This window comes from Vigna unguiculata, chromosome 3, assembly GCF_037176805.1.
Source record: "Vigna unguiculata cultivar grain cowpea cultivar isolate G323 ecotype 2 chromosome 3, ASM3717680v1, whole genome shotgun sequence".
Lineage (NCBI taxonomy): Eukaryota > Viridiplantae > Streptophyta > Magnoliopsida > Fabales > Fabaceae > Vigna > Vigna unguiculata.
Window position 1 is genome coordinate 53,023,367 of NC_140794.1, and position 63,674 is coordinate 53,087,040.

The 63,674-nt window shown below is 27.5% G+C and overlaps 2 protein-coding genes and 1 non-coding gene across 3 annotated transcripts; 1 reads left to right on the top strand and 2 right to left on the bottom strand.

Moving 5' to 3' along the window:
• The first annotated feature begins 24,567 nt into the window (after positions 1 to 24,567).
• Positions 24,568 to 28,795, top strand: LOC114178555 (serine/threonine-protein kinase SAPK3-like). The gene is made up of 10 exons (XM_028064544.2): positions 24,568 to 24,868; positions 25,136 to 25,299; positions 26,120 to 26,194; positions 26,842 to 26,943; positions 27,066 to 27,119; positions 27,193 to 27,285; positions 27,420 to 27,512; positions 27,690 to 27,794; positions 27,883 to 27,981; positions 28,356 to 28,795. Exons 2-10 carry the CDS (start codon positions 25,177 to 25,179, stop codon positions 28,626 to 28,628), a joined length of 1,017 nt encoding a protein of 338 aa, XP_027920345.1. The 5' UTR covers positions 24,568 to 24,868; positions 25,136 to 25,176; the 3' UTR covers positions 28,629 to 28,795.
• Positions 28,796 to 29,358: 563 nt separating this feature from the next.
• TRNAW-CCA (transfer RNA tryptophan (anticodon CCA)) lies at positions 29,359 to 29,430 on the bottom strand. The gene has a single exon. It is a non-coding gene; the product is annotated as a tRNA-Trp (tRNA).
• Positions 29,431 to 42,268: 12,838 nt separating this feature from the next.
• Positions 42,269 to 46,495, bottom strand: LOC114177134 (cationic amino acid transporter 6, chloroplastic-like). Its single transcript, XM_028062385.2, has 5 exons — positions 46,071 to 46,495; positions 45,775 to 45,997; positions 45,194 to 45,524; positions 44,839 to 45,067; positions 42,269 to 43,302 (listed from the first exon to the last, which is right to left on the bottom strand). The coding sequence occupies exons 1-5, from the start codon at positions 46,441 to 46,443 to the stop codon at positions 42,731 to 42,733; spliced, it is 1,728 nt and encodes a 575-aa protein (XP_027918186.1). The 5' UTR covers positions 46,444 to 46,495; the 3' UTR covers positions 42,269 to 42,730.
• Positions 46,496 to 63,674: the final 17,179 nt, after the last annotated feature.

Genomic DNA, 63,674 nt, shown 5'->3' on the forward strand with positions numbered 1-63,674 from the left:
TTATATGAAAAAAAAAAGTTATAAAATGAGAATACAAAGATAAAAAAAAAACAATATGATCACATTTGCACTAAAAAAAAACCTTAGAATCTTGGTGGTAGCTTCTAGTCAATATTCACATGACATGAAATTCTAAAATTCTTAAGTTCCACACATATCTTTGAGAGGTTGAGTATATTATATATTTCTCATGATGATGCTTTTTGTGACTTTATAGATATGATAGGTTTTAAATGCATGAATGTTGCTTCAAGTTTTACAAGTTAAGTGATAAGTGAGAAAGGTTAAGTCAATAATAAATGAGGCATGTCCTTTTTCAATGACACTTGCTCATTTTTTGTGATAATTTCTTCTTTTACTTTTATATCACTTGTTTGGTAAACTAGCTACTTGACAATATGTGGTAATATTTATATAAACATAAATTTATAACACCGATAGATGATTAAATATTATATTTTTATAAGTTTCAATTAATTTTACTTTATTTGATAGTATTCTTGGTACAATATTCTGATTTTAATAATGTTTGGTATATATGGTTCAGCATATATATTTTTACTTGCAAGTTAAAATATGTTTTTAGTAATTAAATTTTGGTCTAAAATTAAAATTTATTTTTATTTAAAATATTGATACATTTTAGTTCTTAAATTTTAAAAATATAAATTTTTAATGTAATTATGTTAAATTTTTTGACGTGTAAAATCTGTTTTTCAACATATATTAAAATGAAAATGTATCAAACAATATAAACAATTCAAATGCTAACACAAAACATGTTTAACACGTCAAAAAATTTAATATAATTGGATTAAAAAGACTATATCCAATCATTTTTAGAGTCTAAGGACAAAAACATATCAAAGTTTCAGACATAAATAAATTTTAATTTTGCGTTAAAATTCAAGAACTAAAAACATCTTAATCCTTTATTTTATTTCAGAAGTCCACTTTCAAATAATATTATGATATTAAGAAAATTTGATGCAGTTAATTGGATTATATATATATATATATATATATATATATATATATTAAGTCAATTCTTTTTATAAATGAAAATGAAGTAATTTCCATTTAAAAAATTGTTTCATTTAATTTAAGGTATACAAATCTGTTAATTTTAGTACAAAGTTTGAAACCTGTATGCTTCTAATCAAACATGTGAAATTAGTTTGGTCCGGATTTGATAAAGTTAAGTTTTTCTCTAAATCAACTATGTTCAATTATAGTTGGATATTATACAAAAAGATGAAAATCAATTTAAAAAAAATGGTTTTTGTCTTTTTCCAAAAACATTTATACCTATAAGAGTTAAAACTTTATACACGAGAAGAAAAAATGATAATCTGCATGGAAAAAGTCTAACTTTAACATTTAACAAATTTGGTATAAGGTTCAACTGGAATCTAACATTCTTTTCTAACATTAGCGCAAGATTGACTTTAAATCCCAACCACAATCTATACTCTAAACCCATGAGAACCACAAAAACACTTAGTTTTATATATATATATATATATATATATATATATATATATATATATATATATATATATATATATATATATATATATATATATATATATATATATATATATGTTTGAAAAATATATTGTATATAAATTAAATGCATAGAGACAAAAGAAATACAAAATATATGTGTTGGTGATTGAATAAACAATATGATACTATAGAATAAAAAATATATTCAATGCTATGCATCTTATTTTTAACTTAATTTCTTGGTATAGACTATTTTTCTTTCATAAATTTGTATTTTAATATTTTATTGTTTTATTATACTTTGATGTCTGAATAAGATGTTAGTATTCACGTAATATTTTGATTTAGTTTCACCAAAGAACTATTATTAAACATATTTACAGTGAGAACCTCAAATCATATCTCATTCTCTCTCAGCAAGTCTCTTCTTCTATCTAGTCTTATCCTATCATAAATGTCTGATTCAATTCTAATCTTTTTGAAGATTCACTACTGCTATAGTAATTTACACGAAGAGTTCCGCCAAAATCTTTCAATTTCAATTTCTCTTAACAGTGAGTTCGAAATTTTGCCCATTCTTTATATGTAACAATTTGTTTTCTCCTACATGCAAGTTCCTTTTTACTTTGCATATTGCTTCCATTCGTCCTTAATCAGTGACAGAGCCACATATGAGCGAGTGGGGGCCACGCCCCCCCCCCCAACTTTTTTAACTCTTTTTTTTAAGTTTTGTGTATTTAAAATGTTTTAAACTATATAATTTTAAATGTTTTAAATTATGTGTATCATTTTAAATTAGATAGTAATATATCGAAAATTAATAAAAAACAAAGTATTTTTTTAATTTTTTTATAAAGTACATCATTTAATTTTAATAAATAGTACAATATAAAATTAAATATAATAAAAAAATTGTTAAGATAATTTTTATTTTTTTTCATATTATTTTTTGTTTTTTTTCACGTGTTGTACTCATTTCTTACTCTTATCTGATTTCTTTTGTTACGAAAAGAAAATGTTAAACAGAAACTCATTATTTTTGTCCTTATCTTTTTCATATCTTCTCTTATTCTTAAAGGAAAAAAAATTTCTCTTGTCTCACTTGGTAGTGCAATACTTGTTTAATATTTAGCCATTTTTTTTATCTCATTACCCTTTTATATATTCATTTTTTATGAAAAGAGAAAAACAAATAAGGTATTATGTGATTTTTTATAGAGGATTTTTAAGTGTAACTTGATTATCATAGTTATTTTTAGTAATTATGTCTCTCAATTTTTGATTAAATTATAATAAATTATTTTTTTAGTCTTAAACTTGTTTTATAGGCAGGTATATTGATAAAAAAATTAAAGAATAAATTTATCTTTTAAAATTGATAAAAAAGAAGTGAAGATGAGAACAAAAGCTTGTGATGACTTTTGAATCAATATGTGCATATTAGTAAAATGGAAAATCAATATTTTGCAAATAATATGGTTATTTACATTGAAAAAAATAAGCTAAAAAATGTATTTATGATTCAATTATTTGATAAGTTCAAGAATATGAAAAAATGAATGACAATATTATTTAGATATATATATTTCCTGTTATAATTATAGTTATATTAAATTATGTATTATTTTTTCCTGAATTAGTGACAAAAATCTTAAATATATAAATTGAGTATATTATTTTGGCTTCCTCAGAAATTTTGGTCAAGATCCGCCACTGTCCTTAATGAAATTTCCTTTAGTTGAGACCCTAATGTTATGTCTTGATCGTCATTTGGGCTTTTTGTTGTGTAGATAGAGCTATTTTCTTTGCAAATTTAATGTTTTACTATTGAAGTATAAAATATGAGTTTGATTTTTGTGTGTGAATGTTGATAAAGCTCGACAATTTTCCAAGAGAAACAAAATTATAATGAATGATGTCTACAGTGGTGATGATTTTCTTTTTGTGTATAGAAAGTTAAGGCTGTTGTAAGAGGAAGAAAATTTGGTTTGTGAGGTAATTATTAAGTGTATATGGGTGAAAATGCTGGATGAGATAAATTGATTTGTGGTTGCTATTGTTGGTGTTATGATATCTGTATAAATAGATATTGAAAAAGTTTTTATAGTACACATTTTGGAAATTGAGTATGATTTCTGTGAATTGTATGATTAAATGGTTCATGTGGGTGTATTTCCTTGAATGACTTTGATGTAATAAAGTGATTTTACTTATGACCTTTATCTTGTGTGAAGGAAATTGGATATATCTTTCTAAATGGTTTTTCTTGTGTGCCTCCTGTGTCATTATGAATGTATTACCATATGTTTCACAATGCATGTATATGTGTAAGGATTTTTAGTGTTGGCTTGTCAAATTAGCTATTTTCAAGGGGAATGTTAATCTAGGATGAGTCCAAGTGTATTGGAGGGAGCTTGTGATGTGGAACTATCCTATAACTCATATAAAGGATAATAACTAGGTGGTGAGAGAAAAAGGCTTCACATGATAGACGATATAGGAAGCTAATGAAATTAATCATGTCAATACTGGATGACTTATATGATTGAGTTATTGTTATTAAGAATGAGGAGAAGAGGGACAATATGACAAATGCAGAGTCTCACGAGTCCATTCAATACACTAGTCTTCCGGAAACAAGAGTTTAAATGTACTATGACAGTTCTATGTTTGATCCTTGGTCTCTTATTTGATATTTTATATATTTTAATATTTAATTATACAACCTTTGTAAAAATATATAATATGTTTAGATTGAGATTTATTCTTGTTAAAATTAGCTTACTCTTGCATTTTGTGTGTTCTCTAGTTTTTTTTTTGTTGCAATGATCGTATACTCTATATGTACGTGAGCAGATATAAAAGTTAATGCTTATAATGACACTAGAGGTATGATGGGAAAATAAAAGATTAGGATAGGAATATTACAAGGATGATGAATTGTAGTTTTGAAAAAAAAAATTGTGTTAAGTTCGTGGTTAATATTTTGAAGTAATCATGAGTTCATTTTTCTTAAAATATTTTTTAATATCTAGTGTAAGAACTGTAAATGTGATTTTATTTTGAAATACCTAATGCTACAAAGTGTATGATGATTAAGAATTACTAAATGTTGTTTTGAATTTTTGGGTTGTTATATTTTGATATCAGAACATGTCAGGTTTTACAGAGGGGGTTTCACCGGGGAGAACAATACCAATGAGACCTGAGCCCAACCACATAAGACATTGACACCACTCTCAACCCAAAACCTTAAGGCAATGGGTTTATGGGTCTTTATTCTTATATAGTGCTCTACTTTCTCATTTCTGGTTAATGTGGGACTTAGACTCATACTTGAATTCCTAACAGAACATGACTCAAACCTTAGGTGAACTGTGGGAAGTGGGGTGTTATTTTTTATTATTATTAGGTTCGTTCTTTGAATGTCTTAGAGATTAATGTGTAACAATTCAAGACAGCTTAATCTTAGGATTGACATGAGGGTTATGAGTTTGTTTTGTTTTTGTAATGTGTATAATTGTGTAAGTTCAATTTTGCTGATTTGGTTGGTGAAAACAACAATAGTAAGAGAGAAAGAATATGGACTTAGTGACGAGGGTGCACACACTTATGACTAAATCTAAGACTATTTTTGTCTTAATTTTGAATGTTTTAATAGTGAGTGTGTCTTTTACTTATTCTTTATCTAATACGCATTGTTTTGTTGTGTTTGCTAGCTAATAATATGGTTTAAGGGGGAAACCCATAATTAGGATTATGATTCTTATTTCTTGACATTGATATATGACATGATAAAAGAAGATAGCGTGGATGCCTTGATATTAATTGCATTTGAGGATAGAAGTTTATGTTCTAGTTTTTTTTGCATATTCTACCTCTTAAAATTTGTTCATCTTATTGTGAGAACCATAAATTTATTATTATTATTATTATTTATTTTCTTCAACCACAAGATCTAATTTTATTTTTATATTAGTAAAACATATTCCTAAGTTCATGTTTTCTTCAAATTGGTATAAAGTCAGCCAAATAGTTGTAGATGGAACTAAATCAATAATCTTTTATGTGGAATTCATTTATTGGTATATTTGTTCTTGCGGTTTATGTTTTGTTTAGCAGTGCATTTGAAAGGTAAAATGAGCTCTCTCATTTTATCCTTACATGAACTAAATGAGATTTGTCTCAAAATTAATTACTACTAACTAGAAAATTTAGAATAAGCAACTCACTAGTGTACTTGTTTGAATTTTCGGTGTTGTATTTGATTTTTTCAAAATCATTTTAAGAGTTCTTTTTACTATTATAGTTTACCGTGTATAAGATGTCTTTGCTACAATTTTGTTTAAAATATTGACAAATGAAGCATAGTTAGTTATCGTGTTTTAAATTTATAAGCTGATGTATTTATCAATGAACTAAATAATATATATAGTTAAGATAATGGTATTTTTGTTTTTCATTTATCCTTTTTTTTTTTACAAAACCCATCAAACGCAAAACCTTGAGTTCTCCATCTCTGATTTCATCAATTTTCTTATTCTTTGATGCCCTTTTGATCAATCCATCATTCTAGGTCTCTCTACAACTTGGTTTTAGTTTGTCTACTTCTGGGGTTATATTATTATAGTATTTTTGTTTAGGGGTGGGGTTAAGGTTTTATTTATTTTTGGAGTTTTGTTTCTTTTGGAATTTCTGTTTATGTTGATTGTAAAAATACGGTGGGTTTGGTTTGAAAGCCCTTTCTTCTCTTTAGCCTTATGTCTCTCCAAAAATCATTTTTTCCTACCATAAAATTTTGATTAAATTCTAATCATTTTTGAAGATTCACTATCACTAGAATAATTTACACGAAGAACTCTACCAAAATCTTCATTCAATTTCTCTTAAAGGTGAGTTCAAAATTTTGTCCAGTCTTTATATGTAACAATCTATTTTCTCCTACATGCAAGTTCCTTTTTTCTTTGCATGTTACTTCCATTCGTCCTTAATGAAATTTCCTTTGGATGAGACCCTAATGTTGTGTCTTTATCGTCATTTGGGTCATTTGTTGTGTAAATAGAATGGTTTAATGTGTGGAGTTTTTTGGGGGAAAAGAGTAATGTTAGGTCAATACGTAAGGGAAACTATTTTCTTTACAAATTTAACACTTTATTGTTGAAGTATAAAATAGGAGTTTGACTTTTGTGTGTGAATGTTGATAAAGCTTGAAAATTTTGCCAAGAGAAAAGAAATTATAATGAATGATGTCTACAATGGTGACAATTTTCTTTTGTGTAGAGGAAGTTAAAATTGTTGTATGAGGAAGATGATTTGGTTTGTGATGTGTAATTATTAAGTGTGGGTGAAATTGCTCGAAGAGATAAATTGATTTGTAGTTGTTGGTGGTGGTGTTATGATATTTGTACAAACAAATATTGGAAAAGTTGTTATAGTATAAATTTTGGAGAATGAGTATGATTTTAATGAATTATTGTTATGTAATTTGACAAATGTACCAAATCGCACAAGTAATACAGTGGACAAGTTCTAATATTGTTCTCCACAGAAACTAATGTGATTTAAGATAATTTTTTGTTTACTAATAAAGGGTAAAAGTAACAACACATTTCAATGTATAAAAAATAAATTCAAAATTAAGAAATAAACATATTTACAAATGGAAACGCTTAATTTGATTTAAGAAACTATATGGTAAAGGCTTCACTGGAATTGGGTTTCATGATTACATTCAAAACAAAAACACTAAGCAATATATTTCGACTTCATTCTCTCGCATTCAGACCTTTTGTAACAAACCTCAATTTTGTTTCAAGCAAGTCTACACTTGAATAATAAGACCTCTATGTCAAGCATTTTTTATTACTAAGTTTGCATTAATGAACAATATTTTGGCGTTATGAATGACCAATGACCACATTTATGTATAGCATGTGAAATTCATTAGTTGTTATATCCTAATCAGGTTTTTCAAACTATCTTTTGGATTGTAGGTACTCCCACATGTGCACCATATTTAGAATATGCAGTTAAAGATCATAATCAGATTTTTTAAACTATCTTTTGGATAAGTAGGTACTCTCGCATGTGCAATATTTGTAGACTATGCAATTAAAACAAGAATAAATCATGAGAGATGATGTAAATAATTATAGTGAACGAGGAATCCACAGAGGATTAAGACTATATTACGCTCGCTCTATCCCCATGAATGAGGGAGTTAGTTACTCCTACACATATTGAATGCTATAATAATGATGAGATTGAATGCCTCCAGCCTTCATATTGTGCTACTACTTTCAAGTGTATATAGATAAAGTTTCTTTCTTTCCAAGTGTGTTTATTTTTTCCTCTCTCCCATTGGCTCTCCTAAATGGGAAGTTTTCCAGAACGGATGTTATTTTTCACCTCTCTTAAGTCTTTTATTTATAAATTTTTCAAATTGGACTAGGCTTGTAATTTTGTACTTGATCTTGTACTGGAATATCTTGTATATATATATATATATATATATATATATATATATATTAATCTTCTGAAAATAAATACCTTTGAGATATTCTTCAAATATTCTGACTAGTAATTGGAGTAACCAACTTGATGAATAACTAATATTGTTGATAACATTTGAATATCCAGTACTCCGCTTGAATAATAATCTTGAAAATATTCTTTAATCTTCACAAATTTTCCTTTATTTAATAATTTGAAAATATTCTTCAAATTTTCGGGGATTTTCTCCTAATCTGCAAAATATAAAATAAATAGTTATATTTTCCAATATTATTAAATAAAACCTAAAATATAAAAAAATTAAAATAAAATAACAATGAAAGATAAAAATAAACAAAATAAAAACATGATAATGCTAATTATCAATTGTATGATTAAATGATTCTTGTTATGGGTTTGTTTGCTTGAATGACTTTGATGCAGTAAGGTGATTTTACTTATGACCTTTGTCTTGTGTGAAGGAAGGGGTCATATATTTATAAATGGTTTTTCTTGTGTGCCTCATTTGTGGTTACAAATGTATTACCATATGTTTAACCATGCATGTATATGTGTAAAGGTTTTTAATGTTGGGTTGTCAAATTAGCTATTTCAAAGATGCTACTTTATAGGATGAGTCCAAGTGCATTAAAGGGGACATGTGATATGGGACTATCCTGACTCTACTAGTATCTAACTCATATAGAGATGATAACTAGGTGGTGATAGTCGAAGGAGACTTCACATGGTAGACGATATAGGAAGCTAATAAAGTTAACCATGTCAGTACTAAATGGCTTATATGATTGAGTTATTGTTATTGAGAGGGAAGAGAAGAGAGACAATAGGACAAGCCTAGAATCTCACGAGTCCATTCAATACACTAGTCTTCAGGAAGCAAAAGTCTAAATGTACTATGGTAGTTCTATGTTTGATCATTCGTCTCTTATTTGATATTTTATAAATTTCAAATATTTAATTATACAACCTTTGTAAACAAGTATAATATATTTAGATTGGGATTTATTCTTATAAAAATTAGCTTATCCTTACATTTTTGTGTGCTCTCTAACTTTCTTTTCTTTTGCGATGATATATTCTATATATCTGATGGTGAAGGTGATAGTGACACTGGAGTTGTGATGGAAAAAAGGAAAATGAAGGATTAGGATATGAGTATTATAGGAATGATGAATTGTTGTTTTGAAAAAAGAAAAATTGTATTAAGTTTCTGGTTTATATTTTGAACTAATCATGAGTTTTTTTTTTAAATATTTTTTAAACATCTCATTATCTAGTATAAAAACTATAAATAATGTAAATTTATTTTAAAATACCTTATTAATGCTACATAATATCATAATTTAGAATTACTAAATGTTGTTTTGAATTTTTAGGTTATTACATTTACGATTCTACAGACTATAGCCAATAATTTGCAATATGCTCAAAGTCCAAGCTGTTAAAGTCTTCACTTTAGGCCATCAAAGAAAAAATGCTTCAAATTTTTTTTCGATACTAATATGTCTCTGTTAAATCAATTATAAAATTAAGTTTAAAAAAAAAGACCTTAAAAAAATAGTACTAATATACTTATATGAACTTAATTATAAAATTATATTTGAGAAAGAACTCATTCTAAAATTTATTTTAGGTTTTCTAAACTCTTAAAAAACATTTACTAAGGGAATATCCGTTCCAATGACAATTTTTCTCTTGCACAATATATTGTTACATACATATATTGTTTCTTTCATACTCATGTTGTGTCAAGTATCCTAAATATTTATCATGAATCAATCCTAAAATATGAAATCACAATAACTATAATATTATAAGGAATTCACAAACTACGAGCATCAAGTAATACCCATTATAGAATCAACATCAAATCAAATCGATGGTAATGATATTCCTTACTAATATTTTTTGTTGCATCAACAAAATTTAATATAAGTTAATGTTAGAAAAAAAATGTTATTAAATGATTGAGTAATTAATTATTTTTAATTATTTAAAGAATTTACTTGTCTACAATTGAGATATCTAGTCAAGAAATTTTAATGGAGTACTACAACTCCATTTTTTTCATTTATTATTTTAATAGAAAATTATACTAACACATTCTTATAGAAAGTAGTTGTTGCCATAATTTAACTTCGTAATTGATGGAATTTTTTACCTAATATTTTAATATTTTTATTACATCAAAACGTTCAATTAATTATTTGAATTATAAATTTTTAATATTATTTTACATTTATCAAAAACTTATAAATAATAACAATTACAGAAAATAATAATTAGAAACATAAACATGACATCGATAAATTGGGTCGTGGGGTTTAATTGGGTTGAGCAAAACCCGACAACACCCAAATCCATGCCATTACATTTATGTTGGGCCGATTTAAACTCAGATTATTGAAACCCATATATGTGTTTTATTTCCCATTCCACAGGAAACATACATGCTTAAAATTGTTAGATAAAGTAGATAACTCGAAAAGAAAGAAAAAAGTTTGTGAAAGAAGAAAAAACAAAGCAAAGTTCTTCTTTGTAACAAGGAAAATGATTTTTTATTTATACATATATTTTCTTTTAAAAACTTCACAGAGTAATGTGCGCCTAAGTCACCTCTCTTCAATATTTAAAAGCATCTTGTTTTAGATTCCCATCTTATATTTTTAAATGATTGTTCATAAATGATAATATGACATGAATAAACTTAAGAAACTTAATTAGTAAATATTTTTTAAAGCTTAAGAAAATATTTATAAACTAGAATTTTATGTTCAGTTATATCTAAATGGTTTTTAAAACTCGTCAAAGCTTATCCATCTTCGTAAAAAATGAAAATTTAAACTCAAATCATCTGCATGTTTAATTACTATATTTTATTCGAATAAATTGGGAACACTCCTTTACCTACCCACATTTGATAAATTTTACATTAACTCAAATATTTTAAATTAGTTATCAACGTAAAAACTCAACTATTCAATAATGTATATTTTTAACATTATCTTGATTGATTTATTACTAATGTGTTTTTTTTTTTCTCAAATCTTCTACAAGTAAGGTAGCCAAATTTTATATAAAAAAATGTGATTGAAATCACACATGCAAATATTCCTTTATCGTAATATTATATATTATATTGTGAGTCACATGTATGCATCCCACAATCTAATTAATTATAGTTCATTGAGTTACATTTAAAAATGTTAGTATCCGTTTATTTTACCACTGCAACACGACAAGATCCTTTTTGTTCTTGATTACAAGTTAAAGACTCACAATTTTTTTATTTCTTAAATAATTTATTTGGATAAAATAATTGAAATATTTTAATTTTTAATTTTTTTAAAACAAATTTATTTATGTTTTATAGCGAACTCAATATTATTTTTTAGTTTAATTTAACTTAGTTTGATCTTTGTTCCGGATTAGTCCGGATCGACCTTCAGTCAGGATCGGCTCGGATTGACCATTGTTTCGGGTTGACCCAACTTGACCTTCGGCTAGGTCGACCCAGCTTGAACTTCAGCTGGAGTCAGTCGTGCTCTACCTTCAGACAGGCCAACCCAACTCAACCTTTAGTCTGGGCCGACTCAGCTTAGAGCCATCTCGTCTCGACCTTTGATTGGTGTCGAATTGGCTCAACCTTTTTCCCGGGACTGCTCGGCTCAACCTTTGGACCGAGTCAATTCGTCTCGATCTTCAGCCCGACTTGACCTTCAGCTTGGGCCAGATCGACTCATCCTTTCGTCCGACTTGGACTATTTAACCCAACTTGACTTTTTGGACATGCAAACTTTTTTTTCCTAACCAATGAACAATTCCACAACTTAGGAAATTTAAATTTCTTTCTTTTTTTTTTTGTAAATTTCAAATTCTACTATTTTAATTATTTGAAATAACTTCTTAAATTCTCAATTTCAATTTTCTTTTTCAAATATATATTTTCCTTGAAATAATTTTAAATTTTTTAAATAAATAAATTGTTCTCTTAAATTGTTTGGTCCAAACACACCATTAGATGTGCTTGAATAAATAGTTAAAATAAACACATCATTTAACAAGATCTTATACACGAGTGTTTACACATAGTCATAAAGTGTATATAATGAATGAAAAATAACTTATTCTGATAAATATAGCAGTGATAAAGCTTATTATAGAATAAATTAAAGAAAACTTGTTTCAGTTGTTCAATATTTTCAAAAGTAAACAAACCTTTCCAAACATTAAGAAGATTATGTTTTGCCAATCTAAAACAAACACTTATTTTTTCACATTATCAATTTTACTGAGTCTATTGTGATAGGAAGTTAGGGATATTAAAAAACATTATCCTAACTCTTGCATATTACTTAAGTTATCATGACGATGACATTAATTAATCTCTCTCATTTTAATTAGGAAAAGAAGTTATGTCAACATAATACAGCTATGGGAAGAAGGAAGAAGAACGTGGCAAAAGAAGAGAAATGCGTTAGTCATATTCCATTGATTTCATCAATCACAAAATTTGTCAATATCAACGTTAGCTTTCAGATTCAACTTCACGACAAACCCTTGTTACAATTGCTTTCAATTCAAAAGGGTTTTATTTTGATTATTTTCTCTTCAAAACGGCCAACCCTTAATGAGCCTAACAATGTGCTGTGCAGATTTGTGAGGGAACATGATTAAGTTGAAGTTTTTCAACACATGTTCATCCATCATGTTTTTCTTTGGTTTATACAAGATGGGGGCATCATAACAACTAAATAAATAAGAACGGTGATAGATATAATTAATGATATGATACAAATTTAGAAAGTTGACAATTGAGTGGTTGTAGCCATAGAGTGTATAAAAGATATTATCTTTGTTTTATATTTTATGGTTTAATTATATGTTTGATTATTGATTTTGTTAAAAAATATTAAATTGGTCTTCCAGATTTTTTTTTTATTTTAATTTGATCTCGATTCTTAAAAGTTAATACAATTTAGTCTAGATTTTTGAAAAATAATACAATTTAATCCTTTTAGATAAATTTCTTAACAAACATTATGAATTTTTCTTTAAATAAGTCATGTCAATAGGATTATGTTAATTATAGAAATAAAATAAATCATTTTTATTAATAGTCTCAATTTTGATAAAAAAATTATTAATCTGTTTCAAAAAAATTAACAAAAATATTGAATTGTATAAATATTTCATAAATCAAAATCAAATTGTATCAATTTGCATACATCATAATCAAATTAAAAAAAAAAACTAAACAATCAACTTGAAACAGAAATAAAATTAAATTAAACTTTATTTTATTGTTTTAAAGTTATAAAATGCTTGTCAAGTTGATAAAGTGAAAATTTTATGGAAAAAGGACATTGAAATAAAGAAAGTGAAATGAAAATTTTGAAAAAAAATTAAGAAACTACTTAATTTTTTTAAAATATTAATAATATATCGTTTTTAGGAATATATCCTTTCAACATGATAAATGTTTATGTTTATCTAAATTTTTATACCGTCATTACATATGTTTCACCTGCTTAATGTTTATTAAAAATAAATATAAATTTTAATATGTCATATCATATTCTTAGAATTCATTTTTATCTTTCCTATTTATCTTCGAAAACTATTATGAATCAGTTCAATCTGTATTTTTAATTTTTCCTTAATAAAAGACGATGTTACTAGTTTGTAGCTGCATTGATTGGAAAACTAACGCCTGACTTTGTTGCTTGCTATAGTAGTTCTAGTTTTTTATTTTTTATTTCTTAATTTTCCCTCAACTTTATAATATGTTTCGAGTTTAAAACATCTCCAATAATATTATAAAAAATAATAAAAAAATATGTGATGTGATTATAAAAAGTTCTTTAACTTAACTTTTATATGTCCCAAATGCAATATAAGATTTGTAAACTCAAAACTTCTTTCCAAGAATATATTTTTTAAAACTTGAAATAAGTCATTCAATTATCTCATAATTTGTTAAAAGCCATTGTTTATATAATCATTTTCCCTATCAGAACAAACACCCACCAACTACTCCAATAAGAAAACTTTATATAAACCACATAAACAACTTCCATTAAAATGCTATTGCAATAATTATGTACCATCTCTAGGTAGCCCCTCAACAAAAAAACATGTTTGGTGTTGAAAAATTATTTTATGGTTCAACCATTTTCTATACAATAAATATGTTAAATAATTAGTACTGATTATAAAAGTAATGTTTTTGATATTCAAATTCAAACAATATAATAAAACACTATAAATAATTTATACTATAATATTATTATTAAATATAAATACAATCATATTAATTCTCAAAATGATTTTTTTATTAATTTCTTATAAATTGTAGTTATTTTGCTGTCTTTAAATTTATTATATTTTATGTCTTTATACGTTGGTAGTATAAGTTAAAATCATACTCTCTTTTTTTAATGCTAACTAATGCACAAATGACATTATTTAAGATATAATTAATTATCTTTACTTTCAATGTGTTGATGTGACATCTTTTTTTTAATAGATTAAATTATTAAATAAAGCATCACAAAATTATAATAATGAAAAGCACTCAGATGAACATAAAACGTAGGAAAGGTAACTGTTACAGTCATCCAGAATTGTACTGTGAAAACAAATTTGGGCATACCACCATGTCATAACAAAACGTAAAGTAAGATAACAGTTTAGCAAAAGGGGCTGCCACTAAACAGCTAGTACAAAAGGCCCCATGGCCATGAAACTGTCCCTAAGGCCATCAAGACAAGAGAATTTAAGACGCACCGCTGCTATCCCCAGATCCACCTCGAGCACCTCTCTCATCTACTCCCACCAGAAGGTGATCATCGCAAAACGGAACATAACAGAACATACACAAAATGCAAGGGTAAGCTAGTGCAGTTTAAAACTTATCAGGGGAGAGAAGAATAAGTACTTAAACAGTCCAAACATGCAACACAGAAGGCATAGAGTATCATGTTATAGCAGACAAACAGGACACTATGACTCAATTATCCGGATACATATACTAAGATCGGATCCACTGGACGCTTGCACTTGTGGTGGCCTCTACTGCTCTGCAGAGCCATTGCCAATGGGTTTCACCCTACCACACACAAGGTTAGCCTTTAAGCGTCTAAGGCCATTATCCTGCCATAGACTAGGGTCTCCCGCTACTCTCACCACTTGGGTCAGTTTGCTTTACATGAGACTCACTGACCCTTTAGAGTTTCGGGATGCGGTCCTTACTTGAATTCATATCTTCATATACACACTACACGCCACCATAAAGTCTCCCCACCAGACTCATGGAATTACGCCTATCTCACACCAATTTCATGTTTCGTAACTCATAACCACCACTTATTATCTCATCATAAATTTCTCATGCACATTCTCAACCAACCATACAAATTTCCATATATTACTCATGTTCACATACAGATTTCAATGCATACCACTCATACAACTCATGCAATCACACCTAAATCTTGCATGTTCGAGATAATTAGCCACACCCAAAGTAAACACGAATCCAAAAACATAAGTCTGCACCATTCTCGCCTGGGCTAGAAGCCCTCGCCTAAGCTACAACGACTGTCTCGCTTAAGCTAGGCCTTCTCGCCTAGGCGAGGCCTGGAACAGTGGCACTCTGCGAGCCCTCGCTTGGGCGAGTCCAGCTCGCCTGGGCGAGTCCAGCTCGCCTGGGCGAGATTGTCATTCGCCCAAAAATATAAAACCCCTCGCCTAAACGAGGAGGCAAGTAGAGTACACTGGCTTTCCTCGAGTACTCACTTGGGCGAGCCATTCTCGCCTGAGCGAGACAACGCGTCGCTCAAAACAAGCTTTGGTCGCCTGAGCGAGATGCTCGAGCAGCACCAAGGCGAGCTCTCTGCTATTCTCGCCTGAGCGAAACGAGCTCGTTTAGGCGAGAATACCAGTTCTCCCCCACTGTTTCACACATGCAGCACCACAAACAGACATATCCACACCAAACAATTCATTACCATACAAGCACAACACTTTTAAACCATCCCATTCACGAAATAAAGCACAAATATATGGAAAAGCACTAAAATTTTACAAACAGAAAAGACTAACTCCCCTTACCTTTTCTAGACACGAGAAAAGAAGCAGCAACCCAAGGAACGCAATCAGGCACAACAGCTCTACGGACTAAAATGGTGAGCTGAAACGGAAACCCCAAGACCCAAAACGAGAGTAAGAAATGGAACCCTAACCGCAACAAAACGCCAACTGGAAGAAGGTGGATAGAGAAAAAGGAAAGGCTATAATAGATATGTGGTATTTACCAAAGAAGAACACTGAGCTAGCTTGAAGATGGAGTTTTCTCTGTGCCCTAGCAGAGCTCCTTGCTTGAGTTATGGGATGGAGAGGAGGATTGTTTCTGAAAATGTGACAAGAGGCAAATGAGACAATTGAGTGGGGTATTGGGGTCCTACTGCTAGCCTTGGGCCTACGAAGAGGCTAGGCCCAACACGTAAAACTGAAAATGGGGCTTACAATTGAAATTTGGAATAATTAACTTCATTACATAAAATTATAAAAATTTATAAGTGTTATAAAAGTCTAATTGATTCTAATAAATGAATTTTAACCTCTATAATCATTAATGTAATTTAATTTTATTTATAGGATAAAAGTGCAGAAAAATATTATATAAATATTATATAACTGTAATTGATAATTTATTTAAAAAATAAAATAAAAAGTAAATTAAATAATAATTTTTTTTTATGTTTCGCACTTTATTACTTGATGATAGTTCATGTACTGGATTGTTTACTTTTTTATTTTTCGTTTATTGTTTTGTATATTAGTTTAAGCTTTTTTAATGTGTAATTAGTAATACTTAATATAATGGCTTGTTTACTTTTTTATTTTCATTCGGTGCTTTCTATATTAGTTTAAGCTTTTTTATGGTTAATTATATTTAAATTTTTTGCAACATTAAAAATGAAAGAGAAACAGTTAAAAATGAAGAGAACGATAAAAATATTTTATTATTTAATTATCTTTTAACGTTATTTTTTTTGTACATTAAATCAATTATTAATTATATAATTAGTATTTTTAAGACATCGGTTAAAGACACCGATTAAGATATAATTAATAAAGATAAAATTCATAATCAAATATGTTATTGAATGAATTTTAATTCTAATAATTATTAATATTATTTTATTTTATTTAAATGACAAAATTATCCATAAATATTATAGTAATTATGATTTATTTGATCCTTACAAATAAAAGTTTAAATAATTAAATAATAAAATAATGTTAACGTGGTTGTAATGTAGTTAAAGAAAATTATACCAAAAGTTATGAATATTATAACACTGATTTTGGTTTAAAGGAATATAGTACAATAATGTTTAAATTAAATTTAGAACTCTCTACAATAATTTTTGTAATGAAAATAACTAATACAGTATCATATTAAATAATATAAAAATCATTAAGTAATTTTTTGACTCAATTAAAAATAAAATGAAATATTAAACTTTTGATAACATTAAATTTTATTATTTATTTATTTTATCGGTACAATTATATTAAAATTATTTGATTTTATATTTTTTTTTGTACATCAAAAGAATTAGAAATGAGAGTTGAATAATAATTATGAATATTTTTGTCCTTTAAATAAAGTAAAACTGCATTAATGATTATTGAAGTTAAAATTCATTTAATGTCACAGTTAACTATGAAATTTTGTAAAATTCAATGCATATTAATTATTCTTGCTTTTTGGACATTAGTTGACAGGCAGTGGCGGAGTTATTTGGGGGCAGGGAGGGGCCTGGCCCCCCCAAGATTTTTATTTTTTATTTATATATATATATATATATATATATATATATATATATATATATATATATATATATATATATATTTATTTAATTTTTTTTATTTTTTAAATTATAGGAATATATATATTAGAAATTAATAAAAATTAAATTTTTTATTTTTTATTTTTTTATTTAAACATAAAATTTATGTAAATACATAATAAAATATAAAATTAAATATAATAAAAAATAAAAATATTTAGGTTTAATTTTTCTTTTGACTCCTGATTTTATTTAAAAATTGAGAGTAGGATTAGGTTAATTATATACCAACAAAGCAAATCATCCATATTAAGAGTTTCAATTTTAATGAAAAGATCATTGGTATGTTTCGGGGAATTTAACGAAATTTACCATACAAGACGATCAGTTTTTCAAAAATTGAGACCAAATTCAAACTAAAAAAAGAGTTGGAGGACGAACTTAACATTTTTAAACGAAAGCATGAATGAAAAGAGTAATTAAACCAAATATTTATTAACCTAATTTTTATTTTCCTTTTCATTGTCTTTTTAGTTTTTCACAAATTGTAATAATCTCTCACTCTCATAAGTCTTCTCTTTTTTTTTAAAGAAAAAAAAAGTTAGACATAAACTCATTATATTTCTCATTTATCCTCTTCCTTTCCTATCTTTTGTCTTATTTGATAATGAAAACATTGTTTTTTTTATCTAATGAGCTTTTTGTATATTCTTTTTTTTTATGAATATAGAAAAAAATAATAGTGTGTTATGTATTAAGAATAATGAATATATTTTTCTTTTAATAATTACATGTCTCAATTTTTTATTAGATTATGATCAATTATTTTTTAGTATTATTTTAAAAAAGTATGTTGATAAAGAATGAAAGAATAAATTAATCGTTTAAGAGTGATGAAAAGAAAATTATTGACTAAAACAAGATAGATTCTACCTCTTCACATATTTTAAAGCATTATACTAATGATAAAAAATGTTCAGTTAGGGAAGTCATTTTTTGAAGCATTATACTAATGATCGAATTTAATTATATCAAAATTATATTACTTTGGTCCCTCCGACACTTTTAGTCAAGATTCGCCACTATTGACAGGGCCATTATAGTTATATAAAACTTAGGAGAATGCTAACCAGTGTCCTAAGGACACTAGTTAAGGATCATTAATTTGCATTATTTTCTTCTTTTTATATTGAAATTTGAAATAATTAAATACATTACTTAAGATGGTATAAATGCATATAACAAATTTTATAAAGACAAAAATACCCTTTTAAAGTTGTAAACAATAATGTACTGATACAAAATAATGACTTTGGAATTTTTTTTAAGGTCTCTGCTGAAAAGAAAAAGAAATATCTCTAGTGACACTTCAAGAGTCTCTGAGAGTGAAAATTTCAAATGTGAAGACGATAACCCTTTGAAAGATATGTCTTTGAGTTTTGTAATTAAAAAAAAAATCTTCAGTGATGAAATTATTATACTTTTTTGTGGAAAAAATTTGTCTTTCTACTACTACTTCAAACTAATTTTCCTTTTTTGTTTTGAATATGCTTTGTAGATGGTAAATTTCACATTGGATGGAGATAGTGGTAAAGATAAGAGCAACAATGAAAGGAATTTTGATACAGAGTGTTGGAAAAAAATATTGAGAAGTCAAAGAAAGAAATTTCGATCAAATCTCAAATTGATACTTTAGTTATTTTTTATAAATTTTTTAAATGTTTAACACTTTGTTGATTATTCTGTTAATTTAAACTTCCTTATGTTTATGTTTAGTTATATTTAATTTTTAACAACATTAAAACACAATTATGGGTATTTTTGTCTTTTGAATAAAATAAGATTGCATGAATGGTGATTAGTTCAGATTTAATTTAATATTACACTTACCTATGTATTTCTTATAGGATTCAATGCATATTAATTATCTTAATCAGTGCCCACTGGTTAGCATGACCCTAAAACTTAAGTGTATTTTTGTCCTCTAAATAAAGTAAATGCATTAATGATCAATATTCAAAATCCATTTAATGTCAAAGTTAACTATAAATTTTTGTAAATTTTAATGTTTATAAATTATCCTTGATAATTGCCTTGAAGCAACTTAAAACTATACACAAACCACATAAACAACTTCCATTAAAATGTTATTGCAATAAGGAGAATGTCAACCAGTATCCTAAGAACATTTGTTAAGGAGAATGTCAACCATCATTTTTACACTAAAAGTTGAAATAATTAAGTACAGTAATTAAAATAGTATAAATGTACATAACAAATTTTATAAAGACAAAAATATCTTTTTAAATTTTTAGACAATAACTTTATCATACAAAACAAGGACTTTAGAATTTTTAAAATCTCTACTAAAAAGCAAAAAAAAAAAAAAATCAATGAAGTCTCAAATTGATACTTTAATTTAATTTATTTTTTTTTGTAAAATTTTAAAATGTTTAACACTATTTTTTTGTTGATTTTTCTGTTAATTTAAACTTTTTTTTGTTAAATTTTTAGATATTTAACACTATTTTTTTGGTTGTTTTTCTGTAATTTAAATTTTTTTATGTTTAATTATATTTAATTTTTAGCAACATTAAAATATAGTTATTTTATCATTTAATTGGTTTTTAACTTTTATTTGTGAACATTAAATAAATGTATAATTAGTCAGATGGTACCCACTTTCTTCATATATGTGTTAGTTTGGTACTTGCTTTTAAAAATGTGTCAATTTAGTCTCAACTCTTGAAAAAAGTGTCTTAATCATGTTTCTTTCACACAAAAATTACTAAAGTCGTTAACTTAATTCATGACTTTTACCACTAAGTTTTAATATAAATATCAATATTTAATTTTGTAAGTCATTTTAAATATCAATACCGTTAACGGTGTTAATAATTTTTTGCTGAAAAGGACATAATTGAGACATCTTTTCAAAATTTGGGACTCAATTGACACATTTTTAAAAACGAGTATCAAACTGACACATCTAGATGGAAGTGGGTATCATCCGACTAATTAAACCTTAAATAAAATATTAAACACACATGTACAATATTTGTGGGTATTTTTGTCCTTTAAATAAAATAAAGTTGCATTAATAGTTATTAAGTTAAATTTTATTTAATATCACACTTATTTATGTATTTTTGCATGATTCAATGTACATTAATTATCCTTAACCAGTGTTCTAGGACACTGGTTAACAAGACCCTTGCAATAATTATGTATTCCCTAAAAAAAATATTTGGTGTTGAAAGGTTATTTTATTGTTCAACCATTTTCTATACAGTAAATATTTTAAATAGTTAGTATTGATTATGATAGTAATGTTTTTTATTGTAATTATTCCTTAACCGATGTTTTAAGATACCTGTTAGCATTATCCTAATATTATTATATAAATACAATCATATTAATTCTCAAAATATTTTTTAATTATTTATTATAAATTGTAGGTGTTTCATTGGTCTTTAAATTCATTATATTATATGTCTGAATATACATCGGTAGTATAAGTTAAAATTATACTTTTATTTTAACTCAAGAGAAAGTAAATAAGAGAATTAAAGAGAAAAAGAGGAAGGAAAAAATAAACATGGCATTTTGGCATTACCTAGGATTAAAATCTTCACTAAACATGTTATTTGAGATTGATGTTGTTTCCCATATAAATAATTTGTCGAGAACATCTTCCATCTCATTTGATCCACCACATAAAAGATAAACTTCAATACACAAATTCTTATTTTGTGTGCTTCCAACTTTGCTTGGTTTGGCCCGTTTGATATGTTTTATTTCGGAAATTTGAAAATAAAAGGTTTTTTTATCTAATTTTAAAAACAACTGAAGAAAACAAAAAATCCAAGATGAACATCAACAATCAAATTGTTGAATCTTAAACTTCAGAGTTTATCTTGATTGAGAGCTTCAAAGTTGTTTATAGAATTTAGGAAAGACAATATTGAGACTAAATAAGTGGTCCATTTGGACAATATTGCGGCAGAGGTTAGTGTTCGGTGATTTGAAATGAGTGGGTGGACCTAGTTTACAGACCACAAGTTTTGACGTACATAATGATATTTTAATATATTATAATTACTTTTGAATTATTTATTTTATTTTTTTAGCGTATAATATGATATCTAAAAGTGATTTAAATTATGATTAAAAATAAATGGGTCAAAATATTATCTTGTAGGAAATGAATCGTAAATTCTATATATTCTCCACAGCATTTATGGGTGAGGCAGATCCATGCAACCTATCATATTGAAGTCACATCTGGGCCCCACACCTTCCCATAGCATTGTGAAATTGTCCTCCGCGTGTCACCGCGCCTATGAATCTTCCCTATTCACATTTCCCTTTCCAACAATATTGTTTTCTTCTTCTCTTATACAATCAAAATACTCATGATAACTTATAATAATAATAATACAAATACTTATTTCTCTTTTTTAGTTTAATGTTTAATATTTATATCTACAAATTTTAAGGTGCTCATAAATTTAAGCATTTTTAGTTAAACTTTTGTTAACTTTTTTAGCAAATAACCAGAATTTTATATTTTTAATAAAAAGACATTAATAAGTATTTATATTATTTTTATTGAAAACGTATGAGATAATAATATATTGTTATTATTACTTACATTAATGGTAATAACTGTTATAGTTCTTTGATTCTTGTATGTAATGACATAAAAGTAATAAAAGGGTATAACAACTTCAATGGTGACTACGGTACTTTAATGGTGACTGCGGTTAGTTCATTGATAATTATGAGTGTATTTGTTTTCATCTACGGAGGGTGAAAATTTCCCTCATATGGACATGGAAAGGAGGGAGGGTGGGCGACAATTATAAAATATTAATATAAGTTTTATGTTAAAATAAGTAAATAATTAAAATGGTAGAAAAAAAAATAGAAATAACTTATTCGAATTTTAAATGTTTATTTTGGTTCATTTCAAATCATAATTTTTTATTTATTAAGAAGTGGATTTTAAGCTTAATTTTAAAAAACTCAAAATCAAATTATAAGATAAAATTTGTACAACTTAAGATTTGATATTAATGAGTGTGTTAATAACGATCAATAACGAAATAATATGTCTAACAAACAATAAATATCGCTATATAAACTTTAATAATGACTCTGATACCATGTTAAAGTAAACTTTAAATTTAACTTAATCTCACAAAATAGACTTCTAAAATAAAATTTATACTTACTTTTATATATATATATATATATATATATATATATATATTCTAAATTCTCTAATCTATGTTAGATTTTTAACATTAAAATATTTTTATTTATTACATTCATAAAATTATTCATAAATTTCTCCTCAATTTCTTATTATCTTTTCTCGTACTTAAACAATTATACTTTCGTCTTTTTTTTCTCTCAAATCTAATTTAACTCTTTTAAATTTATCCTCCAATCCACTGATGTAAAAGCAAAAAGGGAGTATGATGGTCCATATTATTTAATATATTTTCAATAAAAGTGAAAATTTATCGTTTTATAGCTTTTGTATTTATATTTAAAATACATGTCTTTTTAATCTTTTGAAATTAATTTTCTGAGAATATCTTTATATACAATTGTATGTAATTGATATACTGTCACTTCTATTAGAAAGAGACACAAAAATATTAAAGAAAAACTATTTTAACTAAATAGTATTGATTAATATTTTAATCAGTGTATTATAATCCTGAAAAATATTAATTTATATTGGAAGAGCTTTATGGTTCATTTGGTGTATAATTTTTACAATATATAAAAAAAAAATCATATATTTATATTTGTTAGTAGCCTGAAAGTTTATGTATTAAATTTTGAAAAGTTATAATGATACATATTTTTAAGAAAAATACTAAGAAATGTACTCATTCCTATAAATATAATTAACTTTTAATACAGAAAATTATATTAATTCAATCATGAGAAATTATTTAAATTGTTTTAAAATGATGAATTTAAAAGTTTTTTTTTTAAAAAAAGAATACAGTAAAAGCGTGTATTAAGAAAAAGAATATAATAAAGAAAAAATTATTTTATATACACATAATATATTATATTATGTATTTATATTTCAGTTATCATATTTTTCACTTAAAATTTCCTTATTTCTGCTCTTATTTTATTTTGATAGTGCCAATGTTCACGGTGGAGGTTGGATTGTCAATTACCTTTGATTAATCCCCCTTGCCTAACGCGAATAATAACAAATCCATATCTTATATGTAAAATGTATTTTATTAAGAAGAAGTTTGGGATAACTTAATTGAGTTTTATGAAAAATTATATATGTTTAGTTTATTTAGTAAATCCAACTTCATTTATTAAGTACCCTTTCATTTTTGTAATAAACTTTCGTTATGTTTGAACAAACTTTCTTACAAAGATAAAATTAAATTAAATTAAAGATGAAATTCATTTGAATTTCTCTTCTAATTACTATCATCATAATGTGAAAATTCATAATATTGATTTTAAATAGTATAATAAATTGTAATAAAACATTTAATTGAGTTACTGTAAAACAATATGTCAGAATTTGGATACACGTGGAGAAAAAAAATGTAACTGACGAAAATCCTGGAACATGAGCATGTATAGAAAACGGAAAGAGATATAAAATGAAGCGCAAAGTGGAAGACACGCAAAGCAAAGGTGAATTTAATTGAAGAGGAAGACAATCCGAACTTTCATTCCGTTTTACAAAGCGCACACTCATCATTGTAATGAAAGAGAAGCCGCGTAACAACCAACAACATCTTCACACCCTTTCTTTTCTTTTCTTTTCCTTTCTCTCTCTCTCTCTCTCTCTCTTTCAGCGGCTCTTAAACACCATTGTCACTTCACCCCTCTTTTAAAATTCTCCATATTCCATTCATCACTTTTCCACATATAAAAAATACCCTTCAACTTTGCACGGAGTAATTTGCTAGGAGAGTACGAAGGTGAGTGAGCAACTCAACTCTGCAGCTACAAGAACATCACTTTTTTTTCTTCTTTATATTCGCTCATGATTGATTATGTTTGTTTCTTTGAATTTTTCCTTGCTCTTGCGTATGCCACTTTGTATTAAATTAAATTAAACTGGCCCCTCTTAAATTTATTATTTTATACATACATACATACATGCTAATATTATATATATTAAATATTGTTGTCATGAATATAAGATTAAGGTGTGTTGTTCACTTATTGGGGTCCTCTGTGTACAGGTCCTTGAGAGGTGGGTGTAGTAGCTTTTGGGAAGGTTGACATGGAGGAACGGTATGAGCCATTGAAGGAGCTTGGTTCTGGGAATTTTGGTGTGGCCAGGTTGGCAAAAGACAAGAAGACTGGAGAGCTTGTTGCCGTCAAATACATAGAGAGGGGTAAAAAGGTAAACTTATTTTTTTGCCAAATTGTTTCACTTGCAGTGAAATTCCATTGACTACTACTGAGTACTCACTAATGCTGTTGTAGGCTCAGAGATTTTCTTTGCATTGATTACTCTTTTTCCTGACGATCTGAATTTGGAAACTATCGGTTTTGTTTTTGTGTTTTCTTATGCTAGTGTATGAATTATTATATGATATCTCTGGACCATGTTTTTCTTTCAAAATCTTAAATTGAATGTTCAATGATTCATCATATCATATGAATCAAGGTACAATAACAATGGTTGGAGTTTTGAATCTGTTAACCAGAGGAGCTACTTTTCCTGGTGATGATATTTCCTTCCTCCTTGTGTTTCTCAACTAGTCAACTCTCGAAATTTATACTGTATTCTACTGATGGGTAGTTTCCATGAAAGTCTTATTCAGCATCATCTCAAGGAAAATTGGAGAATCAATATGCTGCAACGCATAGAGTCTCCAAAGTTCACTCTTTATTGCCTACTAGCAATTGGAACCCATTTCTTCTTTTGAATTTCAAGTACAAATAAATAAAAATTGAATTCTGTAGTTCTTCTTAATGTCTTTGCCATTCTTGTTGAAATTTTGACCGTCCTTTGATGATTGGAGAATTTTAGTCTAGGATGTACATGACATACAGAATTATTTTTGTTGTTCTGTCTATGGAGCTTATGTAGTTTACTTCACCATTCTCAACGAGAAGCTTATCATCAAAGCTTAAAGGGATAACGTTGATTTTATAGTTTTTGTGCAAAATCTTTCTCATGTGTTTTTCTTCTGAGTGAGCTATGTTTTTGGTACCAGATTGATGAGAATGTTCAGAGGGAGATAATTAACCACCGATCTTTAAGGCATCCAAATATAATCAGGTTCAAAGAGGTAAGACCTTACTTTTCTTCAGCAAACTACCCCTTTCGTTAGATTTGAAGGGAAATTGGGTGTTTTTTAGTTAAGCAAGTGGTTATCTGCTCTCATTTTTGGTGCTTGCATCTCTCATGTTGCACTCTGCTTGAAATTTTTTCTCGTAATGACTTTTGATTGTGTAATTTGTTGTCCCTTTATAACGAGTTGTAATTGTTGACATAATGTGCACAACATCATTTGGAATGTTATATTATTACTACAAGTAATGGGGCCATAATCATTTGCAGTCAGACTCATAATTCAAATTGATGTGACGTACTGTACATAATTTTCCGCATAACTCCTTCAGCAAATCTTGCAAGCCAAGATCATCGATATGAAAATATCTGCTGAAATCACTTGGACCAGTACCTTCAGAAGAAACCATCAAGAAGTCAACAAGATAATCTTTAGCCATGAACTTGACTCGTACCATTTGAAAAGGAGAAAAAAAATGCTTATTAGTATCATTCCCTTTTTCTAATGCTGTAATTTGTTTATTTTCTTCATGGGCTAGGATCAAATTCTACTCCAGTTATTCTAGCATGATGTGATGCCTTTTCTACTCAGAGCTTTAAGAAGTCACGCACAATAAAATGCTGAATCAGATATATTTTCTGTAGGTCTTGCTGACCCCGACACATTTAGCTATTGTCTTGGAGTATGCTTCAGGTGGTGAACTTTTTGAGAGGATATGTAGTGCTGGTCGATTTAGCGAAGATGAGGTTGTAGAATCTATAGTGTAGTTGATTTATCTATTACTTTTTCTTTCATGCAATCCCTATTCAGGAATAAGGTATACATTCATATTGAAATTTACCAAGTGAATGAATTCTCTGCACTGCAGGCAAGATATTTCTTCCAGCAGCTAATATCCGGGGTTAGCTACTGTCATTCAATGGTATGCACTCAGAACCCATTCTGTTCTTCATTACAAGCTCATCTCTTATATCATGTTATGCTGCCTATTTCAGGAAATTTGTCATAGAGATCTGAAGTTGGAAAACACTCTCTTGGACGGAAAACCATCTCCTCGACTTAAAATTTGTGACTTTGGTTACTCCAAGGTTAATAGCATTCACGTACAAGATGCTTTTTTGAATATATCACATGCCTATCATTATTACATTATATTCTGTGCACACATATGTTTCTTATTATTTTTCTTGACTTTCCTATCTATTTCAACATGTAATTGTAGTCTGCTCTACTGCATTCTCAACCTAAATCAACAGTTGGAACTCCTGCATACATTGCTCCAGAGGTTCTGTCACGAAAGGAGTATGATGGGAAGGTATTGAGACTTTTTGTTATTTTCCTGAGGAACTTGAAAATATCAAGTAACAACCAACGGCAATTAAAAGCCATGGTTCATGGTTTAACAATTTAAACCATTCCCACTTCCATTTGAAAGTTCATAGTATGATCTTGAATGCCCAATTTCTTAAGCTAATTGGTCTTTTTTTTGTAGATTTCAGATGTTTGGTCCTGTGGTGTGACTCTTTATGTCATGTTGGTTGGTGCGTACCCATTTGAAGATCCAGAAGATCCTAGAAATTTCAGAAAGACTATTGGGGTGAGCTCTTGATAGTTGCTTAACTTAACAGTTCATTTCTGGTTAATCTAATATGGAAGAAAACTTACTCCGAATCTCTGGTTGGTAGAGAATAATTGGTGTTCAGTACTCCATACCCGACTATGTTCGTGTTTCTTCTGAGTGTAGGAATCTTCTCTCTAGAATCTTTGTTGCTGACCCTGCAAAGGTATGTATGGCTAATTCTCCAAAGAGCAATGATATTCATTATTTTTAAACATCCATCAACGCCTATCATTTCTCTGTATCTCTCTCCCTATCACATCATAGCATTGTTAAATTTTATATTTTTTCTCTCTTTCTTTGAGTGTCATTAGGTATTTTGGATGCCGATAAATCATTTTTCTTCTCTAAAAGCATGTGTACTAGTCATACAACCTGTAATAACAGAATTACAAAGTTTCGTTCGAATGAACCTTAGATCAATCCATATTTCACATTAGTATGCATTTATCTAACCCATAGCAACTCACATTGATTTTGTTCTAGAATAATGAGAGTCTTCACCTTTCTAAATCTAACTATTTATGATCCTTGTTAAAGAGGATCACCATTCCAGAGATAAAACAGAATCCTTGGTTTCTGAAGAATTTGCCTAAAGAGATCATCGAAGCTGAAAGAAAAGGATTTGAGGAAACAAAGAAAGACCAACCAAGCCAAAAGGTGGAAGAAATCATGAAGATCATACAAGAAGCAAGGGTACCAGGACAAGGATCCAAAGCTGGTGATGGTATTGGTGGGCAAGGTGGTACTGGATCATTAGATATTGAGGATGTTGAGGAAATTGATGTTAGTGGTGACTTTGAACATGTGTGATGGAGACCTTCGTTAGTTGATGGCTAGATTGTCTATAAAGACATAGCATTATCAAGATTTATGGCATTGTGGACACTTTTGTTCTAAAGATACTTATTATACCCGGCTTGAAATAGGATGTGTTTATTATTTGAATAGAATTAAGATAACACTGCTGTTGGTTATTAGTTTTAGTAAGTTCAAAATTAAAACTACTTGGCATCGAAATACTATTTAACATGTTCTAAAAAATGTCTTCCTAGAATAACTGTTAAATGATTTAATAAATGGCTTGGTCCACAAATTATGTCTTTTCTTACACTTGCATTTTTTTATTTTTCAGTAAATATCTTAAAATTTGTATTAATTTCAACACACTTAAACATTTTACACCATTCTTTTATTAGTAAAAATTAATTTAAATAATCTTTTTTCTCAACTTAGGAAAGTACTTTTTACCAACAACACTATAATAGAAATATCAAAATCTAAAACAAATAATACCTTAGTCATGAATCATGATTATTAATCTTAATAATGATATTTGAACTGATTTGGGTGGGATATTTTAAAACAATTTGTTTTCTTAGAAATATAACAAATGTGATTAATGTATGTACCTCACACATCTTGAGGATCTTTGAGAAATTAAAATAAAATTTCGTACAATTTTGGAAATTGAAAGCGTTTATTTTTTATTTCTCATTGCTTGCGTATATGTATAAAGATTATTCAAAGGACAAAAGTAAATTGAACCTGACGTGAATCGAACACGCAACCTTCTGATCTGGAGTCAGACGCGCTACCATTGCGCCACAGATCCAACTTTGATTTTACATGTTGAACTTAAGAAAATATTATATACATAAAGTTAGTGCTCTTTGGTAAAGTTATCTGAGCCCTTCCGAACAAATTGCTGCTTAGGAATACAAATGAATTAAGTAAACATCATGAAAACACCATATTAATTGTAAATGAAAATAATATGAATAGTCAATAACATTTTCATCCAACTTTAGAGAATTTCTATTAAATATTTTTTATAATGTGATATAATATCTTTATGGCCACCGACTATTATTTTTCATTTGGAACATGCAATCTAATTTCTTTTCTAAATGAAGCACATTATTAGAATTTTTGTTTTATATTATGTTTGTTCTTGTTAATTGTATTTAATTGAAGCATTGATAAATAATTGTCCAAGTGTTTAAAAATTAATTTGACACTCTGAATTAGCAATATCTACATTTTTTGTTTATAATTGATGTTGCTAATAGTACAACCCAAGTCCATGTCTCATCTTAACAAAACAAAATAGGAAAATAATATCACATACAAAGTCTAGACACATCACTTTCTCATTTTGGCCTAATCTATTAGACTTACCATAATGCATCCATCACCTTTTTTCCTTCTTCCTTATCTTCTCTCTTTCAAGAATTTTAAAGTTATCATATTACTATTTTCCATTTTTATTGATTGGAAAAAAATTAATTTCACATATATTCAAATATAATAAATTAAAATAATATTTTATTATTTTTTGTGAGGGACGGAACACCATGGAAGCCGAAGATGCCCTCACCGTCCAAACTTTTTAAATTTCATATGTTATACTAAAAAATTAAATCAAGTAAATTTTTATTTTTTATAAATCATGTCATTTTAAATGATAATAAATAGATATTTAAAATTAAATATAAAAAATATAAATTTAAATAAAAGTATTGTTTGAGAAATTTTGTGGATATAAAAAGTAATGTATTAATTTTATTGTAAAATTTATTATTACATCATATTGTTATCCATTAAAACTTTTACAAATTTTAATTTTATGTTTCTGTCTTACCAGAAGTTTTCTGTAATCACTAAATTAGAGACCAATTAAAACAAATTATTATTTTAAAAATTAAACATGATAATTAAGTTTCTCATATTTCAAATAAAATAAAAATAATTCTTCCAAATTAACATTCGATCAAAGTATTTATTAACACTTATGAACATTTGTCTCAATGGAGTTCAATTTCCATAATTAAAAATGTAGAAACAACTTCCAAAATATTATTCTCAATACGAAATTCAATAAATTGTCTCCCAAGTTGAAGATTATAAGAATTTCTTAAAAATAAAGTTATTATGATTTTTAAAATTTTAAAATTATAATATATTTTCAATTTTTTATTGGAATAATAAAATTATAATTTTATAATTATACAATTTTTAATTAAAATAAAAAATTATAAAAACATAGTTATACAATTAAATAATTTATAGTTATAAAATTTAAAAATTACAAAATCATAAATTTTAAAATTTTAAAATAATAAAATAACATGGCAATGTCAGCCCTTTAATAATCATATCACCTACTTAACAAAAAAAATGTTAAGCATACAGACTCACTTAAAAAAATTAACTTTATTGAGTACTTAATAGACTACCAAAATTTATCAGGACTCAACTAAAAGTTCTTAAATTATCAATGACTTAAAATATAATTATGCTTATTAAATTATTTTAGTATAACTAATAAATTTATACAATTAAATAAATTTATAAAGTTATAAAATTTAAAAATTATTAAATCATAAATTTTAAATTTTAAAATTTTAAAATAATAAAATAACATGGCAAGATACTAAGCATGTGAGCCTTTTAACAGCCACGTCACCTGCTTAATAAAAAAAGGTTAACTACAGGAACTAAGTTGAAAAAATTAACTTTATTAGTACTTACTAGATTACAAAAATTTATCAGGACTCGATTGAAAAATTTATTGATGACTTAAAACATAATTATACTTTTTAAATTATTTTAGTATAACTAATAATATAAACTTTTTTTATTAATAATTTAGGTTTGAGTTAAATGTGTTTTTAGTCTCTCAATATTGAGATGAAATTGAAATTTATTCTTATTTAAAACTTTTATACATTTTAATTTCAAAACTTTAAAATTAAATAGATACATTTTGATACATAAAAAAAAGTTAATGTAGTTGAGTTAAAATAATTATATTAATTTATTATTAAAATTTGAAAATCAAAATATGTCAAAAATTTTGAAAGAAAAAATTTCAATTTTACATTAATGATTAAAGATATATTTAATCCTATGTATGTTTCAATAATATGGTATCTTGCCTAACAGTATCCTTTGCCGTCCTACCGACATTGCATAAGTTAGAAATATTTTTTATTCTTAAAATTTTGTCAAATTTTAAGAAAGAAATATAAATTAATTTTAAATAGATAAAGCAAATTTGCATGGTCAAAATAATCTCCTAACACCATATAAATTTAGGACGATGACAAGAAATAACAATCATGATAAGATTGAACAAGTAAGGATGTACATTTATTTTCAAAATTCATTATTCTATATATTTTTCACTTATTTTGAATACTGTCATTTCGTTTTTATTTTTTATTTATATCAGGATATTTGTCACATTTCTTTCATTTCTAAAAATCATTTTGAGGGGATTTATTTTTTACCATCCATATTATTTTTGTCACTTTGCCAAATGTTTTAAACATTTTTTTTTCCAGATTTTAGAAAAGTCAAAAAATATCTTTTAAATTACACAATTTGAAAATAATTTTTTATATAAAAAACAATTTTCATATTTCATATTCAAAAAATATTTTTGTGATAAGGAATATTAATTGTTTTGTGACATAGGTTTAATAGATCAAATCATAATTAATTCGTAGTGTTTGAGTTACGATATTTTTAAATAAAAAAAAATTATATTCTGACTATCAATTATATTTGATCTAGTAATAAATTTTTGATCAAATTATCAGAATCAAAATGACACATTTGATTTATAAAGAAGGAAGCGAGATAACAGAAAGAGACGAGGAAGAACTAGAGACGACACAACAAAGACTAAGGGCATTTCTATGTCATCTCTGTCTTTTACACACCCCATGTAGGGACAAGAAGAAACTATGAGGGTGCAAAAAGAAATCATCTATTGTTCAAAACTTAAACCTATAGATGTAGATCCAAATGCAATCCTTTATAACATTTTAGCCCCTTAAAGGGCTACTCTCATTAGTCCAAGATCGGAATCTTAACCCATAAAACCAATAATTTTTGGGCCTTGTTTTCCTATACACCCATAATTTCTTAATGCACTCCTTAAATTGACTTCTGAATTATTTATTTTTTGAAAATCTTTCAGAATTTTAGGAACATGATTTACAAAACAAGATTTAGAAACTTCTAGAATAGAATTTGATATCCAAGTGGAACGGTGACAATTCTAATGGGAAGTGGCTCCTTTATACATTAAATAATTTGAAAGTGTTGGCGTAGAATGTTTGAGTTATATATTTTCTACTTACGGGTCTAAAGAAGCTTGGTGTGTAGGATTTAAGTGCCGTTCTTTACCCCCTAACTAAATACAAGGAAAAGAAAATATTAGTTATTAGGGAAAAATTATTGAGATTTGAATTAATGAAAAAAAGTAAAAGGAAAAATAATTAGAACTTTTCTTTTTAAAATTTTTTCTTTTCACTTCTCTTCATTTCATTTCAAACTAACTTGCCCTTAAGATTTTTTTTTTTTACATAATAGTAAAATTGGAGTACTTTCAAATTTTTAATTAAGTCTAACATTTTTCATAAATTATTGGTAAAGATATCGCTATTTTTTTTTTCATTTCTTGTTTTCCATACTTTCTTTTTAAAATCCTTTCACATATCTATTTTTATACCAAGTTTACCATTTAAAAGATAAATACTCATAAGATATAAACTTTAAAATAGCCTTTTATACGTCATAAGAGATTAAAAACAGGTTTTACAAATTCTATACACACTAATAATATATAAAGTTAACAACTGACTTAAATAGAAGGATTTGATTTAAAATCTAATAAATTTTTGTTACTAATTGGATTTAATTAATATCTACTGTATGTAATCATGAGCTAGTTTAATAGTTTCATGAACAAATTCATACTTCAAAATATCTTCTGCAGCATATGCACTACCAGGAGATGATAAATAGATGTCAGATCAGTGTTTTCTGAACTCTCATTTTAATGGAGAATTATGGATATGAATAGTATAATATATTTTAATTTTTTAATTGAATATAAAAATAAAGATGAGCATGTCCGCTTTTATTAGAATTTTCATTTCAATACTTATCTTTGTCTTTATCATTATCTTCGTTTAAATAAATAAAATGTCTATAATATACTAGGTAACCTAAATGACTTATATATATATATATATATATATATATATATATATATATATATATATATATATATATATATATCTTTTGTATTTAATTTTGTAATTCTTCTTTTTTTTGTTATATAATTTTTTTCCTCTTCTAATTAGTTGGTTTGTTTTATATTTATAAAATCTATTCACATCTCTAATGTACTTCTCTTTTTATTACTATCTTAGTTACACAATAGAAATATAATATTTTTATTTTATTAATTTTTTATCATGTAGAATTTTTTTATGATGTTTTATATAATTTTTTTTCTATATCATTTTCGTAAATATAATTTTACCTCTATAGTTGTATTAAAATATTTTACTTACTATAATACAATAATTTAATATTATTGGTGTTCTGATGCTTATTTTTGCCTGATTGATGACAAAGTGTGCAAATTGGAGAAATATAGTAAGAGGGAGGAAGAAACAAATAGTGAAAAAAAGAAAAAGAAAAAGAGAAAAACAAGAACAGAAAGAAATGAAAGATGCATATGTTACTCTATGACATGTGTGAACTTGAACAGTTTAGCCACATCGACCAAATTCCTAACGTCATCGAAATCTAGATTAAAACAATCATTTTGAAAAACATAAAGAATAAATAATGAAACTTTTTAGTTGAAGGAGAAAAAAATGTTTCTTAATTGGAAGATTAACGACATTATTCAAGCCTAAATTTTAAATGTGAGCTTCATATATAAAAAGATAAATGTGAAGAAAGTCAATAACTGTAAACTGTGCTAAGGGAAGTTAGAAAATATGAGAAAATAAGAGATGGAAATAAGAGAGATGATAATGTCTTTGTTAATAATTTATAAGCAATGTAGAATTTAAATCAAAATGTGAAAATACTTATTCAAATAAAAATTATATTAGCTGGTTAAATTTAACGATTAAATTAAAAATGACGGATTCTAGCATTATAACTATATAAAATGTAAAAGAAGAAAAACAACTTTCACTTTGAAAGCCATGTGCCATCTACATGTACATTTTTAATTGTCATGTATAACAACTGAAGTGTCATGTGAGTAGGTGTTAATAAGACTAAATTGATTAATTTTTAACGTATTTAGAAACCTTTTAATAAGAATACCACTTTCAAATGCTAAACTGATAACCTAACACACTTTTATAGACTTAATTACTAATTCTTTTAACATACTCCTCTAAATCACATCACTAATTCTTTCAATGACTTTCATTGAAGGTAATCAAATGACCTTAATTGATTTTAATGTATTGTCTTATCATCAATCATTGCACATCAACATTATTTTATATAATTATCTTGTATCCTGTTTTTGGTTGGTTACACAAGCTAACATATACCATAAAAATACTGTCTTAAACTTCCTCTGTTGAGCTATTTAATGAAAACACAAATTTTCACAATAAATATTAATTAATATGTCAATTTTGTTGGAATTCTTTCAGGCGTCATAGATTAAGAACATCGATCACTTTTGAGACATGAATTGTTTATATGAAAATTTGACGTCACCTCCAACATATATATTTGATGATTTTGGATTTGTTTATCAAAATATACCATCAACTTCTTCTTTACCGGTTAATATGATTCAATTGTTGAATACCGAAATGAATTTTTTTTTTAATTATAATTTGTTAGTTTTTCTTATCGGGGAAGTTGAATTCACAATCTTTTCTGCTTTTTTTTTTTTAATTCTATCATATCAATTTTATTTTTTTACATTGTTACAAAAGGAACTGAACTCATAATTAAGGATGTCAATGGATTGGGTCGAGCATGGATAGTACTTACCCGCAACCTAACTTCTAACTAAAAAATTTGGTTGTTACTCGCTTCGTTAATCACGCGGGTACCCATATAAAAAATACTCACGACTATTTTAAAATCTGTGGATACTCACAAATATTTAAAAAATATATTTTATAAATTTTTAAAATTAAATTTAAATAAAATTACAAAAAAATATAAAATTAAATATAAATTCAATTAAAATTAAAATTAAATTTAACCTAATAATATATAAATTAATTTTTAATTAAATTTAACTTAATAAAACTTAATTTTAATTTTTTGAGGGTAACATGTATTCGCGAATACATATAGTATGATATCCGCATCCGACCCGCTTATTAATGGGTATTAAAATATCTACTACTCGCGAGTAACAAATTAATACTCACAAATACCAACTATCTGTCACAGATTTTATATGCGAATACCTATAAACACAAATATTTTTGTCGTCTCTATCCACAACCTTTCTCTGACTTTCCTTTCTTTTAACCATTATATGAGCTTTACTAATACAGAATAATATCATAGTTTACTGGGTCTTTCTTCCACATTCATTCAAGGATCAGCATGGAGACAACCTCCCCTACCTCTAATATAAATTAGAATATCATCGTACTAACGAATGGTAATTTCTCTCTTCCATAAGATGAATTTTTGACACGAGTGCTAAAAATCACGTTTCTTTTCTCTCTTTCACACTTCACTTCGTACAAAAGAATGAATGGTATTAAAGTCAATCCTGTTTGTATATGCAGTGGTGCGTTCTTGAAAGTGTTCCATATACGTCTGAAACAGTAAATAATTTCATCCATAAAAAGTGTCCACTCGAAACACATTGTTACTTGAAGTGTAGAAAGTCAATTGATCTTTTTAGAACTAAAAAATGTTATTTTTATTTCTTAAAAATTTACTTTTAAAAATCTAATAATGTCTTAAAAGATAAATTATTTTTGAATTGAATTTCGCTCGTATAACCTCAGATTATATGTTTTGTAATATAAAATTTGAAAACTTTGAATAATTATTTTGAAGGAGCAAGTGTGTAATATAAAACAAAATGTGTCCACTGCAGAAGCAGTACATGAAAATTGTAGTGGGAAGCAAGAAAGCTTGTCTCCCGGAACGACAATGTTGAAGTGGTGTCCTTTGAATGGTTATGTGAACCAGCAATTGCAGCTTGGACACTGATAGATAACTGGTGAATGTCAATAAGACAAAATGGAGGAAGCAAACAAATACAAAAGAAGAAAAGTACGCCAAATAATTATCGGTTAAAAAATATATTTCGTTTATATATTTTTTTCAGTTGTGTCAATTCATTCGTAAATATATATATATTTTTTCAATTATATTCTAATTTTTGTTAATTTTTTTTAATTTGGTTCTTTTTTGTTAATACTGTTTAAATTATTAACGGTGATGAACAATGACCTGTCACGTATAACCTCGTGGTTTTTTTGTTTTTCTTTTATTTTTTCAATTTTTTATAATTTTTGAAAAAACGTTCACGTGCCAACCAAACCACATGTCACTATCAGAGTCAATGTTTTATATTCAATTTGATCCTTATATCCGTTATTTTTATTCAATTTATTCCATTTTTTTTAAAAAAAATTGAACAATTTAGTTCCTCTCTAGATCCAGACAAAATTTAATTTTTATATAAATGTTACAATGATGTTTTTATTAAAACTCATATTTTTATTAAATATTTTTTGTTTATGGTTACATTTAGTTTAAAATTAAAAAGAAAATTTTAAGAATGAAAACTAACACAATTGATCTAAAATTTTAAGAGGTTAAAAATTACATAATCACATAAAGTAATGTTACTTCCCACTTTTTAACCTCTCAAAATTTTATATCAATGATATTAGTCATCATCCTTAAACTCTTTGTTCTAATTTTAAACTAATTGTAACCCTAAACAAAAAATAGTTAATAAAAATGTGAATTTTAATAAAAAAACATCACTGTAATATTTATATAAAAATTAAATTGGTCTCGATTTGGCGAGGGATAAAATTTCTACATTTTTAAAAAAATTGGGAATAAATTGAACAAAAATAACGAATATAGGGACCAAATTTAATATAAAACATTGACTCTAACATGTGACACACCGTTGGGTTGACACGTAGACATTTTTTTAAAAATTAAAAAACCAACAAAATTACAAAGTGACACATGACAATCACTGATTATTACCGTTAATTGTTTATACAATTTTAGTAAAAAAGGACCAAATGAACGAAATTGACAAAAATTAGGACCTAATTAAAAAAAAATAGGACTTAATTGACACAAGTAAACGAAAATATGAACCAAATATGTATTTTAACCGATAATAATTCAAAACACCAAAAAAGAAAAGTTATTAAATAAAATTGACAATAATTTTAGATGGCATGATCTCATGTTGTTCAATTATTTAAGAATAAATTATAGGTAAGTGAACCCCGATAATCACTCCACTTATTCTGTGTATTTCAAATTTGATATTAAGAACAACAACTACATAGTATATGACCTATGTATTCTAGTATTTCTCATAAGTTATATAATAAAATTTCCATAAACATAAGTGTATTATGAATTTAGAAGAAATTTGTAAAACATAAAAGAAACTATACATATGTAGTCCACTTATATCTATACCACTCCTAAGCTATCTCATTGTTGAGGATCATAACTTGCATTATCCTATATTCACATATAACATACGATCATTGCAAATGAATAAACCATTACAACAACTACCTCTAGAGGGTTCAGTGTATTGAATCAAACGCTAGAGATTTTGCACCTATCATAAGGATACCAACAAATTTTAGCTTATAGCATGGCTCTACCTAAGCTTCCTATATGACAAGGTTAGTTCACCTATGACAGTCATAAAGGCCTATTCCAATCGAATCCCGTCATAGAAACCTCCATTGATTCTCACTAACTAGATATCTTATTTTTTATGAGTTAGAATACCTACTAGAGTTTGGATAATCTCCATCCGAACCAAACTCAATACACCTATCACAAGAGTCAAATTCTCCCTTGAAAGCCATTTCACATTCATCAAATTTCAATCACACATCATCATCTCATTCAACATTAACCACCACTAACATTCTTTCACACATGTATATAGATCTAACAACTCATTCAACATTAAACATCACAAACATTCATTTACATATATACATCGAACTCACAATAAACATTACAAAGGTAGTGAGCTTAATCACAAAAAAGTAGCTAAAGAATAGCATATCACACCTAACTCATTCATTATATTCTCATATAATCTTGAACATTGACGAAACTACTCAGTGACAGGGGAGAGCCACGGCTCCTCCAAAATTTTTAAAATTTATTTTTTATATATATTTATTTATTTTTTAAAATTATATTTATATATTATTTATATTATGAAAATTATAATAAAAGATAAAATAAAAAGTTTCATGGAGACATTGATTTATAAAAGAGATTAGAGTTTTTTTTTTTATTTTTAGCTATAAGAACTTTCCATAATATAAATTATCATGAAAGTGTGTGAGGAGAAATAAATACAAAGAGATAGATTAGAAAACAGAGGTTGGGAAACACATAGATTGATATTGAAGTATACATTCTCGGATGATCTCTCACATATCTTATTATAATTTATATATGTTAAATATATGATTCTTTTTTGGATGTTTCTCCAAAATTAAGTTTATCAAATGAGTATAAACCCTAATTTTGATTTTAGGGTTTGTTTTATGAAATTTTTATGAACCTTAATTATAATTTTTCCCAAATTATTATAACCCTTAATTATGAAATTTAGGGATTTTATGTTTTTTGCTGCCTATGGTAATTTTTTTTAAAGTTTTGAATTAATATAGTGTTGCTTATTTAATTAAAGTTGTATGAATTTTGTTATGTTTTGCATTGTGATAATTGTGATTTGTGAATACAAATTTTATCTTTTTCTAAATAGGTGAGAGGTGATAAATTTATATCAAAAAGATTATGATAAAGAGTAAAAGAATTGATTCTTTTTTTGGAAAGAAGAAGGTTTGTGATAAAGATGAAAAAAAAATGCATCTACATTAACTAAACTTAAGAAATTTCATGAGAACCAAGAATTCAAGACAATAAAAAATAAATCTCTAAAGTTCTTAAAGTTACATATAATGAATTTAAAATTGATGAGGTACGAAGGGCTTATCAAAATGGTATTCATGGTCTGATATCATGATATAATAGCATGATATAATAACGAATGATAGTCATATTTTTTTTTTGAATTTTATTATTATGTGTGCTTGTTTTAAGCCAAAGAAATGAAAAAGAAAAATGAAGAAAAAAATTATATGTAACAAATTTAATTTGGCGCCCCTAAATATTTTGTCCAAGTTCCGCCACTGAGCTTGAATAATCAGACAATGTCATACATATGTTATTTACCTCAATCTAAATTCATCTCATGACATAATTCACCTATTATTTATTTCAAATTACTTGTTAATAATTCATCATTTATTTTTTATTACATTGATATAACATGTAATTGCCATATTTCCATTAAATACATCAAAAGTGCGAGATGGATTACTATACCCACAAATCTCTAATAAAAGATCCTTACGGTCAAAGTGAAGAATTATATGTCTTAGACCAACTGTCAAAATGTCAGTTTGATCCAGTGATTAACAAAATGAAAATCTCAATTTTTTTAGATGACTAAGAACAAAAGAAAAAGGACAACGCCCAACGTTAGGTAAGTGATATTTGACGCTAAAACCTCTAAGAAATCACTTATTTGAGAGAGAGCGTCCAACGATCGAGAAGTAATGTCCATTGCCACCAAGTAAGTGAATAGAAGTAATGTCCATTGCCACCAAGTAAGTGAATTCATTGATCAATTTAAGATCTCACCTAGAAATTTTCCCATTAACATGATTGGTCAAAAGTATAAACCTCTTCACCATAAATCTACCGGTGGTCTTTGATGGTAAAACAAATAAAAAAGTGAGTTAGAAGGTTAGAGAGAAAGCTAGACAAAGATTTAAAAAACAATTTGAAAAAAAAATAATACTTCTTATAATAAAAGTATATGTTGATATATGATTTTTATTAATAAAATAATTGAATATATTTTTTTCACTACTTATTATTATTTTTTTACTACTTTCTAGATCTTATAAAATGTTAACGATTAAAAAAAAATGTCTTGATTTTTATCCTTTATTTTGCTATAATTCCCGACATTTCTCAGAGGTTGTTACGAGAATTACGCTTCCCAGTCTAACAACAGTGACTCAACAAGACTTTACAATAAATCACTGAAACCACAGTTCCACTATGCTATCTATTTTAATATTTTCTTTTGTTGAACAGCATTCATTTTAATATGTATTATTGATATCTTTATTTCTATATATATATATATTTCTTATATGATGCCATCTGCACAAGCAGAACTACAACTTGTTGATTAGTGTTAGTAGAATCATACAGACAACTTTTTCTTTCACCGATCATTTCATCACATTATTTGCCAGTGATAAATTCCTTCTCTTGTTTCAAAGACTTCCAAAATCCCAACTATCAATTATACTCTCTATTGCTCCGCAGATTTAAGTTACAATGATCAAATCCTTTCTCTTCTATATTTTCTTTCTAATTTTTTTTTATCAGCAAAATTTTCTTTCTAGTTATTGGGTTTAACATTTAAAAAAATAAAATAATGTGTAGTTAATGTTATGAGAATGAAAAGGTCCAAGCTTTCAGAATTTTCACCTATTCGTACCAATTTCCACTTGAAGACCAGTCTGTTTTCGTACAACTGCGATTCTAGCAGCTTCAAATGTTCATGTACCTAACTTCGTCTGTGGTGTGCACCAGATGAGATGTGCCACCTGTACGGTCCAAATTTGTTGTCCTTTTCAATTTTTTTTATCGGCTAAAATAGTTGTTCATGATGAATAGAAATCTAAATATGAGTTTAAGTTTTATTGGCGTTAAAAATAGTGTCAATATTATATATTGTTGGGTTCAGATTTTATTGGTGTCGGATCTTTTTGACTATATTCTCGGAATAAACCTAACAATAATGGACTCCGGTTAGAAATTAAGCACAATAATGTCTTACCAAATTCGAGTCATCATGTTTTAGAGGCCAATGAATTTTACGTGTTCATTCCAATTAGTATTTTTGTATGAAAATGACCTTAGTTCTTCAGAATATGGGGTTCTGACACGCTTACATAATTAACTTTTTACACAGGTGGTTTAATTTAATATATAAGATTCTTTCTACAGTAAAAATGTAAGAAATTTTGCATTCTCATGCGCTCCTGTCCTGTTCCGATCAACAGCTGTTTGTCGCATAACTTCTGATTTGCAGCAGCAAATATAATAAGGTTTATTGCATTTCACTGATATAAGTAAAGCTGAATTTAAACTTCAGACTTTTACTGGTTCTAAAGAACTTTTCACTGGCAGGTTTTGGTGTGACTTGACAACTTTTTAACTCAAAATACTTTAAGGTCAGGTAAGTGTGAAGATTTTAACAATGCTAGGCGCTTGAAAAATTGAATCGGAGTGAGTTAGTGAGTGAGTGGAGATAGAAGAAGTAGAATAATAATTGAAATGAGGAAGAGAAGGGTGATATATATACACTTTTTATGCCCCAGGTGGGATCTGATAGGGTGAATAGGTTGGTCATGAATTGAACCCATCTTTTCCAAAGATACCGAAGAGATTGCTAAACTAAACCCACTCTCATCTGATTTTTGACCCACCATTCACTTTTGACGTGCTACCGAAATGACACAACGAAACAAGTTATTTCAGTACTATTCAAAAGACTGCAGATTGCACCCGGATTGGACTTCAACTCAATTCAATGTTTCCCACTACTGAAGAATCATTGTTGCTTCAAGAGTTTGCTCCCTCTTTCTATGATGTATAATAGCGGCATCACCATTCTTCAGAATATCCCTTCTGTCTCTTTCCCACAATGTACATATAATAATAATAATAATAACAATAACAACAACAACAACCAATTGCATTGCTTGCTTCAACTAATACACTTGAATCTCCACCTTGGTTTGCAAGTTGTGTACACTTGAATTCACTTGATCACCAACCATCTGAATCTCCTCAGCCTCATAAGTGTTGTGAACGCCATAGAGCACGTAGAAGATGGTGATGAGGCATGCCCATATGGCAAAGCGTTGGAAAGAGAGGGTTTTGAGCGTGGTTATGAGGAAAACGTTAAGAAAGATGGAGATGGAGGGTGGCCATGGCATGAATGGAACGGACCAATGTTGTTGTTGTTGTTGTTGTTGGGCAATGGTAGTATTAAGCATCACGTGGTGATAGAAGGCAGTGATGGCGATCATAAACCCACCAAAAAGTACAAGACCCCACCATTGCTGCTTGAATTTCCACGCAATGGAGAAGCATAGTGCACTTAGAGATAGGAGAAAAAGGAACAAAAGAGTGTGCGAAGGTGGGGCATGCCCAGTGATTACATATCGACGGTATATAAGAGCATTGGCTACCATGTAGAACACCATCAGCGTGCCGATGCTTATCAACTCAATTATAATGTCAAGCTCCGTGAACAGTGCAATACATGCTGTGCAAATTCCTACACCACCAACAACAAAAATAAACATCTTTATAGGTATCTCCTTCAGATTTTCCCTTAATCTTTCTTCTTTCTTTTCTTATTTAATCTCCATATTCGTATGTCAAGATCTAGCCAACCCAGTTGTTGAATCAACGTTTCACTATTCATTCACTAACCTAATATTAAAATATAAAACAATGAAAAGTGATTATGAGTTTAGTTTAACTTGAAAGTTTAGACTAGCAGAAACCTAGAACTAATGAATAAAGAAATTCAATAGTGTCGAAGTTTTTTTTTTTTTTTATTTGCAATTGTTTTGGAAAAAAGTTAATTTTGTTAAGTTATTTTATCAGAATTTTAAGTACTAGTTAGGAATCTTTTGACAGTTTAAAAAACTATGGTATTTTACCTTTTGAGAAAAAAAGATATATTTAGAAGTACATTCAGAATTTTATTTTGAGAAAATGAGATGGAAATGTCTATTCTATAAAAGTTATTTTAACATTTTTCAAAAGACTTTTCTTATATCTATATACATAAAAATTTTAGGAATATAAAACATTATATATATGTCATTAAACTTTTACCAATGTATCTGTTAATTGATATTCATATATGCTCGTAATGTAAATTAGTTATCTATAGATTTAAAGATAAATCTGACATTAAATAACCCAATTACTATTAATTATCTCCAGTCATTTTGATTTCTCATTAAATATATTTTTTTCTATTACCTTTTAACAAAAACTACATACCATTTCAGTGACGACATAATTTCAAACAAAATATATGTAAGTGTGTGTGTGTTTTTGCCGTGGAATAAAGTTATTGAGAAGCGAATAATAAACCCTTCCTTTCTACAACAATGTACGGCGAAAGAATAAGATAATGTTCTATAGATTTAAGTTAAATAAATTATGTTGATAAGAAAAAAAGGCTTCAAATTAAAGTTTATATATATTGTGAAAGAGAGAGATCATGTTGAGTAGTCAATGAAGGCGGAGATAAAAAATAAAAGGACGCACAAGAAGTTTGATACTAAACTCAGGCTTTGTAATTTAAGGTAAATACAATACTGTAAGTAATTAAAAATAAATAATGTAGACACATTTAAAAAAAAAAAAACTAAGTCATCATTATTTTTATCAGCATATTGAACATCAGGCAAACACAATAAGTACTTAAACTAATAATAAAAACTGGTTGAGTATGAGGTTATTTGTTTAAACCAAAAAACCGAAACAAGATTGTTGATTAAAGAAATGCCTTAAAATGAAGATATAGTTATTAACCCAAACTTACAACTATATTTTGTTGCAGCATACCGAGTAATTTTTCTGTATCACACTACTCATTATATGCATGACAACGAAAAGTGATTATGAGTTTCCGTATCCTCAGGTGTGTGAGTACAATAACATTTATAAGAAAAGTGGACGTTGAAATTTCTACGATCCTTCTAGAGAAAAAAAAAAAGAAGACAAATATTCCAATGCCGAAGAACCTATAATTCTTTTTGTTAATTAATTAAGAGAGAGACAATTTGCTTACCCAAAAAGACCGTGGCATTCAATGGTGTGCCTGTTGAAGGGTGTACTTTGGCTAACCAAGATGGCACCAACCTTGCCCTTCCAATAACACAAAGGTACCTTGCTTGGCCTAGCATGGCTACCAAGAGAGAAGCCACAATGCCCAAACTTGCACCTGCCCCTACCAGATTGCTCGCCCAACTCCAACCAATTTTCAAAAAAGCTATTGAAAATGATGCTTTCTCGGATATCTATATATATTACACCACCAATTAGCTTTTCATCACGACCACACCATATATTATAATAAAGTTAAGGTTCATTTATTCAAGCCTATTAGAAAACAAGGACTCGAGTTGAGAAGCTTCTTCACTGACCTTGTTGTAAGGAACCATCATGCACAAAGACAGAGACATTAAGCAATAGAGCAAAGTGGTTATCAGAACTGAACCCACAATTCCAATGGGTAGGCTCTTAAAAGGGTCTTTGACCTCCTCAGCCATGGTTGAGGCCGAGTCATAGCCTATATAACTGAAGTACACTATTGCGGCTCCGTCAAGAACACCTCTAACACCGAAAGGTGCTATACCTTTTGGATTAACCAGGTTTTTGGCACTTCCATTGCAATAACCAGCGATTATAATGAACCCAAAGAAAATCACATGGAACACTGTCATAACGAGGTTCAACACGGAGCTTTCCTTTGTACTGCAAGAAACCAAAATATAATTAACACAAGCATTTTCAAAATCCAACGTTTAAAAAAAGTGTAAATAAGTAATGGGTTCAACATTGTGATTACAAAAAGCAAAACAGGTAATTAATAAAGTAGTTTGTTAATTAGTTGTCACATAAGAGGATAACATATTAAAATGTTTATCCGTTGAAAAATGGATGATTAAACAGATAGCATCAGAACAAGAACAAACATGTCGGAAGCAGAAGAAACCAATCAAACCTATGACACAGAAAGAGAGTGAGAATGAGAATGACAGCCACAGCTGGAAAATCCAACATGTTATAATCCTTGGGCAAGCCATGGACTTCCACTCTCCACACATTTGGATCATTTTGTCCAAACGCAATGCTCAAATATTCAGTAAAGCTCCTTGCCACGGCAGCGTTTGAGAAGACATACTCCATTAGTATATTTGCCCCAGCAAAATATCCAAAGAATTCCCCTACAGCGGAAATTATATAGTTAAATTTTTGTATATATAGTAAGGAAAAGCACAATAAGGGAAGAAAAGGTACCAAAGGTTAATCTTAAATAACTGAAAGCTCCTCCTGCAACTGGGACTTGAACAGCAAATTCAGTGTAACACAAGGAGGAGAGAAGGGCTGAGATTCCTGCTATGATATAGGAAATGAAGACGGAAGGACCAGAGTGGTGAAGGGAAACTGAGCCAGTTGTGACAAAGACACCAACACCAAGCATTCCTCCAACACCAAGAGCAACCAGATCATACCAGTTGAGCTTCCTCTTCATGTCAGCTCCAGATCTGTGCCTGACCTGGTTGAATTCTTGGTCTGGGGTCCATGTGGCTAGCATTCTTTTTCTGAGCCTGTGAGGGGTTTGGGATAGTGAATGCAAATAACTGGACAACTTTTTCATGCTGTTGGACATTATTAATGTCTATATGCACTTGGCTTCTTGGCTTCTTGGCTTCAATAAGGAGTGGATTCAAGGTTTTAAATAACAACTTGGAAGAGGGAATATTGCTATGCTTCGTTGCTTTCGTAACTGTAGTTGATAATTAAGATGGCCTAGCAAATGTCCCTAGCCTACTTCTGACCAGAAATTATTATATCAATTATGGGACCCATGCTCCCAATATATCAACCCTAATCTCTAATTTTTTAAACTAATTTAACAATTCATCAATTCCATTACATACATATTTAAGCCGCCTTATTAAATTCCTCAAAAAAATTACACCACTACTTAGTTTTATCTTTAGTTAACTTTTGGTGTATAGTTTTTTTTATTTTTTTTATGTGACTTTATTTTCAACATCATAATTATTGCAAATTTCTATGTTTTTATATTTTTCTTGCTATATTTCCTTGATTATTGTTTCATAATAGTTACGTGTCATTTTCCAGGCTATATATATTCAATCTTTTTTATTTTTCCAACAAAGCAAATAACATTTTTTTTTTCGTTATTTCCTCTTTGATCTTTTCTTAGTTCCCTAATTAATATTATCTTCGCGCTTTCTTTGTTCTGTGCTTGTGTTTTTAGATTTTCCTTTCGCCTTTGCATTCATTTAAAAAGTGAAATCGAAGTCACTGTGTGTTGTTTATGCTGAAATGAATTATATCATCTTGTTATTATTTTGGGTAAATAACATGAAGATGGTATATAATAGCAAATAATGAGATTGGTGAATTACCTATAACGTACTTTTGTAAGGAAAGGGTGATTTATTATTGAAGAAAATAGTGGTTTTGTAAGGGGAATATGACAATTAGAAGAGGAACATTTGACCTAATTCTTTAGAATTTTCCCTGGAGATGAAACAATGAAAAGATGTGACAAGCATCCACAAAAGCACCGAAAGATTTCTCTTCACTAAGACTCAAGAATAGTTGGACATGATTCTTGTGAACAAAAATATGACATTGTGCAGTGCGTGGCCACTAATACAGTTGTGAATTGGTGCTTCTGTGCTATTAATTACACAAAGGAAACAAGTGACCGTTCTTTATTATTAGATCGAATCATTCTTTATAAATACTTAATTACCAGTATAATCATCTATCCAAGAATGGCAAACCTCTTCACTAAATATTTAGATATTATTACAAGGGACCAAGGGACCAACCAGCCAATAATTTAATTATGACTCTCCTAAATTATATGTAGCTACATTCAAATTCAAAAAGTTCATCTTTCGCCTACATATATTTAGGTTAGATCTTATTCTCATAACAAGTGCATGTTTAATATGAAAAGAAGTTCATTTAAGTTTAATTAATTACGTGTAGACATACTCATGTTAGTCCTTTTGCTTGGTGGACCAAAAACCATACTCTCCTTTATTTCTTTTAAAGATGTACAATTTGACTTCAATAAACTTTAGGACCTGTTTAGTTTAGAAAGGAAAGGAAGAAAATCGTGGGAAAAAACTTAAAATTGTGTTTTAGTTCATTGTACAAAATGTTTATCCCAGACATTATCTAAATTTGATTTTATCTACAACAATGCAGCCTTTATTATATACAGCATTATAATTTGCAGTATAAAAAGCTTGATGCTTATCTTTACTTTGTGTTGCAGTCGGTGCATTTACCCCAATGGAAGTAATTGGAGCAATTTTTTTTTGTTAGAAATTTCAAAAGAACAATCATTTGGAATCCGTTATAGCAGTTAACAGTTAAAGTAAAGAAATTTTATCTATTGATTTACACAAGTCAGCAAGGTCATCTTGTGCTTTTTTCTATTACAGAACAGAATATATATAATGGCGGCATGACCAAAAGCCTCGCTGATATAATGCACCACATCATAATTAAGGTGATTGGTCATTTATTTTTCTTAACCTTCCTCAAAGAGAGTGCTCCATTATAATTATAATTATATATATATATATATATATATATATATATATATATATATATATATATATATATATATATATATAATCCACTCAGCACCTTGTGGTGGATAAAGGTCTGTGGAAAAAAAGGTCTTTGTTGTCCCGAGAAAATTCAGATAAAATGTCGGAAAGATATATTATATCAACTTTTTATAAATTAAGTATCTTTCATTCGACACTAATTTATACAAAAACAGTACATGGGAACAAGATTAAGTATTTTTTTTGGCTATTTAATGTAACAATGACATGTCACATGTTATTACTTAGGTCACACATAGATTCCATTAGTCTTTATAAAATACTTTATTATAATTTATTCATAGTGAACATTAAGGTTCATTGACATTATCCTCGATAAACATGACTTTTAATACCTTAATTATCACTTAATAAAAATATAAGATCACGAGAGTAAAACAACATTATTATTTTGATAAAACAACATTCAATAACCGCATGACTAAATAAAAAAATTAACATTCTTTGTTTGAATAACATTATTATTTTTATTTATGATGTAAAATTTATTTTGAAAAACAAATAAATTATGCAATGGTAATTACATAAACAACCTAAATATAATTCACATAAAAACACCACCATCGATGTACAACATTAAACATTACCGAATATAAGTGAAGATAAAGTATTTAAAGCTTAATTTAATAATGACAACACATAATTAATAATTTAATTAGCATGATCATAGCACTATTTTGCATTCGTTTCCATGTAGGTGCTTACATGCTTATTGTGTTTTTTGTGTGTGTCTTTTTTAAGGAAACGCGTCTAATTTCTCAAAAACATCATATTCATGTTTTTTAACTAACAACCTTCTAAAGAGGAACCAAAACATGTGTATAATATTATTCAATTCAAATTGCAAAAGTCCAATAACAACATAACCAATTACAGGAAAAGGTTACAACACTGTTGTGCACATTCGTGGGTCTAATGTCTTTATTTAGGATGCACATGCACATTTTTAATGATCACAAAAAGTTATGATTATCAAGATATATTTTTTTCTTTGATGAATAATTTATATACTATCCAAAGAAGTACAAATATTTTTAAAAAGTAATAATATAACATCTAATTTTTTTCAATGAATAAAAAATATATATATTTATCTTATTTTTATTATTTTGCATATATTTTTCAAATTCAAAAAGAATAACATATTAAAATAAACAAAATAAAATAAAATTAGAATTAAAGTAAAAACATTAAATAAATAGTTAGATGTGGGTTAAAATTTCATAAAAAATGACAAAAATTATAAATTAACAAAAACAACTAGTGATAAATAATAAATGAAATAAAATAATAAACAGGATCTCAGTGTAAATAAATTAAATGTCATAATTATAAATAATAAATAAATAAAAGTGTAATTAGAAAGAAATTAAATGAAATAAATTATAAAATAAAATAAATAAACATATCATTTCATAATTAAAAGTAAACTAAATAAAATAAATAAGATCCTTAGAAATAAATAAATAAAATAAATAAATCACTGAGTAATTAAATAAAAAATAAAAATAAGTTTAATAAAATAAAATAAATAATATATAATTTAAAATAAATAAAACATACATAAATTTATTAAGATTTATATAATAAAAACTTAACCCCACTCTTCTCTTAAATCTTTTTCAATTAACATACAGAAAATACTTTTTTTTCTCTCCTATCTTATTCTTTTACAATTTTTTTAGAGACATTCTCTTTGGATTTATCCATTTATTTAACCTTGTCAAGTCATAATAACTTTCATGAATGAAGAGCTATACCTTATCTTTTCTTCTTATCTCTTTTCTTTTCACTTTTTTTCTTCTTTCTTCTTATCTCTTAGAATCTCTCTTTAAAAACTAATTTTTAATATATATATATATATATATATATATATATAATTAATACTTATTTAATTAACTAATATCTTCTTAATTAATTTTTGTAATTAATATTTTTTATTTATTTTGTTTTACTTAGTCACAATATTTTCTAAAAAATATTTAATTTATTTTTTCATTCATGAGATATATAAAATACAAAATATTTTAAATTGAATAAAAAAAGGAACAATGTTAAATTTTCTAATTAACTCTTATTTTTTACAGTAAGGATACATAAATCATTTGTAGAGATGTTACATTGCTAAGGTCTGAAATTGGTGTTATGATTTTATTTTTAGAAAAATGATTGAATATGTTTTTAGTTTTTATAAATTGAAATTCGTTCTCATCTCAATTTTAAATACATGTTGGTCATTAAACTTAAAAAATAAATGAATATAGTTCTTTTAATCAAATGACATTAACTTTTAATTTAATCTAAAATACCTTTTAACACATAAAAAAGTTAACATTGTTGATTCAAAATAATTATATAATTTATTTTTTAAATTTAGAGACCAAAATGTATCAAAATTTTGATCATAAACGAATTTCAATCTTATATACAAATTTAGGACTAATAATATATTTATGTATATTTAAATTATCATCGGGTAAAACACATTTAGGAAAAATCCAATCATACATATGCAATCTCCAATTTTTCTAAACTTCCATTAATAAATCACGTGAATATGCATAAATTATGAAATCTTGAATAGTAATTAGAGCGCATTGTAATCAAGTTAACACATATTTAGAAAACTAAAGTTACTTATGTTAACAGTAAGAGAAAAAATATATAGTAATCCAATGGGTTGAAGGAAATATGTGAAAACAAAATGTTACACTTTACTTTATTATTACCCTTTACTTTTATGTTGTCCCTTATCTATATGGATTTCTAAACTTTATTTGAAAGTAGTTTATTTAATTGTTAATTATTGCTTCTCATTGTATTAATTTTTATATATTGTTTAAATTCTGTCTGATCACTTTAATGTTTTTTTTTGGAAAAAGTAATTCTATTTTGAGTTCTTATATGATCACTTTGTGAGTTGTTGTGAGGTTTATGTAATATTTGACTGGGGTAAAAAAGTAATTTGGAGTTAGAGTCTATTATATAATTATCACTACACGAAAATTATTAAATAGTGACTAATTTTACGACAAAAAAATATATACTTAGAGACCAATTTAGAAACTAATTAGAGACTAATTTTTTTGGTACTCAAAACCTAGATAGCTAATAATAATGACCAATTTAGAGACTAATTCATAATAGAAATTATTTTAGTTACCAATAGAAACCAACTATAAATTTTTAAAACTATTTTAGTTACCAATAACTTTTAGTTTATAAATTGATATCTTAATTATAAATTATAGTGACTAATTTTTTTTTTCACTAAAATTGATCTTTAATCAAAGATTTCTTGTAGTGTATAATCACTGATTCCTTGTTTATCCTAAATGACATGAAACTTTTCCAAATATATTATTTTTATTATGATATATAGACGGTCCATTTTAGTGATATAAAGTAATTAAAAAGATTCAATATGTTTTTTTTTCTTAATTTTTGATGAAAATTGAGATCGAATCTACTACCTTTTCATTCCTTCTTCTTTGTCCATCCAACCTTATTTCTCATGGAACCTGCGACTCTTACCTTCATTTTTCTCTAATTAATTATTACGTCACCTTATCACTCCTATTGATGTAAATCATTTTTTATATGAAGTTTTTGTCTTGTTATACAGATTAATTAGTAATGGTTAAAAGATCATCATGTTTTAGAACATCTTTTAGAGCTTATTTTAATCAAACAAAAATCATTGCCAAGTGACATCATGATTCATAGTGAGTCACAAGTAGAGTTTGTATACTGTATGACAGATAACTGGAAATAGTGAATGACAATCATATAGTACAGTACTCCGATTTATTCTGAAACTCGCTTTTCTTTATCATTCATCCGCCTGAAAAGGGCAAATGGAAAAAGTTTCACGAACAAGATAGACAAGACATATTAACCTTTGAAAAAAAAAACACATTCACACATAAACTCTATCCAAAATTTCTAACTCCTCCTCTTTGTATAATCTACTGCATGAAAATGCGAAGGCTTGATTCTCAGTCAAAAAATGCTGCCAGCTATTTCTTGTTTTCCATGCAATGAAATCTCATGATTGCACACGGAATAAGTCATAAGTAACGGCTGGTATATTTGGAAGACAGTGTAAAGGAAAGTTTAAGACTAAAGGGCATAATGACTCACAGTGTTTGTGTATATATGATATGGAACATGGAACCAAAACCACCTTAATTAATCCTATTTTTATCCTAAATCTTTCATTGGCGTGTTTATAAGAACATGTCTAAAGCATAAGCATTGTGCCGAGTTGCTTGAATTTGATTAGAAGCATGGATTTTGGTGGAAGGAGGGTAGGAAGCAGTGAGTGTCAGGCTTTAGTTTGGTATTTATCTGAAGTGGGTCATCCAAATTTGCATTGACCTTTGTTCCTCCAAGTGGGTGTGTTGTTGGCCACATCTCACACCTCAGCTCCACAGGATCTGTAGTATCAGCTTTCTTTCCCATTCATATAAGGTCATATCATGTGTAAAAGATGCTTTGCTTTGTTTTTATATCATCACAAGAGACAAGATATACTGGTTAAAAAGGAGAGAACCAGAGAGGAATCAACGCGAATAATCCATTCTTCCTTTTTGACTTTTTCCTCTCAACTTTCTCCAATTAGATTGCTAGCTTGCCTTTTTAGTCATTACCCTTCACTGCATCATTCATTTACCCATCTCTCTACATCTAAGTGCCCACTAAGAACACAAATCGTATATGATGAGAAGGTAAATACAATAGAGTTAGTGACATTAGTCAAAACATAGCTGATGTCTGGCGATGAATCTACATACTTTTCTATTGATTCTCTTAACTGTTGTAAAGATTTTTACTACCACTTGGTGTTTCCTTGTGTTTTGGTTCTATTTCGATTGATGTATAATGTCAACTGGTGCATTAATTAATGAGTCTTGCTGACCAGTGCCCTTATGTATAATGCCCTTAAGGTACTGGTTAAGGATAATTAATATACATTGGATCTTACAAAAATATATAGATAAGTGTAATATTAAATAAAACTTGACCTAATAACCATTAATGCAACTTTATTTTCTTTAAAACACAAAAATGTCCATAAATATTGTACATGTGTATTTAATATTTTATTTAATGTTCACAAATAAAATTTAAAAACTAATTAAATAATATAATAACTATATTTTAATGTTAAAATTTAAATTAACAAAAAACCAACAAAAAATAGTGTTAAACGTCTAAAACTTTAAAAAAATAACATAAAAAAGTATAAATTAACAGAAAAACCAACACAAAAAATATTGTTAAACATATAAAAATTGTTATAAAAAAAGAATAATTAAAGTGTCAATTTAAGACTTAATTGATTTTTTTCTTTTTAGTAGAGACCTTAAAAATTCCAAATTTTTTTTGTAAAAGTAAGTTATTGTCTACACATTTAAAAGGGTATTTTTGTCTTTATAAAATTTATTATGTGCATTTATACTATTTTAATCACTGTATTTAATTATTTCAGCTTTCAATATAAAAAGGATGATATCAAAGTACATTTATTATTCCTTAACCAGTGTCTTTAGGGCACTGGTTAGCATTCTCCTTAATCAATTTATAACTTTTTACTTTCATAATGATTAGTGCATTCTATTTTAACATGGTTTAACTCTTGGTGGCAAAACAAGATAGTCTAGTCTATTTTGGCACGGTTTGTCATTGGCCTGTCAAAACAGATTGGATTAAACTAGTCCATCAAACAAAAATTAATAAGTGACCAGTATTCCTAAAAACGGATTGGATTACATTTTATATGTGTTTGGGTAGCATGTTAGATGTCAGTACGGGTCAGCAGCAATTCCGACAATTAAAATTAATACTTGGTCGACCAGAGGTGTGTGTGTGTGTGCGGGACGATGGTTGTGCGGCGGCGGTTTCGGGAAGAGGTCGACCAGAGGAAGGGTTCTGTGGTGCGGGAAGGATTTTGTGGGGCGGCGGTTGCGGGAAGAAGGCGACCAGAGGTGTGTGTGTGTGTGTGTGTGCGGGAAGGGTTTTGTGCGCTTTCGATTGAGTGTTCTGTGATGAGTGGCGAGTGGCGGGGGAGGGTTTGTGAGCACTTTGGAGAAACTGGAGAAGCGGTGGAGCAGTAGAGGAGAGGCATTTTCGAAAACGAAAAAAATTTGCGCGGACTAGTGTGTGAGAAGTGGGCAAGTGGATGTGGCTACACGCGCGGGAGCGGGGAAACAAGCTTGATCAGTTTCATTTCATTTTTCAATTATAAAAAAAAAATTAAATCAAATTGTTGTTACCACGTCAGGTGGTGATGAAAGTGGTCATTTTTGGGTGTCAATGTATCATTTCTCTTGTTATTCTTTTGCATGTAACGTGATAAGCCCATCTATTTGGACATTTTTTTTACCATTCAATTTTTTTCTCGTACAATATGTGATCATTAGGATATATATATATATATATATATATATATATATATATATATATATATATATATATATATTTCATTTCAATTAAACAAAGAATCATCTTGACCTCATAATTATTATTAGATCGGTTATCCTAATTTTTAGTTCATCATCGATTTCATTACCCTTGAATTTGTACAGCTCAATCTTCTTTCTGAATAGTCCAACTTTTGTCTCAAATTTGACTTTCCAATTCACCAACTCTTTTTCAACTTTATAAAAAAATCTTTTATTTGATATGCAACACACAAAATTGAAACAATTAATAAATACTCGTTACGTTATAGTTTTTTTATTAGTAGTAGAAATGAATCAAGGTGAGAATCGATGTTCGATTTTGATTTTAATTGTCATGAAAGTTTAATACTTTTTATATTGCTACTTTGTTCTTACAATTGCAAATACGATATACAAATTAGTGAACATTCATGCAAAACCATAATTGAGTTCCCCAAAAAATAATTGTGGTCACGAAAAGTTTAACAAATAAATCTTAACGAAAAATATTAGACAAAAAATTACTCCATGAGAAGGCCACCATGAAATTTGAAGATTTGGTCATAAATAAATCTTTAAACCAGTACCATTTTGTCATCTAAGAATAAATTACAATTCATAAGAGTTGTGTACTTTTACACAGGTAAAAAAATGAGAATAAGAACCTGAATCTAATATTTGAAAGAAAATTTACATTGCATGTATTTAACTTAAAACGAATAATTTATGTCGAATATTATGACGTCTGGCGTAAATTATTATCTCACATCGATGTAACATAAATCATATTCACTTATTTACAAAAATATTATTGCATTTTTTAATTAAATTATTTCGCCGTTAGATATAAATTAGACGCAAGACTCTCTTTTTGTGTTAGTAAACATCTCTAACTCTTAATTTCAAATCCTATAACTTTTCTACTAATTTCTCAGCTCACTTTCTTTCTCTCTGCCTCTCCCATTTGTCTCATTCACTCTTTTAATCGTGATGATAATGATTGCTAAAATTATAAAATCTGTTTCAGGTACTAGTTTCACATTGTTTTATTTCGAACAATTCGATATATGCTCAATGTAAAGTTGTCATAAAGAAGAATAAAAAATAAAAAAACAATTCAACTATGAACTACTTTGCAACACTAGTTAACTGGATCATTCTGAGTTAAAGAAACGCAGAGACACAACACACAAATATGTACCAGATATAGTACTTTCAGCTTCGGAAAAACCCCAATAATTACACTCTGTACTTATTTAATAATTTTTTTTATCAGCAAGTATATATATATATATATATATATATATATATATATATATATATATATATATATATATATATATATATATATATATATATATATATATATATATATATATATATATATATATATATATATATATATATATATATATATATATATATATATATATACATATATATATATATACATATATATTTATATATATATATATATATATATGTATCTATATATACATATATATATATATATACATATATATATATATATAAAGTTTTCATAATATAGTGTATTTACAATACAAAATGATAGGTGTATTTATAAGTTAAAAATTTTAGTTTGTATTCATCCATCAGGACTGTCCAAATGTAAATCACACACTATATATAGCAATTGTAGTATGGTTGATGTAATGTATCATATCCTGACAGCGATTCTCCACAAAATAATCTGTCTAATTATGCTTTACATCGTGTTCTGTCGACGGGTGTCTGCAAATATATTTTAGTTCTCGCAGGTGTTTATGTATGCATTGGTCGATCAACATTCCTCTTTAGATAATGTCTACCACAACCAATTACCAATGTCTTTAATCTGTATTTATTTAATAATTAGTTTTAGAACTAACTTTCTCACTGAAATTATATATATACCATCTTTCTATGGCTATCAAATTCACTGATTCCGTCAGGTTTTGTTCACGCATCCCTGCAAAAGCTCTATATTTTTTTCCTTTGCCCGATACCTTTCGAATAAGAGAATCCCTCCACACATGACAGTCATATATATTCTAATTCTAACATTTAACAAAGCAAAGGAGAGCATATTTCTTAGGAAATGATTATGGCTTCATTATCACTTCATTTTATTATAATGAAAAGCCAAAGTTTAAGGATGAGGAATTCATAAAAAAAGACGAAGAAATATTTAATACAGAGGCTTAAGCAATTTGCATTGGTGCTCATCAATTTTGCGCATCATTAAATATACAACACAATAATTAGTTCCATATTCTTACACAGGAGAATACATAAATTTAGGTCTTTGAAAACAAACAACTTACTCCGCTCTAAGAATTAAAAATGACACAAAGGCAAAATAATGTACATTATAGTTTACTTTCCTTCCCACAATGTCATTCCTTCGTTTTCATTAAAAAAATGGTAAAATGGTTCCATTATGTGCAAGCATCTTAAAAGGAAGAAATCCATTCTTGTTTCTATTAATTACCAAACCAAAATATACAGCATATCTCAGACCATGACTTATAATATAATATATATCTATATATATATATATATATATATATATATATATATATATATATATATATATATATATATATATATAACTAGAATTTGCACTGCACGCGTGCTGCTAGAATCTACTCAAATGCATGCATAGCATTACTAGCTAGGTAGAAGAAAAGTGATTATTAATTTGCTGCATTGTTAATGAATTGCGTATAGATGAAGTAGCATAATTTCACTAGGGGCATTTGTTTTTTTCATGAAACCAAAGTTCTAGTTATTAGTTGCCTTAATGTCAAAGAGGAAACTCATACTTTTGCATGTTCTTGTATTTTTCATGAATTTGTTCTTTGTGTTCTGGAATCAGATATAACTAACAACATTACAAAGCATTTGAAAATTCAGCTTCTTTATGTGGGGATTCTAATTGGTTATTCATATATATATCAAACAATATTTGCCACCAACTAGGTCGCCATGTTGTAATTACTGTTTCACGATCTCATTATCCACTTATATGGATTTACATAAATTATTTTAATAGTTTTCATTAATTAATAAAACAATGTAAATGTTAGTGATTGAGGAAAAGCTTCAACATTATTTAATAATTGATGCTGAATGTGTCATCTTCTACAATGATAGTGACTTTAATTTATATAGATTGCGACATTTTACAATGCTTGCTTACATTGCTTAGAATTACAAACGATAAAGAATACGGAATTTTTAATATCTAAATTTATAGTAATAATCATAATATTAATAATAGAGCTCATCACATATTTAAAAAAGTATAAAAAATATAATTTAAATCTCAAAATATAATATAGGAGAAACAAATAATTAAGACGGTAAAAATTGAAGTGTGTGCATTGCAAGATTCAAGCATGTCTAAAAGAATTAGATGAAAATAAAAGATTACAAATTAATTAAAATTGATGTAGAAACCCTAGACATGACAGTAACAACGTTGTGAAGGAGGCAATGAGAGTGGAAGAAAAGTGACAATGTTGTGCGGTGTGTGGGAAAAGACACAAAATGTAAAAAATAAGAATGAAAGGAAAGAAAGAATGGAAAATGAATAAAGAAATGTGGCTTATGATATTGTTAATAAATTATAAGAGATGTAATCAATGCCATACTACATCAGCTATGTAACAAGTGTGAACTATTTTACAAAATTTTCACCATATTTATTTTTTCATTATTTTTTGTCAATTCATATAATCTTAGTAATGTAAGGTTTTGTTTCTATCACCGATAATTTCTAGATGTAGAGTGTTCTATAAGTTATAATTTTCATGAGATAATAATTTATTATAGAAAATTACTCTAGCATCTTAAGAATCATAGATCTCACACATTCATGTACATAAATATACATACATAAATCATAATAGGATACTAATTTTGATATATATGTTCAATGAGAATGTATTATTCGATCTATAATGTCATGATGCCAAGATTTAGTATTTAATGTAGGTTAAGTCTTTTGTAAATGGTTAGAGCACTTCTTATGTGCTCTTTTTTAATTTATTCATTTTTGCTGAAAAAAAAATTCAATCCATGCTCTTTAACCTCCTTTTGTCAATCTATTTCTTTGTCTTTTTTTTTTTTCTCTCACACGTCCTTGATGACTTACTGTGAAAGAACTTTATAGTCTTAATCCCCTTTTATAAGCCAACACATTCATCAAATTGGGTTGGATTTTATTTTATCTTTATTTTATTACAATTTTTTCTAATAACCAATAGGTCTTTATATCTTATTAAATCACAATTGGACCCATTATAATATTTCAAATAAGTCACCTAATAGAATTAATTCGTCAATTAATTTTACCATGTTCTTGATTCATGCCCATCATCCTATAATCTATGTAAAAAATTAATAACATCAATAGAATAGAATAGTGAAAACATCTATCTATCATTCAAGAATTGACCACATTTTCCATTTCACTTCAACCATCTCAAATGTTACTCAAGATGTGATATGAAAATAAAACTGCCAATATATAGAAGTATTATAAGATTATAAAGGATATTTGGCAGCTAATGTCATCATTCTCCATTCAATAATATTGGTGGTATTTGGAAGAAACTAGTATTTCAATGATAAAGAATACTCTCAAGATGTGCATTAGGGGTTAGCAACTATGTTTATTACATAAAAATAAATTGTTTACTATAGTTTCACATCATTTAAAAATCGAGGTCAAACACAATTTAAATACTCATTTCTCTCATTATTTTTTGAGTCTTTTAAAGATAAAACTGTAATGGAATTTTATACTCCAAAATGGATAATACATCAGAAATATAATGATTAAACTATGATGGAGCTTCATGCTCCAAAGCTTCCTAACTGATAAAGTGGCTTAGTGATTAGATTTAAAGGTCATTAAGAAATAAGGTTGAGAAGGTGAAAAAAGTTGTGAATTCAACTCCCTTCACTAATAAAAACTAATAACAAACATTTGTTAGTAAAAGAAAATACCTTTTATTTAATATATACCTATTAAATTGTTCTTTTTGGTTTTATCTATCTTCGGGTAATCATATCACGTATTCTATAAGTTTTTAACCTTTTAATATTTTGGAGATGGATTAATGATTTTCCAAATATGGATAGTATGAACGGATAAAATAGAAACTTAGATTTTAGATGTGTGATGGTGGTTGGACTTTGGTTTGAAGTCGATCCTTGTGCAAGATCTGGTCTGGTGGGTAGAATACTACAGCCACTAACATCAAACATTAATCATTATCCTAAGAACCCTACTCCTTCTTAAATTCTTGCATATCCCTAGACACCACTTATGACACCCCTACACCCTCGACCCCACATTCTCTCTCTCTCTCTCCTTTCTTCGTTATATCCATTCTTTGCAATTTTATCTTCTCAACTCAACTATCATATTAAACTCCCCAAAAGATCAAATACTTTTTCACGCCAAAGTGGACCATTAATATATGTGCAAGAATATGTGCATATATATAAATTTATTCTTATTTTTACCAATCACAAGTCACCACGCCACCTTCAGATTCATTCGCATAAATTTGTCCATTGTGGCACCTCATATACCTCATCTTACTCTAATCCATATTCCAATTGCTTTTGATTGGCCTCTACATTATAACCACAGAAAGATTAAAGTTTTTTGTGTTGATAATGTTGTTATGGTCACCCCAACAAAGATCGACTAAAAGGGATTCCAAATTCTTTGATCCCTTAGCCATGGCACAACTTTTATCTGTCTCAGGTGCTTTTGGGTTTTATATATACCACACGATACTAAATGGTAATCGGGATTTATTTTTTGTGTGTGTGCTTTCAGAACCCCTACTTTTCAAACTACCAATTTTACTTTTATTGACTATGAATGAAGAAACTACATTTTTTGCCGGATAATGAATTGGTTATAGAGAAATATAAGCCACTTGAATGGGTTATTCGGTTTATTCGATTTGTGTGATTCCACCTAATAGATTAATGTGTGAAAAATATTACTTTATTCACTTTAAATTTTAAATGTATAATGAATTTTAAGATTGATTTTAATAGAAGAAATAAAAATGACTAATGTTACTTGTGTTAATCGAGATACTTACCCTGTGTTCGTTTGCACTAATGGTCCTGTATCTATGAATTTGCGACGACACATTTGAAGTATGGTTTGTGTTCGTATGCGTGGATTTGCAAGAGAATGGGAGAGCAGATTTGTAGGATAACCTCGTAATTCCTTCTTTCCTAAACTGCTAATATAACCAACCCTGTGTGTATGTGTGAGGTGAAGGTTATGTGTGTTGGCGCATTTATTGCTATTATATTATTATTAATTATTATATATCATTATTATTAATTATTATTATATTTATTGATTATTATTATTTTATTATATATAATAAACTAATAATAATAAATAATATATATATATATATATATAAAATAATTAATATAATAATCTATAATAATTAATAAGATATTATTATTATTATTAATATATGTATATAATAATTAATAATATATATATATATAATACTTAATAATAATAATTAAAATATTGTTAAATTTAATATTTTTAACTCATCCAATAATTATTTAATTTTATTTTTGCCATAGTAATGTTCAAATTTTATCTATTAAATTTTTTTTAACTATCACATTCACATCACTCAAATTTCACTGACTCTCACAAAATTCATTTTCAAATCTAATTATTTTAACTTCTAAATTCACTCAAAGAAACACACTTATCTATCCACTCAAATCTATCCAAATTCATCGACACACTCTTTTCCAAATTCATCTTTCTCATGAGAACACACTCTAAGGACAAAATATACTGACCACAATTAATGAAAAAATTATATCAAAATCAATTATATAACATTTAAACTTAAATTAAACAATTACTTAAACAAATGTGTTAGTACTCTTAATTTTATAAGATAGTTATAAGGTTAATATTTAAGTTTGTGTAACCAACTAGTATTAATACAATTTAAGTTAAGAATAATGACAAATAAATATATTGTACGGATATTGTTAAAACTCATTTCAATTTTTATGAAATTTTGATATTGACCAAATATGGGTGTGGGTGATCTCTTTCTTCACACCCATTCTTATTTTTTAAAGTTTTTTAGGTTAAAATTTATTTCGATTATTATTTTTTTATATTTTATTTATTGTTCATTTTTTATATGAAAATGACTTATTCTCAATTTTGTATAAATCTTAGCATTTTATTATATAATTTTTCATTTTTCTATTAACACCTCAACTGTTTTGTTATTTATCAAGTTCATTCAAATCATTTAGATATTTTTTTCCCTCAACATTTATAAAAGTAATAGAGATTATAGTAATAAAATTTCAATTTTGTGTAACTCTTTACTCTCTTATATAATCATTTAAAATTTATGAAATTACTATTTGATATTTTATTTTAATTTGACATTAAAACAATATCATTTTGATATTAAACTTTTAATAACAATATTCTTTTATGTGATTTTTATATTTTAAAAGATTATTCAATTAACATTTTATATCATTCAAGTATGAGAGTTATATAGGTATACGCACTGTCCTGCTAATTTATTGACAACTTCAATCTTAAAGTTGCCTGCTAATAAATGTCACAAAATTTAGTGATAACAAATTTAAAACGCTAATTCTCTCACAGTTTAAAACACTAGTTTAATAACTAATATTTTTTAAAAACTGGTCATATAATATATGTTAGTTAAGTATTTGTTCCAAGTTCCAAGTATAATCGTCGATGAATATCCCGACATTAAGACGTGTACCCTATGGAAGAATCCAACTTGGTGGTCAAATTAGTGGCTCTAATCCCTTCAATTATGTACTCTCTTTGGAAAGAGCTTGACAGAGGTGAGAATATATCATCACTCTGTTATCAATTTGACTTATAGGTCATAGGTAAGTCTTAATCTATATTTGAAAAAGTTCCCTTCTATAGGACCAAGAAAATGAGGAGGTAAGAAAAAAACTTCAGCTCCAAAACTTCTTCACAAAATGGATTAAGTTTAGGGTCAAAGTAAGCATGGTCGAAAGTTAAGACGGTTATCTTAAGTTGAAGGACGAGATCGACCATCTCGTAGTCAAAAGGTCAACATAGATCGTTCTAGGTTGAAGGTCGAGATAAATAGATCCAAACTAAAAGTCCAGACAAACTAACGCAAATTAAAGGTCCAGACAAAATTTGTCATCCCGAACGAAAATCAAGATAAACTATCTCAAACTGAAGGTCTTGATAGATTGACCTGAACAATAGGTCAAGATAAGCTGATACAAAATGAAAGTCAAGACAGTTGAATCCAAACTAAAGGTCAAGATGAGTAAATCTAAACTGAAAATCAGTTTGAGTTGAAGCTTTTGATACTGAACAGAAGCTTTTGTTCTTTAAATGTGTAATATATTTAAAAAACAATAATATTTTTTATGTTTAAAAAACAGTCCATGGACTTATCCCATCTACAAAAATTTTATGAACATTTTGATTATGTAACTTTTCCAATAGAGAACTTTTTAACCATGCAGACTTTTTTTTTCTAGTCCATGTGAATCAGGATCAAACCCTCTGAAGGGGCCAAAGTTGACATGTTATAAGATCGATACCTAAACTCTAAGACCAAACATTCACTTATCTAAATCCGACTTCTACAAAACCATGAGAGGAAGTTATTTCTAATCAATGTCTGAAACTCCAAAACTAT

Coding starts and splice junctions, on each gene's coding strand:
- LOC114177134 (XM_028062385.2), bottom strand. CDS start 46,443: ATGTCCAACAGCATGAAAAAGTTGTCCAGTTATTTGCATTCACTATCC. Junction 45,998..46,070: donor TTATTTAAGATTAACCTTTG/GTACCTTTTCTT, acceptor TTTCCGCTGTAG/GGGAATTCTTTGGATATTTT. Junction 43,303..44,838: donor GAATGCCACGGTCTTTTTGG/GTAAGCAAATTG, acceptor TTGGTGGTGTAG/GAATTTGCACAGCATGTATT.
- LOC114178555 (XM_028064544.2), top strand. CDS start 25,177: ATGGAGGAACGGTATGAGCCATTGAAGGAGCTTGGTTCTGGGAATTTT. Junction 26,944..27,065: donor GTCGATTTAGCGAAGATGAG/GTTGTAGAATCT, acceptor TCTGCACTGCAG/GCAAGATATTTCTTCCAGCA. Junction 27,513..27,689: donor GAAAGGAGTATGATGGGAAG/GTATTGAGACTT, acceptor TTTTTTTTGTAG/ATTTCAGATGTTTGGTCCTG.